Source organism: Gopherus evgoodei, chromosome 1 (genome assembly GCF_007399415.2).
Source record: "Gopherus evgoodei ecotype Sinaloan lineage chromosome 1, rGopEvg1_v1.p, whole genome shotgun sequence".
Taxonomy (NCBI): domain Eukaryota; kingdom Metazoa; phylum Chordata; order Testudines; family Testudinidae; genus Gopherus; species Gopherus evgoodei.
This window is the reverse complement of record NC_044322.1, coordinates 330,168,935-330,241,023: the sequence shown is the minus strand read 5'-3', so window position 1 is coordinate 330,241,023 and position 72,089 is coordinate 330,168,935. Positions and strand designations below refer to the sequence as shown.

The following is a 72,089-nucleotide window of genomic DNA, read 5'->3' as shown; positions in this document are numbered from 1 at the left end:
CCCAGCTATTGTTGCAATAGCTGCTGCACTCAGAGATGTGAAATTCACATCCCTGAGCAATGTAGTTAAGCTGATCTAACTTCTGGTGTGGACACAATGCTTCCTTTGAGCTAGCTACCATAGCTTGGTAAGATGGAGTTCCTATAGTGATGGTAAATCCCCTGCTGTTGCAGTAGGAAACATCTACATTACTGGGGCATAGCTATGTTATTGTTGCTGTTCTGCTGTGGTGTCCCTAGTGTAGACATGCTTTATTCTGAAATAAGGCTATGTCTACATTACAGCAGCTATAGCAGTACTGCTACGGCACTGCAACTATGCCGCAGTAGTGTAGATGCTTCCTACATTAACAGAAGGAGGGTTTCCATTGATGCAGACAACCGTCTCTGAGAGATGGTAACTAAGGGCTTGTCTACAGTTAAGACACTACAGTGGCACAGCTACATCACAGCAGCTGTGCCACTGTAGTGCTTCAGTGTAGACAGTGCCCACGCCGATGGGAGAGATTGTTCTGTTGCCATAGATAATATACCGCCACGAGAGGCAGTAGCTAGGTCAATGTAAGAATTTTTCTGTTGACCTAGGGCTCGCAACATGAGGACTCAGGTTAGCTTAACTGTGTTGCTCAGGAGCATGAATTTTTCACACCCCTGACCAACATAGTTAAACTGACCTAATTTTCTAGCGTAGACCAGGGATAGGTTGACAGAAGAATAAAGTCATTGACCTGCTGGTATCTACAGTAAAGGTTAGGTCGACCTACCTAGTCACACAGGGCATGACATTTTTCACAGTCTTGAGTGATGTAGCTCAGGGCTTGGCTACACTGGAGAGTTGCAGCGCTGGTAGTGGGTTTACATCGCTGCAACTTACTCATCGTCCACACTTGCAAGGCACATACAGCGCTGCATCTCCCTGGCTGCAGTGCTGGCTGTACTCCTGCTCTGCCTGGGGTATAACAATTGCAGCGCTGGTGATGCAGCACTGCTCTGCCAATGTGGCCACCAAAAGCGCTGTAATTGGCCTCCAGAGGTATTTGGAGGTATCCCAGAACGCCTGTTCAGCCACTCTGCTCATCAGTTCGCACTCTACTGCCCTGGCCTCAGGTGACCTGCCATTTAAATGCCCCGGGAATTTTAAAAATCCCCTTCCTGTTTGCTCAGCCAGGTGTGGAGTGCAATCAGTGAATCTTTCCAGGTGACCATGCCTCCACGCGCCAAACGAGCCCCAGCATGCAGCAATGGCGAGTTGCTGGACCTCATCAGTGTTTGGGGTGAGAAAGCTGTGCAGTCACAGCTGCACTCCACCAGTAGGAATTACGATACCTAGGGGCAGATATCAAGGGCCATGCTGGAAAGAGGCCATGACTGGAACGCTGTGCAGAGGGTTAAAGTGAAGGAGCTGCGGAGTGCCTATTGCAAAGCCCGCGAGGCAAACCGCCGCTCCAGCGCTGCCCCCATGACCTGCCCTTTTTACAAGGAGCTGGACTTGATACTTGGGGGAGACCCCACTGCCAATCCAACGACCACGATGGACACTTCAGAACGGGAGGGGAGGGGGGCAGAGGAAGAAGGGGAGGGGGGAGGAAACCGAGAGTGAGGGTACTGGGGTGGAGGGGAGACACCCCGGAGTCCCAGGAAGCATGCAGCCAGGAGCTCTTCTCAAGCCAGGAGGAAGGTAGCCAGTCGCAGCAGCCGGTACTTGGTGAAGGACAAACAGAGGAGCGGGTTACCGGTAAGAGGCTTTTATTTTCAGGATGGAAATGTTTCGGGAGGGGAAGGGGGGTTAGGGCTGCATGCATGCATGCCTATATGTGGAATAGCCCGTTGATGTGGTCTATCACATTGCGGTAATCGGCCTTGGTAATGTCTTCAAAAGTTTCAGCCAGAGCATGGGCAATGCGCTTGGCAAGTTTATAGGGAGAGCCACTGTGGTCCTTGTCCCAGTCAGGCTAACGCATTCTCGCCACTGTGCCGCGAGGGGTGGGGGACCATTGCTGCACACAGGCAAGCTGCATAGGGGTCAGGGCAGAATCTGCATTGCTGTAGAAGACCCTCCCGCTCTTCCCAGGTGACCCGCAGCAGTGAGATATCTTCCAGGATTAACTCCTGTGGAAAATGTTGGGAGACTGTTCAGTGTAGATGCCCCCTGCAGCAGTTTGCTTTCCCCAATGCACAGAAACCCCTGCACATCCCTGAAGCAATCAGTCCCCCTTACTCACCATTTCGTGGCTCCTGTGGGTTATGTGCGCTCTGTTTGGTATGGGAAAATTATGCTAAAGTGAAGACTGTAAACTCCTTCACTGTGTGGGAATAACTGTCTGGGTGAGATTATAAACAATGCTGCCTCTGTTAACTGTTGCCATTTTTGCCTTTCGAAAAGTGTCCTTGACTACTCGACTGCCCATATCATCGACTGCTCAGAGGCTACAAAACCTCAGGAAGAAGCCGCAAAAAAGCAAAGAAGACATGCAGAAAGCAGTTATGGATCACTCTGCCAGAAAGAGTAAAAAACTGCAGGACTGGAGGAAAAAACTGCAGGACTGGAGGGAAAGGGAAAGCAGGATCCGCCAGAGAAACGCAGAGGCTAAGAAGAAAAGCACAAAGCAGCTGATAAGCATCCTGGCACGCCAAGCAGACTCTATCCAGTCACTTGTAGCCATGCAGGCAGAGCACTACCGTGCTGGCCCCACCCCCCCGTCCCAAAGCTCTTTTCCTTGTGCCCCAGTGTCAGCTCCAACCCCCCTTCCCCAGCATCTAGGTTCTTACCACGACCAGCTGCCCCCAACATCTGTACGTTCACCAACCAGCCCTGAGAACTACAACCCTTACCCTCTGCACTCAACCCCCATCAGCCTGCAGTATAGGCATCCTGAAGTGCAGAAGTAATTGCACAGCACTCCAGACAGGACATATTCAAACCTGTGACTGTACAGTTCACCACCCTACCCCCCTGTCCTTTTAGGTTCCCAAAATATTGTGTGTCTGTCAAGAAAGTTATTTTCTTTTCAATAAATGAATTCTTGTATTTGAAAACAGTCTTTATTATTGCAGAAAGTCAAAGATACCATAGCCCAGGAAAGAAACAGGCACTGCAAATCATTTTAGGAAAAACAGATTCCTACTAACATTGTAACCACTGCACTTCACTCCCGTGCAAGGCACCAAACATTACTGTTGGTTTTCAGCCTCAAATTCCTCCCTCAAGGCATCCCTAATCCTTGTAGCCCTGTGCTGGGCCTCTCTAGTAGCCCTGCTCTCTGACTGTGCAAATTCAGCCTCCAGGCGTTGAACCTCGGAGGTCCATTCCTGACTGAATGTTTCACCCTTCCCTTCACAAAAATTATGGAGGGTACAGCACGTGGATATAACCTCAGGGATGCTGCTTTCCCCCAAGTCTAGCTTCCCATATAGAGATCACCAGTGCCCTTTTAAATGGCCAAAAGCACACTCCACAGTCATTCAGCACCGGCTCAGCTTGTAGTTGAACCGGTCCTTGCTCCTGTCAAGCTTCCCTTTATACGGTTTCATGAGCCAAGGCATTAATGGGTAAGCAGGGTCTCCAAGGATCACAATGGGCATTTCAACATCCCCTACTGTGATCTTCCGGTCTGGGAAAAAAGTCCCGGCCTGCAGCTTCCTGAACAGGCCACTGTTCCAAAAGATGCTTGCATCATGCACCTTTCCAGGCCAGCCTGTGTTAATGTCAATGAAACGCCCACGATGATCCACAAGCACCTGAAGAACCATAGAGAAATACCACTTCCGATTAATGTACTTGGATGCTAGGTGGAGTGGTGCTAGAATAGGAATATGTGTCCCATCTATCGCCCCTTCATAGTTAGGGAAACCCATTTGTGCAAAGCCATCCACAATGTCCTGCATGTTCCCCAGAGTCACGGTTCTTCTTAGCAGAATGCGATTAATTGCCCAGCAAACATGATTCCAACGGTCAACTTTCCCACTCCAAACTGGTTTGTGACAGATCGGTAGCTGTCTGGAGTTGCCAGCTTCCAGATTGCAATAGCCACCCACTTCTCCACTGGCAGGGCAGCTCTCAATCTCGTGTCCTTGCACCGCAGGGTGGGGGCGAGCTCACCACACAGTCCCATGAAAGTGGCTTTTCTCATCCGAAAGTTCTGCAGCCACTGCTTGTCATCCCAGACTTCCATGACAATGTGATCCCACCACTCAGTGCTTGTTTCCCGAGCCCAAAAGCGGCGTTCCACGGTGCTGAGCATTTCCATGAATGCCACAAGCAATTTAGTGTCATATGCATCAGGCGACTCGATATCATTGTCGGACTCCTCACTGTCACTTTGGAGCTGAAGGAATAGCTCAACTGCCAAACATGATGTGCTGGCGAGACTCATCAGCATACTCCTCAGCAGCTCGGGCTCCATTTCCCACAGAAATTGCGCTGCACAGAAACCAGTTGGGAGAGTCACAGTGGTGCCAAACGTGGACGGAAAAACAGTGACTGCTGGGATGTGAAGCATTGCATCATGGGGCATTGGGACAGGAAGCGGAATGACCCGCACCCTTCCGTCCCCTTCCCACAACCCACGGTGCCAAAATGGGACGAGGTGCTCTGTGGGATAGCTGCCCATAATGCACCACTCCCAACAGCTCTGCAAATGCTGCAAATGTGGCCACACTGCAGCGCTGGTAGCTGTCAGTGTGGCCACACTGCAGCACTTTCCCTACACAGCTGTACGAAGACAACTGTAACTCCCAGCACTGTACAGCTGCAAGTGTAGCCATACTCTCAGTTTTAAGTGTAGATGAGGGCTTAGTGTCTTTTCACGGTAAAATTATACTGGTTTACTTTCCTCATGTAGGTAAGCCCTTTCTCAGTTTTGCAGAAAACTCTGACAAATAATAGGAACAGCGAAAGTGGAAGTTACTATATATATACTCCTTTCACCTCAAAGAGGTGAAGGTAAAATGAGAGACTTTAAAAGGCAACTGAGGAAAAAAACATTCATCTGAAGTCTGTCTGGTTATGTCTAGAGTTTTTGCTCATGTTTTACAGTTAATTGATTGCCAGCTAATTTTTTATCTAATAGTTTTATGAGCAGTAATCTAAATACTTCACAACCAATTGAACATAACCATTTGTGGTTTATTCTAGGAATATGTCTACACTACAAAACCGATACTGGCACAACTATGCCAGCATAAAAGACGGTTACTCACCTTGTAACTGTTGTTCTTCGAGATGTGTTGCTCACATCCATTCCAGTTAGGTGTGCGCGCCGCGCGTGCACGTTCGTCGGAAACTTTTTACCCTAGCAACTCCAGTGGGCCGGCAGGTCGCCCCCTGGAGTGGCGCCGCCATGGCGCCCAATATATATCCCTGCCGGCCCGCCCGCTCCTCAGTTCCTTCTTGCCGGCTACTCCGACAGTGGGGAAGGAGGGCGGGTGTGGAATGGATGTGAGCAACACATCTCGAAGAACAACAGTTACAAGGTGAGTAACCGTCTTTTCTTCTTCGAGTGATTGCTCACATCCATTCCAGTTAGGTGACTCCCAAGCCATACCTAGGCGGTGGGGTCGGAGCGAGAAGTCGCGGCATGGAGCACTGCAGTTCCGAAGGCCGCATCCTCTCTCGACTGCTGTACCAGGGCGTAGTGCGAAGCAAAGGTGTGGACCGATGACCAGGTCGCTGCCCGACAGATTTCCTGGATGGGCACACGGGCAAGGAAAGCCAGCGACGACGCCTGCGCCCTGGTAGAATGCGCAGTCACACGGCCCGTAGGGACCTGGGCCAAGTCATAACAGGTCCTGATACAGGACGTAACCCACGAGGATAACCTCTGGGAGGAGATAGGAAGCCCTTTCATACGGTCCGCTACCGCCACGAAAAGCTGGGGGGATTTGCGGAAGGGTTTGGTCCTCTCTATGTAGAACGCGAGAGCTCTACGGACATCCAGCGAGTGGAGCTGCTGCTCCCTGCCTGAGGAGTGAGGTTTTGGGAAAAAAACCGGGAGGAAAATCTCTTGGTTGACGTGGAAGGCTGAGACCACCTTGGGTAGAAAGGCAGGGTGTGGTCTAAGCTGTACCTTGTCTTTGTGGAAGACCGTATATGGGGGGTCTACCACAAGGGCTCGGAGTTCCGACACCCGTCTAGCTGAGGTGATAGCTACTAGAAAGGCAGCCTTCCAAGAGAGGTAAAGCAGGGAGCAAGTAGCTAACGGCTCAAAGGGGGGCCCCATGAGCCGGGACAACACCAGGTTAAGATCCCAGGTTGGAGCAGGGGGACGGACGTTAGGGAATAACCGTTCCAGCCCTTTAAGAAATCTCGACACCGTCGGGTGAGAAAAGACGGAGCGACCGTCCGCACCCGGGTGAAAGGTGGAGATAGCTGCCAGATGGACTCGCAACGACGATAAGGCCAGACCACGTTCTTTGAGGGACCAAACATAGTCTAAGATTTCGGATACCGACACTTCCATAGGGCGGAGATTTCTCTCTACGCACCAACAGGAGAAGCGTTTCCATTTTGCCGAATATGTGGCTCTTGTGGACGGTTTCCTGCTGCTCAAGAGCACCTCTCTCACAGGCGTGGAGCAGCGCAGCTCGGAACCAGTTAGCCACGCAGGAGCCACGCCGCTAGGTGCAGCGACTGCAGGTCTGGGTGACAGAGAGACCCGTGGTCCTGGGTAATCAGGTCCGGATGAAGGGGCAGGGGAACTGGGTCGGCTACGGCCAAGTCTAGCAGCATGGTGTACCAGTGCTGTCTGGGCCATGCCGGGGCCACCATGATCACACGAGCCCTGTCTCTGCGCACCTTCAGGAGGACCTTGTGAACCAGAGGGAACGGAGGAAACGCATAGTACAGGTGGGTCGACCACTGGATGAGGAAGGCATCCGCTATCGACCCCGGCTCCCTGCCCTGAAAGGAGCAGAACGCTTGGCACTTCCTGTTCCCCTTGGACGCAAAGAGGTCCACCCGGGGATAACCCCACCTCCGGAAAATGGAGAGAGCGACGTCCGGGCGAAGGGACCACTCGTGTGACAGGAAGGATCTGCTCAATCGATCCGCCAGCGTGTTCCGTACTCCGGGAAGGAAGGAAGCCCTGAGGTAAATGGAGTGGGCTACGCAAAAGTCCCAGAGTCGTATCGCCTCGAGGCACAGGGAGGAGGACCTGGTGCCGCCCTGCTTGTTGATATAATACATGGTCGTCGTGTTGTCCGTGAACACGGCTACACAACGACCCTGAAGCTGATGACAAAACGTTTGGCAAGCAAGGCGGACCGCTCTCAACTCCCTCATGTTGATGTGTAGCCCCACCTCCTCCTGGGACCATAGGCCCTGCGTCCGCAGGGTCCCCAGGTGGGCCCCCCAGCCTAGATCTGAGGCATCCGTTGTCAGGGATACCGAGGGCTGAGACGGGTGAAAGGGAAGACCCGCACACAATACGGACTGGTCCAACCACCAGCCGAGGGAATCTAAGACCTTCTGGGGGACTGTGATTAACATGTCTAGCGGTTGCCTTGGCCTGTAATGACTGATAAGCCACAGCTGGAGAGGCCTCATGCGGAGCCGAGCGTAGTCGGTCACAAAAGTGCACGCCGCCATGTGGCCTAACAGGGTTAGACATGTCCTCACTGACGTCAACGGGGCTGACCGCAAGCGTTGAACGATCGCCGCCATGGTCTGGAACCGCTGCCGAGGCAGCGAGGCCCTGCCCACAGTGGCGTCCAGGACGGCCCCGATAAATTCCACCTTCTGAGTGGGCCTCAGGGTGGACTTGTCTGTGTTTATCAAGAGGCCCAGACTCGCAAACATGCCGGTGATCACGCGGACATGGCTGTACACCTGCTGTTCCGACGTGCCCCGAATCAACCAATCGTCCAGATAAGGGAACACGTGGACACGGTTGCGCCGAAGATGCGCCACGACAACTGCCATGCATTTTGTAAACACCCTCGGGGCCGTGGACAGGCCAAACGGGAGGACCGCAAATTGATAATGACGAGCCCCCACAACGAAGCGGAGGAAGCGTCTGTGGCGTGGCCAAATGGCAACGTGGAAATACGCGTCCTGCATGTCGAGGGCGGCGTACCAGTCTCCCGGATCCAGGGATGGAATGATGGTCCCCAGGGATACCATGCGGAACTTCAACTTCACGAGGTATTTGTTGAGCTCTCGCAGGTCGAGGATAGGCCTGAGGCCCCCCTTGGCCTTGGGGATCAGAAAATAGCGGGAATAAAACCCCTTGCCTTTCTCGTTTTCGGGAACCGCCTCTATAGCTCCTTTGCTGAGGAGCGTCCGCACCTCCTGCCGAAGGAATTGCTCGTGAGAGGGGTCCCTGAAGAGGGACGAGGAAGGAGGGCGGGAAGGAGGAAACGAAACAAACTGCAGGCGGTACCCCGTCTGCACCACGCTTAAGACCCAGCGGTCCGATGTTATTTGGGACCACGCCGGGAGGAAAAACGAAAGGCGGTTGGAAAACGGGGGGGAAGGATCCATAGGGGAAACTGTTACTGCGCCCTCGAGCGCACCTTCAAAATGAAGGCTTAGGACCAGGCGGGGGTTTTGAGGAGCCTTGGTTCTGCCCCCCTTGGTTCCCCGACTGCCTGCGCCTCCCGTTCCTGCCGCGGCGCCTGTAAAGGTCCTGCCGCTGGCGGAACTGGGAAAACGGCCGACGGTGCTGCTGTTGTTGCGGCCTAAAGGGTCTACGCTGTGTCACGGGGGTGTGCATCCCGAGGGACCGCGCAATGACCCGGTTGTCCTTTAAACTCTTAAGTCTGGGGTCTGTCTTATCGGAAAACAGGCCCTGGCCTTCGAAAGGAAGGTCCTGTATCGTGTGCTGGAGCTCTGGCGGAAGGCCGGAAACCTGCAGCCAGGAGATGCGACGCATCGTAACTCCTGACGCGAGGGTACGGGCAGCCGAGTCCGCAGCGTCCAAGGAGGCTTGTAAGGCCGTGCGCGCGACCTTCTTGCCTTCGTCCAGGATGGCCGTAAACTCCTGGCGAGCATCCTGTGGCAGCAGCTCCTTAAATTTGTCCACTGCCACCCAGGAGTTAAAGGCGTATCTGCTCAGCAGGGCCTGCTGGTTAGAGACCCTGAGCTGCAGCGCCCCAGCCGAATACACCTTACGGCCAAGGAGGTCCATCCGCCTGGCTTCTCTGGATTTGGGGGCCGGAGCCTCCTGGCCGTGACGCTCCCTATCGTTCACCGATTGCACTACCAGTGAACCGGGAGTCGGGTGAACATGTAAATATTCGTACCCCTTAGAAGGGGCCATGTACTTCCTCTCGACTCCTTTCGCTGTCGGAGGGATGGAAGCCGGGGACTGCCAGATAGTATTGGCATTGGCCTGGATGGTCCGTATGAACGGCAGGGCGACCCTGGTGGGAGCATCGGAAGAGAGGATGGTGACAATTGGGTCCTCTATCTCCGAGACCTCCTCTGCTTGCAGACTCAGGTTTTGAGCCAATCGCCTGAGGAGGTCCTGGTGCGCCCTGAGATCCAGCGGGGGGGGACTGTTGGAGGAGGTACCCGCCACCGCCTCATCCGGGGAGGAGGATGATGAGACCCCAGGCACAATAGTGTCCAACTGAGGGTCTTCCTCAGCCCTCGCCTCTGTCTCCGGAGCCACAGCGGAGTCCTGCTGTTTGGACCCTTCGTCCCCTTCCGGGGAGGGAGGGGGGCGAGACAAAGAGGCTTCAGGGGCCCTACGCTCCGCAGTCGCCGGCCTAGCAGGGAGCTGCTGGGGGCCCTGGGCCTGATGGTACGCCCAGGGTGTCCAGAATCCCCACTGTTGTGGGCCTTGGTCCTGCAGCGGCGGATCAGCAAACAGCGCCGCCTGCCGGTCGGTGCCCAGCGCATAGCCGCTGTCCGTCTGGGAGGATACGGACGGCTGCCTCGAGGGCCACGGCGGGGCCGACCCTGGATGGTACGGGTCTGCGCGGGCTGGCACGGAGGATCGTCTCGGTGCCGGGGACCGGTGCCGGGAGTCATATCGGTGCCGGGATCGGGACCGGGACCGGGATCTGTCACGGTGCCGGGCGCCGCTTCGGTGCCGGGCGCCGCTTCGGTGCCGGGGCCTACTACCAGCTCGGTGCCGGGAGATCGACCGGGACCGGGACCTGCCACCAGCTCGGTGCCGGGAGATCGACCGGGACCGGGACCTGCCACCAGCTCGGTGCCGGGAGGTCGAGCGAGACCGGGACCGGGACCGGGACCTGCCACCAGCTCGGTGCCGGGAGGTCGACCGGTGCGGTGAGTAGCGTCGGGACCTGCTCCTGGAGTCGCGGTGCCGGTGACGCCGACTGGAGCCTGACCGCGACCGTCTCGATGCCGACCGTTGCCGCGAGTGCGACCGGTACCGCTGAGGGGAGCGGTGCCGGGACTGCGAGCGGCGTCGGGATCTGGAGCGCCCAAGACGTCGGGACCTGGATCGGGAACGACTGTCTCTGGGCGGTGCCGACATCATGGGCTTGCCTCTGGATACGACCCGCACCGGAGGTACCGGGGGTGGCAGCCGAGTGGGCTCAGTCAGGGCAATAAGGTCCCGAGCCGAGGCGAAGGTCTCCGGAGTGGATGGGACCACTATCTCAACCCCAGATCTCATGGGGGAGCTCGGCGGCACCGGACTCAACGGACCCGCCGGGCCCGGAGTCAACGGTGCTGACGGTGCCGGCGGTGCCGCGGCCGATGTTGAGGCCGGGCGCTCAAGCCGGGTCTGCCTGGCCGGAGTATTAGACTTCGACGGCCTAGGCTCTGATTCCGGTGCCGGAGAAGGTCGGTGCCGGGGAGTCTTCTCGGTGCCGGAGCGATCCGGTGCCGGTGCCGAAACCACGGTCTGCGAAGCCGACGGGTCAAGTGCCGCCTCCATTAGGAGAGTCCGGAGCCTCTGATCCCTCTCCTTTTTTGTCCTCGGCTTAAAAGCCTTACAGATGCGGCACTTGTCAGATCTGTGCGATTCCCCGAGGCACTTCAGGCACGCTTCGTGGGGATCGCTGGTAGGCATGGGCTTCTTGCAGGCCGCACACTGCTTGAAGCCTGGCGAAACAGGCATGAGCCTGACGCCCGGTGCCGGGAAGGGCTAAGCCCCCCGGCCAGGAACTACTTAACAGCTATTTACTAAACTATCTACTTAACAATACTAATTTAACAACTATATAGAACTAGAGATAAGCGATAAACAAGCGATAGAAACTAGGAGAGCTAGGGACGTGGAGGACAGCTATGCCGCGCTCCACAGTTCCAACGACCGACACGGCGGTAAGAAGGAACTGAGGAGCGGGCGGGCCGGCAGGGATATATATTGGGCGCCATGGCGGCGCCACTCCAGGGGGCGACCTGCCGGCCCACTGGAGTTGCTAGGGTAAAAAGTTTCCGACGAACGTGCACGCGCGGCGCGCACACCTAACTGGAATGGATGTGAGCAATCACTCGAAGAAGAACTCCCTGGTCTAGATTCAACCTATGCCAAAAGAAGTTGTTTTTCTGTCAGCTTAGGAACATCACCTATCCAAGCGACTTTAGCTACATTGACAGAAGTAATCTTCCAACAACATAGCTGTGTTGGGGCTTTTGTCAGCATAGCTATTTTGTTCAGTGGAGTGATTTTTCACACACCATCTGATGTAGCTATGCCAAGATAACTTTTAAGTGTAGACGAAGCCTAGGTCTCTGCCAATTGGCAATCAATTAATTTGAGTTCCAACAGAAAGAAAGACTTGATCTACATTTAAAAATTTAGGCCAGCATATCTCTGGTGCTCAGATGTGTCCCTGTAGTATTGAAACAGAATGAGAAATTACCAGAGCTTCCCTCAGGCTCGCTAGAGCTGCACTGCTCTGGAGTCAAAAGGAGGTCCTGGCTTGCCACATCACCAGATCTCCCTCTCACCTGTCCGCCATTCTCATCCTCCTCTTCCTTGTCCAGCACTTCGTCCTCAGGGTTCATTGTAGTGGCCAGCGACTTCAGTCCTCCCAAAGTACCCATGAGGCTCTTGGTGGTGGAAGTGAGGTTGCCACTGAGGATGGCATGCAACTCCTTGTAGAAGTGGCATGTGAGCGGTTTCCTACCAAAGAGACTATTTGCCTCCCTTGCTTTCTGTTGCATCCTGTTTTAGCCCGTCTCTCCATGCCCTGATTGATCTGGCTGAAGATGTCAAAGTTCCTGTGGCTGGATGGAGCAGAGCTGTGTTTACACAGTTTCCTCTCCCCATAGACCCAAAAGATACACCACCTCCGATGTACTCCAGGCAGGAGCGCATTTGCTGTGTGGTGCCACCATGGTCAGCTGGGCAGTTGCTATTTTAGCTCTCCACACTGAGTAAACAGAAAAAGCAATTTCAAAAGTTCCTGGGGCTTTAAAAGGAGAGGGACCTATACCTGTGTACCTGGCTGCAGGACAGTGTAATTCAAAATGGTGACCAGTGTGGTCATGGTTAGGGTGACCAGATGTCCCGATTTTATAGGGACAGTCCCGATTTTTGGGTCTTTTTCTTATATAGGCTCCAATTGCCCCCCATCCCCATCCCGATTTTTCACACTTACTGTCTGGTCACCCTAGTTACGGTGGACATTGTGGAACACCTCTTGGAAGCTACTTAGGTTGCCATAAGTAACGCACTGTCTACACTGAGACTGCATCGCCCCAACAGTGTTGACCTAAGCACTATATCTCTCGCCAAGGTGGCTTTATTAGCTTGACATAGTAGACGAGTTAAACTGCCAGGAGGAGCATTGTAGTGTAGATCCCCCAATAATTAAGGTTGAAATAAGCTGCTTTACCTCAACCTAACTCTGTAGTGCAGACTAGGGCTAAGGTGCTTTGCAATACATTTGGAAAAAAAGATGCTATATATATGTAAGTTGGTAAAAAAACATAAATCGGTTTTCAAAATTGTTATTAAATAACAGCAATGTAAACTCGAAATACATGAAGCCAAAATCTACCCTGTTTGCTGAGCAGACTCCTAGGCCTAAGTCTGCTCCCACTGAAGTCAGTAGATGCTTTGTCATTTTTGTTAATAGGAAGCAGGATAGTACCCTTAGTTTATGACAAAGGAAATGCAGCTGAGGAGATGAATGAAAACAGAGAAGGACTGAATATATTTATAGATGGCCAGATTATGAATCCTCTGCTCACACTGGTGAGCAGTTACTTACTCGAGGAGTCCTACTGAAGTCAATAAGACTCCTCATTAGTAACAGCTCCTAGTAGAAGTAACAGGTTCCCAAGCTGCAATTTATATGGTAAATTTTATTATGTTAGAATATTTTAAAAGTTATGTTGTATTCAAATTTAGTAATTCAGTCATTTTTTATTTTACTGCTCTGGAATTTTTAAAGAAAATAGAAGGGCTCCCCTCCCCTTTCTCTATAGAACTCCAGCACTACAATAGGGGGTTTTCATTACAATTTCAGCCTTTCTTATTCATTTTTCAGCTGAACAGCACTTCTTTTGTCACAAACCAAGGGATAATCCTGCAGTCATTACTCAGGCAAAACTCCCTTTGAAGTCAGTGGTAGTTTTGCCCAAGAACTGCAGAATCAGGCCCTATGTCAGCACAAGCACTTTGACCGGGAATTGTCATGAAAATGATCACACTCATTTAGAGATATTCAAATGGTTCCCAACAATGGAAATAGTAAGTCAGTGAAATGTGTTTCTTTAAAGTCGTCTCGACATTCAGCTTTTTATTTAGATGGTCCTAGTTAATAAATGTATAATGAACCTACTCTGAGGACTAATTGCTGCAGTTTTCCTCTATTTATTTTTTAATGGCTGCAGTTACTGTAAAAGGTGCTCAGTAGAGTGTGTGTGCGGGGGGGGGGGGGGAGAAAAGGAGCTATATTTCCTGGAGACAGTGACACAGGAACTTGGGAACTTCAGAAAAGAACCTTAAATGAAATTTTGATCTTGAATCTCCTACTTTTCTGCATAATGATGTTACATCATTGTAACATTTCTTCTATGTACACAGCTGGAAAAGTGACATTATTTATTAGCAGTTCTACAATGTTTCATACATTCTCTCATTTGCAAGTGTACCTGTGAGGTTGATTAAGAAGTAGGGCACCCTTTCAAACGTGTGATAATATGAATGATTTAGTGCCTGATTTTTGGGAGGTGCTGAGCAACCCAACTCTCATGTCAGGTGGGGTCCTTAGTACTTGTCAAGATGATGCTCAGCATCTCTGGTGAAAAAACCCACCTAGAATAAGATAAACGAGCAGTGAAAAATCTCAGTGGACTCTACTAACATTCTCAGAAAATTCTTTTGTCATGGAAGTGGTAAACTAGTGTAACCCTTCTGCAAAGTGGTGTTAGGAGCAACAAGTGCTGGGTTCACTGTCCAGGGGTTCTGCTTAACAATACAAAACAGAACCAGCTCACGCCTCCATACAGTAATCTTGGAAAATTAAACACCATCCTTGGGCACCTCTAAGAGGCATTACTTCCCCACTCGCAAGCACTGCACCTGTGTATAATGAAAGAAACGTTATTACAAGGGAAAAGGAGTCCAGCATTACCTTGCAAAAACACAACACCCACCACTCAAAAGCATGTAACCATAAGGAAACACCCATTCCACAGTACATTGGGCAGTGTCTTTTGCCTCAGTTTCCCACCTTGTAGTGTGAAAGTCCAAAGACTGAGTGTCCCTTTAACATGCCTTTGCACCTACTCACAGTTGGTTATCCTTGGTCAGCGAAGACCCAGAGTTCAGAGGCATATTCACATAGGTTCATCTACCACCCCTGAAAGGAATGGTGGGAGAGAAATACATCTGCTGCTACCACTGATGCCTCTGCAATTGGCTCACAGCTGCTGCTATCTCCACCACTGCTTCCTGCAGCTGCCTGTTTGCTGCTGCTATCTTTACCACCACCTGCTGCCCCTGCCACCTCTGCCACCACTCAGTTCTGCCACTGTTATCATTGCTGCTGCTCACTGCCACCTCTACAATGCAGCACTCTGAGTTTCTGCCACTTAACCAAGTTGTCAGTGATTTCAGCTCTTAGTGATTTCATTGTGTAGTGGGGAACCGCACTGGTAGTGCAGTCTCTGCCTTGTCTATCACTGCAGCACTGTCATCACATCCAGTCTATGACTTAACCTCTAGCCCTGCTCACCAGTGATGATATCAGTTCTAGTACCCAAACAATGAATGTTTGATACAATGGTGCACAAAAATGGGCAAAACCCCCTTCAGTTTTTTCATAGCACTTTCTGTAATTTATCCCTGCCCGTACTCACAGATTGAAAATAAATGCTGTTATGAATCATTTAGAGTAAACCAAGAAGTATACTGATCCACCACACACTGGGTTTTGCTTATGGCTTAATCTCAATTTGAAGGTTTAACACTGACTCACCTTAGAAAGAAGTGCAAGATAAGAACATGTCCCATTAATTCTCCTATTGCTATGCTATAAGCAGCTTTTTAAATAATGGTTTATGTAGTCAATTAGCAGAGTATTAGCTATAATAGATAGAATTCTTACTAAGTCCCTACTAATGGAGCTTAATCACAGCTTATCTGACGCCAATATCGAACTTGTATGATTACGTATGCATTATACCTTTGTAGGCCAACTTTGATACAGTAGAACCTCAGAGTTATGAACACTTGGGAATGGAGGTTGTTTGTAACTCCAAAATTTTTGTAACTCGGAACAAAACGTTATGGTTGTTCTTTCAAAAGTTTAAAACTGAACATTGATTTAATACATCTTTGAAACTTTACTATGTAAAAGAAAAGTACTTCTTTCCCTTTTTTTTTAGTAGTTTATATTTAACTCAATACTCTACTGTATTTACCTTTTTTTTTTTTTTTTTGGTCTCTGCTGCTGCCTGATTGTGTACTTCTGGTTCCAAATGAGTTGTGTGGTTGACTAGTCTGTTTGTAACTCCGGTCTTCATAACTCTGAGGCTCTACTGTAATTTTCTTTACAATGTATTTTAGAAAATGTGCATTCCAAAATCTGAGATATAATGTGTGCAATAGTTTTAACATATACCTAGAAATCACTTAAATCTCTTTGGACATTCAGATACAACCATGCCAGACTGCAATACAAATAAATAAATACTAATAACAATGGATCCAAAAGTATTGCATCAATTTTGCATTCATTAATATGGAGGGACTGGTAGCTAAGAAAAGTTATGCATGAATCACCATATGGCTCTGTTATTGCACCTCACTTCTTCCATGTAGCACCCTTGTAATCCTAGTTCTAGAGCTATCCTGGGCCACTTACCTTAACCAAAGCAAAACTCATGGGCCATATGCAATAGAATGATGCTTTATGCTCACCTTTCCCCTGGATCATATAGCTCTCCCAGTTTTAAACCAAGTCTGTCTTGAAATTAATTAAGAGTTTTGCCTAAAAACAGATGGTGAATGTTGTTTCTTGTAACTTCAGTGTGTGCACAAATCTGCTGATCTACAGAAGCCATGCAGGCCTTGTCTACATTAGGAAAACTGGGGCCAATAATTTGCTAGCAGAGTAGATTTATCAGAGGTAGAGTATAATGTAGACAAGACTCAGGCATTTTTACCTCCATGTTATCTAAGCCTGCTATGTTTCTGCCACTGTTAGAGTTGCAACCAATGGAGAATATAGGTTCCAGTTTCCTACTGTAGCCTTAACCTCAGTGCCATCTGCCTATGAACATGCCCATCCACAAAGGGACTTAAGTGCCTAACTGCAACTTTAGGCACTTCAGTCCAACATTTAGGCATAATGCAGAGCCTCAACCCCCCCCTCAGCTGCTGCCTAACCCCGTAGGTACCTAAATTCCCTAAGCACTATGTTTCTGCGGTTGAGTGTGCACAAGAACACATAAGTCCTGTTGCTGACACGCTGTGCAGTGTCCTCACTAAACCTCAGCAGGATTCTCACAGTAGCTGTTTCCTCACACCTCTGTGACCTCTGTCTCCTGTGGGGGCCACTCCAGCAGGCAGTCTCAAGAGCACAGGTTAAGGCCCCACACAAGACTGCCTGGGTGATCAGATCAGTTGACTGGCAGTGTGTATACCAGCATACCAGGGATTGGAATATTTAGCTGGGATATGAGAAGTCAGTTTTCAAATCTCTGCTTGACCTGATTTGGAGCAAGGACTTGAATGCAGACCTCCTACACTCTAAGTGAGTGCCTTAACCACTGGTTTATTAGGTATTTGGAGGCAAGGCTCCTTCAGTCTTTCATGATGACACTTTTTACTTTGTATAAGTACTTAAATATTCATTGGGCCACACACCATATATCCTAGCGGGGGAAGGATTTGAAAACAGGTCTCCCACATCCCAGGTGACTGTCCTACCCACTGGGTTATTGGCTATAAGGCAATGAGTGCTCACTCACTCTTTCCCACTGGTTTTTCACGAGAAAGGGATGGCCTGGCTTAGGTGCCTTATTCCATGAGAAGGTTCATTCCTGTGAATCCCAAGTGGAAATATTCTTTCCCCCTCTTCTCCCCTCAGCCTGGAATTAGGTGCCCTTCTGTCTTTGAAGGGTAGGGCCTAAGACTTTCTTCTCTCCTGGGTATATCTTACTTGCTAGTTTAGGCAGCTCCCCACTCAGCTTGTTGGGTTCTATGAAACCCTTTCTTAGGCATCTAATCCTCCCCAGGCATTGTATCAGGAATCTGGATGCCTAACTTGAAGGTGAGGATTCCACTGGATGGCAGGGCAACTAAAAGTTGTGTGTGGGAATGCTGAGCATTGCCATGCCTGTGTCCATTTGTGGATCTAGCCCAAGTGCTTTTCATGTAAAATCAGGAAGACTAGTGAATGTTCTAGCTGGACCTCTGAGTCTCTGGCAGTGTGCACTTTTTCAGGGTACAAACTGGGTATCTTTTTTTTTTTTCTGCTTAAAAATATGTGGCCCCAGATTTTTTTAACTGAACTCAAACAACATGCAATTTTTACTCCTGTGCCAAGGAAGAGAGTACAAGCAGATATATGCAGCCCTCTGCTCCTGATCAGGTGCTAGTATAACACTTGGTGCCCCCAAAGAGTGGGCACCTTGCCTTTAGGTCTTAGGTTTAATTACATGACTTTCGGTCTCTCTTTTCACTTAGTTCAACTGCTCTGCAGTGCTAATAAAACAGTCTGACCAAAGTTCAGTGTGTATTTGGTAAGCCACCATTACCTAAGGGAAAGCCTCAGGCAAGTATATTAGTGGTTTAAAGCACCAGTAACCTTGCAGCTAACCAGTCAGTAATTTAGAACCACAGTGAAATACATATCTGCTTGGATACAGTAACATTAAAAGAACTTCTTTTATACTTGTACAGAGATGGTGACGTCAACAGTGAGAAAATAAAGCTGATAAACCTCCAGCTGCCCTGTAGGCAACTGATAGCCATGAGCTCATATTTCTGTAGTAGTTTTGTCATTCTATTCATGGGAAAATGAAACTAACAACAGGCCATAAAGCTCTAGAGCACTGTTATCCCATTTAAAATACTATTATTATTTGTACATTTGTGTGCTAGAGAAGTTTCTCTAATGGTGATTGAAGCTGAAATCTTCTCGGAGCAAAAGCCAGTACAGACTTTGAAACATGTGCCCAGATACTGTGATGTTGAAGGCCATCTAAGAACCTAGATAGATACATTATTCCAGCAACAATCTCAAATTTAATGTAGAGTATGGCTAAATTGCACAGTTAAGAACCTAAGAACAGCCATACTGGACCAGACTAAAGGTCCATCTAGCCCAGTGTCCTGTCTTTTGACAGTGGCCAATGCCAGGTGCCCCAGATGGAATGAACACACAGGTAATCATCAAGTGATCCATCCCATTGCCCATTCCCAGCTTCTGGCAAACAGAGGCAAGGGACACCATCCCTGCCCATCCTGGCTAATAGCCATTGGTGGACCTATCTTCCATGAACTTATCTAGTTCTTTTTTAGTCTTGACCTTCACAACATTCTATGGCAAGGAGTTCCACAGGTTGACTGTGCGTTGTGTGAAAAATACTTCCTTTTGTTTGTTTTAAACCTGCTGTGTATTAATTTCATTTGGTGACTTCTAGTTAACCTCGACTCTTACCTTTGTTTTAGACCAAACCCTCCCACCATTATCCACACACACAAAATCTCTGACCCAGGTTTGTAGCTGCTTTAAACCGGTGCAAATTTACTACAGTGTGGGCATGGGTTAGCTTTAACTCAGGCTAGAACCCACCCATGTTGAGTGAGTGAGTGAGTGAGTGAGTGAGAACCCACCCACTATATAGCAAAGAGACATGCTAAAACACTCAAGTGTTGACTACCCATTTCCTCCTGAAGGACAAATTATCCTACAGTTGACACAATTGACTAGGAAAGAATCGTAGATAGTCTCAATACAAAAAAAACAAAACAACTAGGCATATGCCACCAGACATGAGCAAGTGCAGAAACAGTGAACTCTCAGTAACATGGGTATGTCTTTGCAGTGGAGATGCTCACACTCAGGCTAGGCTAATCTGGGTGCACAGATGTGGGTGCTAATCACCTGCATTAAATGTACAGTGTAGACATAGTCATGCAGAGTTGACTATTTTTTAAATTCATGCTCAACATTTGTCCCTTTTTCAACTCATTTAATCAGATTGCTAACTTCCAAAATGGGGTAAAAGGTATGTTGTGTTTTTCTCCCAAGGACTGCACTGCAACAGCTAAACTTATTGTCTATCCTGCATTGCCTTATGAGGTTCTAGAGGTGAAGACCTGGTTCTGTATATGCTCTTAATTTGTCTACTATAAACTCTTTATAATGGAAGCTTTTCAAACCTTATGAAATATTTAAGTCCAATTCTGCACCCCTCTTGACTAAAGCTAGTAGTCAATGGACAGTATATCAAAAACCACTCTGCAGACTCAGGCATCATATTTTTCAGAAGATATTCTTTAGTTTCACCAACAGAGGTCACTAAACCACTACGTTTAATGGTTTTCTGTCAGCATTTTGGGAGAACACACCCTGAACAAGTTTTCTGATGACAGTCTATTACATTTTTAAAAGAGCTCTCATTTGCACACTTAAATAAAAATAATTTTGGTTAACTGGAAAAACAATACACCAGAGTGATTATGCATACAGAATACAAAGGGTTGTTAGGAAGATGGTTATCAGTTGTATTGAAGAAAAGATAACACTGATTTATAAAGTACACTTAGTACCTGAAAAAGTTTGAAATCAGGGCTAAGCTAATGGTGTACATAAATAGGCCTACTTGCCAGCTAAATCAGAGTGTAAAACTCAAACAGGGTTCTGATGTTTAACAACTAGAAACTCCCATGATCTAATTAATGCTACTTTCCATATTTTGCAATGTTAAGATCCAGCCTCATATGCAGAGGAGGCAATAAGGAAAAGAGTCCTAGAACAATTAAGTTTTAAAAATCAATGCTTAACAGGCAGCAGTCTTGGTAAAACCAAAAGCAGTTACAGATGTGTTAGCACACAAAGCCAGTTAATAGAATTGTACTAACAAAAATTATCTGCCAACCTAGAGCTGTAGTATAAATGTGTTTTTGCAAATTATTATTCACTCAGGCTATGGTACTCTAGCTATTCATCTCTCATTAGAACATAGGGGAATTGCACAGCTAAAGCCTTGTGCATCATTTTGAGAATATGCCTTTTATGTTGAACTAATCTCAGTGGGAAGTCAGCACTAACACTGGTGTCCTTTTGACCTTTTCCCTTTTAATATATTTTGCCTCAATAGCAAAAACTGAGAATGTGTTTTACAATAGCAAAACAGATAATTTCATCAGTCGTTTTCTACAAATGTAAGGCATGGCCTGTAGAACATACAGGTGGAAAATGTAGACAGTCCCCAATTCAGAGATTCATTTGACACCTAATAGATTTACAGCTATGCTTTTAGGTTTGCTTTTTTGTGTCCCTTTGAACCTTACTCATAATGGAAGGCCTCACTGACACCACTCTCAACAACTGCTGGTATGTGTGAAGCTACTGGAGTGGAAATGTTAATTATCATCAGCTACTGGAATTTCTCTAGGGACTCCTTGTGGCCAGCCACATGCTTCTCTAAAGAACTTCAATAGGCTTTTGGAACACCTCTTACAACTAAAACCTCTCAGGTTCTTGTCTTAATGTTCTTTCCATAGTGTATGATTTGTAAAGTCTCTCCATTTCTCTGGATGTAAGTTATCTAAATCATGTTATGTACTTCGTATACAAACTGCAAAGTCAGTTACCTAGTGACTAGAGTTGATATGCAAGGTCTGAATTTTCATTTAACAATTTTTTAGGAGCATCTAAATTGAAAGGCAAATATACACACATTAGATTATTGGAACAAGAGGTGCTATTGAGGGATACATCTGATTTGATACTCCCCTTACTTGGATCAACTGAAATAATTAATTAGAATATCCACTTTATGAAGAGAAAGAGCTACTTAAACTCCTCTGATAGCCATTTCCATCACAAAACTGCAAGAAAATGGAGGTGTTCTTCCCACTTTTGCTTTGCCTCCTGCAAGTCAGTGGCATTTTGAGTCTAACCTTATCAACCTCAAGAGCTTGATTTTATGCCCACAGGGAACCTAAATATCAGCAGATGAGCTGGCAGAAGATAAGACTCCCAGGAAGGGTAAATAAAATGGGAGGAGGGGAGGCAGGAAGAAGAAAAAAAAAAGTTTAAGTCCTGACTTCTACTATCATAGGTATTACATAGTAGAGCTTCAACATAGTAACCTAACATGGCTTTTATAATGGCTGAATCTTGTAGACAAACTTTGCAAGCTTCAAAAAGTGGGCATTTCTGCTTCTCTCCACCCCAATTAACTGATTTGTCAATAAAACTGGAAGGCTGAATTTGATATTCATGTCTGTTTCCATAGCAATCACTACCTCAGGTTTGACTTCACTATAGGCCTACATAACGTGAAACTGGGCTGTCACATTTGATTCCAAACGTAAAATTTGAAATAGTAAGGGAAATATTGTGAGTAGTTTGCTAGCTAGCTTCTCTGAATCAAAAGCATTCATGTTTCTCAAATGTGTTTTAGTTGAAACTAACATCCTTTCTCCGCCTCCTCATTGTACAGATTGATGCACAGGAAATTTTCTCTCCCCCAAAATGGGGGTAAGTTTATTTTCCAATACATCCAATTGTGAAACAGTAACCCATAATTAAGTAGGAAAAAGCTTCTTTTTTATGGTTTAGGGAGATGTGAAAAGCAATTGATATACCAGCCTATTCAAAAATCTACAGGTAGTAGTGAATTCCTTTGTGATTAAGTTCTACCTAGCAGCACCATTTTTGAAGAAAGTTCACACAGATGTAGTCAAAGTGGGTGTGTTTAAACAAACAGGAACAGTTTGAAAAAGAAAACAGGTGAATACACACACACACACACACACACACAGAGTACTGTTATATACAAAAAAAGTTTAATTGAAATACCTGTATAAAAAATATGATCTCCATACATTTCACACTGTTAAACAGAAGAAAAAAAATCCAAATCCAAGCTGCACAAATGCAACCAGAACACAGAAACACAGCTATTAAAATAAATTAATGTTTATGACTCTGCCACCCTACCTTCCAGAGCCAATACACAAAGACTGTACATTGTCAATAATTTAAAACCTTTCCAAATAGCATTACTTTACATTACTGGTAGAATACCAGATAAAGGCATACTAAACTTTAAAAAGTCATTCTATTTCCCTTAAATTAGACTTTGTACAACAATTTTCCATCTTACAACAGAAACTGGTAAGGTCAGGAAAAAAAAACTGTTTTGTTTTTTAAACAAAAGTTAAACAGGAATGCAGAAAAGAGTGTCATGGGCAAACCACTAGAATTCCCATAGGGAAGGGGGAAAGCAGTGTTGAATATAACTCTAACCAAATAAATTAAGCAAATAAATAGCCACAGCTGAAACTGTGGGAGGTCTTCTAAAACTTCAAACAAATAAATTAAAACAAAAAACAGTATAATACATGGGAAAACCAAATTTACATAAACATTATACAGGTATGGAAAAAAGTAAAGTCCTTGAATATTGCATTGATTGTGCATTTAACATGCTCATACATACTTTAAGACTTGCAGGTTGACAAATGGAGAGGGGTGGAGGGAGGGTGAGACTGACAAAGGGGCTTCGCATGCCCAGTGGTAGAGATGATAAAAGAAAACAAAAGTGAATGTTTCTGGGGTGGGGGGGGGAAGCTGATATACCTGTTCATATTTGTATGTACGCTATAGGGAATATTTTGGAGCAGCAGAGATGGGTTTGGAGGTGGGACGGGGACTGCAAGGAGTGAAATGTCTGTGTTCAAGTATTCCATCACCAGTGGATGGGACTACTTCATTCAATCACCGAACATGTTCTCCAATGCATCATAGGAACTGCTTCCTCCAGCACTGAGTCTAAAGGGAGCAAAATCCTATAATGAACTGGATCTTCTTTGGACATACACAGCTCAAAAAAGAAAGTCCCACTGAAGCAGCTTTCAAAAAGGCACTCAAAAGCAAATAAAAATCTAGTCCAGGCTCTATGAGAGCAAAAAAGTTTACCATGTATTCAAGAGGTCACTGCTTTCTTAATAAGGTCAGTCTTTTGACTAAGTACTGGCCTGCAACTCCCAAACATTAGCGTTTCCAAAGGAAATTTCTCATTCCAAAGCAGAAACCAGCAAAAGGGGAAAATAAAATCAAGTCCCTCAGACAAAGATTCAACTACAGAATAATGAATGCATTTTCTAGCCCCTCCTACGTATTGGCAGCAGCACTGTGGTCTTTCTGCTTGTAGCTCCCCTCCCATTGTGAGGTCCTTAGTGTTTCACAGACTCTCATTGCTTGAACTTGTGCTAGATACATCAGTATCAAGGGTCCGTAGCCTTATGTCACAGTCCTCAGACTTCACTACTTCAGATTTGTGCATCCATGCATGGTCAAAAATTTGTTCAAGTGTTGGTCTGTCTGAAGGCCTCAGTGAAAGGCACCATTTGATCAGCTGCTGACATTCTGAAACAGATGGGTAAACAGACGACATTAGACTAGAAAGCAAAAAGAACCTCAAACAGAAAATCACCCATTATCATAAATTAAGTGTTAGTAATATTTTTGTGTTTGAACTCACCAGGTGATATTCGTCTCCTGAAGTATAACCGTCCTCTCAAGATCTCTTCATCTTGTTCAAAAGGGATGTCTCCACAAACCATATCAAACAGAAGCACTCCCAAGGACCACACTGTTGCTGACCTCCCATGGTATCTGTGGTATCGGATCCATTCTGGAGGACTGTACACTCTTGTTCCTACAAATCAAAAAATAGCACCCCCCAACATCAGCAAACTTTTAGTCTCTCCTCCCCCAACATTTTAGTTGGGCTGCACATTCATATTAAACCACACAAGAATAAAAAAGTCTAAATATTCAAAAGTCATAGTGGGCCAAATTCATCCCCAGTGAAAGTCCAGAGAAGCTGGCTACAATTACACCATGCATACATTTAGGCCATTAGCTTGTGCTGTTCTGTTGTGATGAATAACATAGCTTCCATCAGATGACTGTTTACTAAGGCATGGCTCCTTTCACTGACCATGTGGCGTCTACAGCATCACACCAAAAATAGACACAAAAGGACAAAGGGAATGGGGATGGGGCAAGGGGAGGAGAACGAGAAGAGAAACAGAAGGTGAAACTCAGGTCTACCTCATTACATACAGCTAACCGGCTTTATCCAATTCCAAGACAGTGTGAACAAAATACAGACTTGCTCCCAAATTAATTTTTTCGGAATAATCAAAAAAGGCCACTCTGGCTCTCTGAAAAGGCCCTTAGAAACCGCCTTCCCTTGGCACTAGGCTGTTCCTTGGATACCAAACAAAAACTGGAATTTGTGATGCTGACGGTCACATGGCCAGGAGGTTCAGGTTTCACAACAAAACAGATGTTAAGTGCAGCAGCTGACGACAGAGAAAGGGAGGGGAAAGTCCCTCATCTATATCAGGCACACTCACAGCAAGGGGTGGAGGGAGAGAGAAAAAAAAATAAATAAATTCAGCTCTTCCCTCCAGGTGCAAGAAGCATTTCAGTTTTTCCTAAAAATTTAAAAACCCAAATTTAAGTCATTTAAGGGGCATATATATTTTACCTCAGGATTTTAAATCTGCAATGCAGGCATCAGCTGGGTTGTGAGTAATTCATTAAACTAGAAATCAAAATATATGCATTGCACACAACACAGATGAGAACACCTGGCTGGTGAAGCCTCAATGTAAACAGATCGCCCCCTAGCAAAAATGCCTTTTCCAAGGCAGGGAAATATAAATTGCTGCGTCACTGCCTGGAATCGCCTTTTTCCTACACTACAGAACACCCCCAACTGCCTCCGGAGCACACATTTAAATTACCCGCAGATCCATTACCAGCTACTGCAGCTGCAGAGCCACCTTGTTGTTGTTCTCAGGGGCTGAGGATGACTAACAACCACGCGGGGAGAGCGCCTCGGGTAAGCCCCGGCGCAGGGTTTTGCTGTCTCACCCGCACGGAGGCATTTTGGGGATGGGAGGGACACATACCATCGAAGTCGGTGTAGACAGTGTCCTTAAGGATGGCTCCGGAGCCGAAGTCGATCAGCTTGAGCTCGCCCGTCCTGAGATCCACCAGCAGGTTCTCGTCCTTGATGTCCCTGTGCACCACGCCGCAGGTGTAGCAGTGGCGCACCGCCTCCAGGACCTGCCGGAAGAAGCCCCGGGCCGTCTCCTCGTCCAGGGCCCCCTTCTCGGTGATGAAGTCGAAAAGATCCTTCACCAGCTCGGGCCGCTCCATGATGATGAGGTAGCCGTCTGGCCGCTCGTACCAGTCCAGCAGCTTGATGACCCCTCTAAAGCCGGAGCCCACCTTCTTCAGCAGCACGATCTCCAAGGGCACCATCGCTCCGCTCTGGGCAGCGCAAAGAGGCAAGGGCGGCGGTCACTCACCGGGCAGCCCAGGCCGGGAAGCCAGCCAGCCTCCTCCCTTCCCCGCATGCAGACTCCGCCGGGCAGAGGCAAACCCGCCCCACGCGCGGTGCACGGAGTCTCCCGCAGCAGCGCGGCGGATGGAGAAGTCCAGCGCCGCTCCGCTGGGGGTCTCCGCGGCTGCCGCAGTCAGAGGGGGAGGGGCCGCGGGGAGAAACCCCGCCAAAATCCCCTCCGATGTAGCCACCACCAAGGCGGGAGGGGGACCCAGCCCTCTCGCCGCTCAAACAATAGCCAGGCTGGATGACTGCCGGCCCCCAGCTTCCCTCGCACCCACCGCGCGGTTACACCCGCTCCCCAACAAATACTTACAATGGTGCCCCACTCGGTGACCCGCTCCTTCACCACATGCTTCACGGCCACCTGGGGGAGAGAGGAGGCACCGTCAGAGCGGGGTAGGGACAAGCCTTCCCCGCTCTGCGGCGGCGGCTGCGACGCGCGACCCTGCAGCCACGCACACGCCGCCCCGAGCAGACAGCAAGACACAACTACGCAGCCATGAATAGCCCCCCCCACCCCCGTTCTCCTTACCGGCAAGCCGTCTGCTATCCGGGTCCCCGCGTACACCGTGCCGAAGCCCCCGCTGCCCAGCACGGAGCCCACCTGGTAGACTTTATCGAAAGGCTCCTTCTCCGATTTCGCTAGAAACGGGAAGACAAATTAAAAGAGGTTGGAGTCGCTCTATTAAGAAAGCAGGACACGAGGCAGGCGAGAGGAAGCCCCACCAGGGGAGCCGCATGGCTGCTCACACCTGCACATGCGGCTCTTTAGCCTAAGCCTAGCGAGCAAGGGGAAACCAGGCGGGTTTTTTTGCGCTGCACGCCAGCAGCGATCCGACAAGCCGCCACCCAGAGCCAAAATATCCAAACACGCCCCGCCGGAGGGGGGGACGCGGACGCCGCGCACTCTCCCCTAACAACCCAGCTAACAGGGGAGCTGTGCCCATCCCTACGCGGCGACGCGCTAGCAGGGAATGTGACAGCCGAGAAATCCTCGCAGCTTGCAAACTCCCCATTAAAAAGCGACGGGCACCGCACCGCGGCTGGGTCACAACCAGCGAGTCGCTCACCGCGTACCTGGCTGGAGGATTTTCACGGGCAAGTGATCCATGCTGGTGGGGTTGCAAATGTGAGCGAGGGAGCCAAACTTAGAGAGCAACATCTTCCAGAGGAGCCGGGGGAAGGGGGAGGAAAGAGATCCTGCAGCGAAACGCAGAGTGTGTCCTCTGGGCTAATTATTCAATTAACTAGCTGCTGGAGAGGAGCGGCGCGCTCTCCTTCCCGGCTCCGGGAGGGGAGCTACGAAGCGGCTGCCTGGCTCCCGCCCTGCTCTCCTCGGTCCACCAGCAGCAGCTGACGTTGTAGCAGAGGGTGGCAGACGCCTCCAGAAATAAACAGCCACAAAAAAAATCCAAGCTGAAGCGGCGTGGAGCCCTTCGACAACAAGCAATCAATAACGGGGGCGATGCTCTGCTTCTCCCAGCGCAGCTGAACGGAACCCTAGATGCCAGCAGGGCTGCAGAGAAAGTGGGTAAAATCCGCCCCGACTAGAAGGACGCCTGCTCGGGGCCGCTGGGTGATTGCGAATTCAATCCAGCGCCGCAGTGAAGCCGTCACCGCGGTGCACTAGCAGCGCTGCCCTCTCGGTGCCTGCTCACTTCTGAGCTCAATTACAGCAGGAGCTGCCTCTTAACTCTCAATGTTTTGGTGCGGAGAAAAAAAGACAAAATATCCCTCCGCGGGGGAGTGGGAAACACCTCGCTGTGCGTGTCGGATTACTTCCCCTCCCGTCGAGCACACCGCGCTGGGATGTCTTCGTGCGGTCTCCGGCTCCGGCGGGGACTGCAGAGTCCCAGCCCGCAGTAAATACAAGGGCTGGAACTACTTATCTGTAGTAATAGACGCGCAGAGTTACACACTGTCTGAAATTTTTATCACACACTAGCTAAAAGAGGAGGGAGAGAGAGCGAGCAAGAGCCTCTAATTCGCATTAACTTTATCAGTCAGCCAATGAAGGGCCACCTTTTCAAAGAGGGGGAGTATCGAGCCGTAGCCAATCAGGAAGAGGGTCGTTTGCATATGCTAAAATGAGGCCGGGCGCGCAGAGCGGGAATTCCTGGGCGCGCCTTTCTCCTTTCTCTCGGCTGTATTGGGGAAAGGTCATTCTGCGCCGAGCTGAGACACTGCGTCTGGCGCTGGAGTGGGAGGGAGATAAGGGGAAAGAGCAGCAGCAGCAACCGCCGCCGCCGCCGCCATGATCACCGTTGTGGGGACACTGGGAAGGGGAGCGCTGTATCCACGCTGCGGCTTTGATGAAGCCGCCCAAACAGCGTTTAGAAACCGGTTTATTTATAGCACAGCGTTCACTGGAATAACACATCCTACTCCCTTGCCTATTATAGCTTCATTTGTGCCCGCCGTTTCTCTGCTGTGATTTCTTACTCCGCTCCCTCCCGGGCGGGCTGAGCTGTACCGCTCTTGGCGGTGGAGTTTGCTCCACAGAGCCTGGCTCCGAGCCCTTCAGCCTGCACCCTGGGTCTTTGTACGGCCGTAGCTGCCGTATGAAAGCGCACGTGCGATAGGGGGAGCTAATGGGATTCCCTGATACGCGCTGGGAGACGTCAGTATGTTCTACCCGAGCCTGCCCTTGAGCGGCGAAGAGCCCCTCCCTAGTTAGGCGTCAGTTAAGAACTGCAAGAAGCGCTTGTGTTTCCTCCCCCTGGCGAGCCCGTCCGTTGGGTTCGCTGGGCTGGACCCGCACAGACGCTGCAATGTCACACGCTGGATCCCGTGCGTGTGTCTCAGCCATCTCTTGGCGTCTGGCGCTGGCTGAGATTGAAAGGCAGCTCCTTTCCGATCAGAGTCCATAGAGGGCGCTGAGGCAACGAGAAATCATCCGAGGAAAGCCGCATGGCGTCCTCAGCCGAGGTGGGCGCTCAGAGCTGCTGCCAAGTCTCACTCAGCTGGGAGGCAAGTCTACATTAATTTTAAGGCAGTTTTTAGAAACACTTCTCTCGTGAAGAAGGAATTTACAACTTGTTTCAATGAGAACTAACTTCACTCAGTTTCTGCCATTTCCACTGAAACTGGAAGGGCTTGAGCTGGCCCTGCAAACACCCTCAGGTTGGCTTAGGGCTTGTTCTGTCCTTAATGCATTTGGTGGGTAGAGACAGTTGGATAACAGTTTTAGGGACTACGTAAACTCAGCTTTCCAGTTACTGCTAATGGGGCTAGAGGTGCAGCAGCTCTAGTCTAAGGGCTTGTTTTCATTGACATCACTGCAACAGTTAGCTGGAGTTAGTACAATTGAGTTACTGCACTTCAAAACAACACTGGAATTATACACAGAGGGATTTGATTAGCAGCACAGAGTGATTGGATTACCAGAATGATTGGATTAGTTGATGAGCAGTTTTAACCCAAGCTGTTGCTTCCCCGCAGCATTACTAGGGCCTTGTCTATACTAAAAAGTTAGGTTGACCCAGCTCCATCACTCAGGGGTTTGAAAAATCCACACTTGAGCAACATAGGACCTAACCCTTGTTGTAGATAGCATTGGATCGAACAGAGAATTCTTCTGTTGATCTAGTTACCCCTTTTTAGGGAGGTGGACTAACTACACAGGCCATATAAGTAGTGTCACTTTGAAGTGCTACGATGCAGTGCTATAGTTGTACCACTGTAGTGTTTCAAGTGTAGACAAGCCCTAGCTCAAGCATTGGCATCACTCAACTGTCAAACACCCCAGTTCCCCACCCTCGATAGAAAAATTCACACTCCTGAACAATGCAGTTAAACTGACTTAATCCTACTGTAGACAGCACTAGGTCAATGGGAGAATTCTCCCGTTGACGTAACTACTGTCTCTTGCAGAGGTGCAGGGCTGTCCCTACCCATACACAAACTATGTTGCTGTGCAGGGCACCAGGAAATCTGGGGCACCAAATTGCCCCAAATTTCCTGATGCCCTATGCAGCTGCACGTTGCATCCAGCTCCAGCAGCCAGCCCAATCCCCTGGATGGCTGAGCCAGCCCCTCGTGGGTTGTGCACTGCAGGGCCCAGGAAAGCTGCCCCTGCCCCACCCCTTCCCCTCAGCCCCTGCTCTGCCCTGCCCCTTCCCATCCCTTCCCACCTGTGTTCTGCCCCAGCTCTGCCCCCCACTCCACCTCTTCCCCCCAAACCCCATCCCCTGAGCTATGCATCCCAGGACACTGCAGCAGAGGTCAGGGTTGGGCCCTCCCTGCACTCACTGGGCAGGCATCGGGAAGTGGAGTGACCTGGCCCCAGCTGTGCTGTCGGTGAGTGTTGGGGGGCTGTTTCGTCTCCCTTCTCCAAGCCTGGGAGCTGGGGGAGCAGAGAGCGATGAAGGCTGGGGCCAGGTCGCTCCACTTCCCGCTACCCCGTGAGTGCGTGTGTGTATTGGGGGGCGACTCCTGCTGCCTTCCTTCGCTGGCTGTTCCTGCCTCCCAAAGCCCTTGGACACAGCCCCACTCCCCTCCCTGCAGAGTCCTGGGATGCGCCCCCCTCCCTCAGAGGCTCCTCCCTGCAGGGGGGCTGCATAGGGCATCACAATCTCTAGGGACATCCCTGGAGAGGGGGATTACCTATGCCGATGGAAGGGCTTCTCCTGTCGGCGTAGGTAGTGTCTTCACTGAAGCTGCTTGTGGTTCATGAACCTAGGGAAGATAAGTGTCTGAATTCCTAATCTGAGTGCGAGGTTTGAATCAAAACTGGGGAGGGAGGAGAAGGCCCTCCGTTATGACTTTTAGTCTAGTGGATAGCTCAGCTGGGATGTGGGAGTCCCCTGATTCAAGTCCTCTCTACTACTACGGAAGACGTACAGAGAAGAGAAACAAAAATAATTAGGAGTCTGGAAGAGCTTCCATATGAGGAGTGATTAAAAAGATGAGGACTGTTCATCTTAGAAAAGAGATGACTAAGAGGAGATATGTTAGAGGCACAATTGCCAACTTTCACATGTTAAATAAACACCCTGACTTTCACAATAAGCCAAAATCTAGCTAATCTCATTTCAAAACAAGTCAGTCCCTAAGACCCCCAAAACTCTATGTGACTTAGATCCCTGTGGTGCAGTCTGGGACTGTGGTGGGCCCGCTGTAAACTCCTGACCCCCCACTTCTTGCCCCTGCTTAACCCTTCTCCCTGCTTTTCCCCACCTTGCCACTGCTTTCCAGGAACTGATCAAAAAAAAAGAAGCAACAAGCTACAAGCCAAAAACTAGCCAACAAGCAACTCATAAGCCAATTAAGCCACAAACAAGCCCAACTTCTGCATTTTTTGTGTGTGCAAGTTTGGCATGTCTGGTTAGAGGTCTGTGTAATCATGAATGATGTGGAGAAAGTGTATAAGGAACTGTTACTTATCCCTTCACATAACACAAGAACTGGGGGTCACCCAATGAAATTAATAGGCAGCAGGTTTAAAACAGACATAAGGAAGCACTTCTTCACACAATGCACAGTCAACCTGTGGAACTCATTGCCAGGGATGTTGTAAAGACCATAGGCACCAATTTTCCAAAGTGCCAGGGGGTGCTCAACCCCTGGCTTTGCCCCCATCCCCACTCCTTCACTCAAGGCCCTCCACCTACCCCACTTCTTCCCGCCCAGTTCCAGCCCTTCACCCGAGCATGCTGCATCTTCTCTCCTCCCCGTCCTTCCCAGCCTCCTGCACGCTGCTAAACAGCTGATCGTAGTGGGTGGGAGGGAGGAAGGGAGGGGGAGGCGCTGATCTCTGAGGCCTGCCGGCCATCGGGAAGCATTGGAGAGATGGTGGGGAGTTAGTAGGGAGGAGGGGTGGCTCGGAGCCACAGCCCGGCCAGAATAAGACCCAGGTGGGCAGATGTGGGGAGCCGTGGTGGACCCTCCACCTGCCTGCAGTGTGGGGGGATGGGACTGAGAGCAGCCCCCATCCATGTCACCACCTCCAGGGTCCTTGCCTATCCGAGAGCATGTGGAGGGTCTGCGACGCTGCACAGGCTCCCCACAGCTGCCCACACGTATCTCCCCGACCGGGCTCTGGCAGGGGGGTGCCTCGGAGCCTAAGCCTGTCTAGGTAAGTAGAGCCCTGCAAATCAATGGATATCTGCAGATATCCGCATCCATGGATGCGGATATCTGCAGACAATTTTTGTGGAGCATGGTCTGATATGAACACACATTTTTGTATCCGCATAGGGCTCTGTAAACCTCCCATACTGTTTGTGCTGCTCCTTTTGGTCTGCCTCAGAAAGTTCATTTCTAGAGCCCTGAACAATCGCAACTGTAGGACACATATATAAACTATTTTTGCCTTATTTGAATGTTGTTTTTCAACTGTAAATGGGAAGGATTTCAATGGTATTATGCTAATCTGTTCTCTGATGTCCACAAGGGTCCCGGACAAGCATCAGTTGTGGTATACAGCAATATGGGAACACAATGCAAGGTTCTGCCTGCTGCCTAGGAATAATGACTGACTCAAACTTTGACCTTAGTTATTACAGGGTATCTTGGTTCAATTTGCTGTACCACAGCATCAGGTAGTCTAATAAAATTGTATTGGCCTAATTATAGTGCTCCAGTGTAGGTAGAGTAGTTAGTGTAGAGAGCTTCTGTGTGAGATAGCCAATGTAGCCTGACTGCAAGGAATGGTGGGGAAAATGGGCTTCTAGTGTGTAAAGCTCCAACTGAAGTTGATGACAGCTAGGCGTGTTCAGTACCTCTGAAAAACAAGACCCAATTTCTCCAGAGATGTATGGCTTGTGCTCTCACTTGCACACCAACAAGTGGCTATGGGACTGTGCAAGAGGCAATGCAGGCTATACTTGTTTACAGGTGCTAGAGAGTGAGCTTCCCCCCAATATCCCTTAGAATCATTATGCCTTTGCAATTGTAATTTCTCCAACAGTTTACCTGCCCCTGCCCTGCTGTCAACTCTATGTGGTTCAGGCTGCTAGACTGTACATAACTCCTGTGTGTGTTTTTTAGAAAGGACAAGCAACTGCAAAAAAAACGAGTGCTTATGCAGAATATAGGAATGTAACAGGAAAAAAATACAGAAACACTCGTTATGCCTCTTTTTGCTTGAGCTCACTCCCAGAAAATGTTGTCTTTGAATTTTTACAATGTTATTGCTATAACTGACCAGGGCAGATTACTTTGTTCTTTATGGTTACCCCCACCCCATGTAATAATTTAAGATGAAAAGGAAAATGCAATTTAGATTTTGTCTTCATATTAAATCTTCATCACAAATGCCATAATAGCTGTCAATTGGACTCCAACAGCAGTAGGGCAGCCAAAGTGTTCTGGGTTACAAACCTTTTTGGCAGTTACAGAGTGTATTTAGATGAGGTGATGACGCAGTCATAACCGCTGATTATTCTTCCCATTTCTTCCTCCTTTTGACCATCATTGCTTCCATTTTATTTAGACTGAACTTCAGTCATTTAATTGTTGTCTAGGTCCTTATCCTCCTCATGCACATGGCAAAATAAAATAAAACCCACCACCTTTTAGATGAAAAGGATATATGGAGCTGAGTATCATTAGCAGTAGACTGATGTCAGCAAGGCAGTGATGCCTCACAATCTCCCCATGTGACCTCAGATACACATTTAGCAAGAAAAGTGTCAATGAAATCTTGCAGAATCCTGCATGATAGGGCCTTTACGGTAGATGAACAATCTCTCAAACCTGCCATTTGAGATTTCCCAGAAAGGAAAAACATGGTCTTACGGAAGAATAACACCTTCTACCTCTGTCTGTGAGATCTGGCAGGTCACTAACATTTTGTAGTTAATTATGTCAAGGTCAGCTGATAGAATTCACTGAAAGTCACTGTGAATACTTTTATAGGAATCTGGGAAGGAAGATGACATAAGAATTGCCAATAATCTTCTCTAAAAGTGATAAGTTTGAGAAAGCTCAGTGATTGACAAGGAAACTTTTTCACCTGAACGACCTTGTCAGTTACTGATCAAGAAGCCATCATTTGGCTTTAACAACTGTGACCTTTTGGGAGGTTATTAAGAAGGTTGTAGTATGGCAGCTCCAGATTCTTTTGATTTCTTATTAGTCTACTTTTAGGCCTGGATACAGACACTGCATTAGCTACCTTAGTAAGTTATCTTTTTGCAATGGACAAAGGTCAGAGCTCCATGTCCCTTTGATTAACCTTATCAGCCTCTGATACTGTTGACAGGTGTGGCTGATCTGCCTGCAAGATCTGGCAGAGGTAGATGAGCTGTTCTTCAGTAACGTCATTATTTCCTTTCTGAGAAGTGAGTCTAAAGGGCCTGCTCCATTTTTTTAAGTGTTATTGGAATCGTGTCTGTCCAGATGGAAACATTAACAATTCCATTCACAATGGTGCTTAAACCTCCAAGTTGTTTTTTCTCAACTATGAGAGAATCTTGCAGGTTGTACCCCTCTTTCCTCTGTTCATCCAGAGCCTCTGTGAATGAAATAGCTGAAACTACTAGTGAAGATGGCACCTCTTCCATAACATGAGTCTAAGTCTCTTCTTTGGATCACATTTATGAACACTATTTTCCTGGTGCATATTTAACCAGGTGGAATATTCCTGCTTGGAAAACAAAACAATACAAAACAAAACCAAACTTATGATAGTTATATTTGTATATCATTGACAGTATATCCACATTCATGCATACATGCGTGTTATTGGATTTACCATATGCAATTAGAAATCTGACTAAATGTTTAATTTGCTTTATCTGATATAATTCCAACTGCTGCTTTTCAGATGTTGTTATGTGCACAATATGCAGCCTCTCTACTGTGTTTTTCACTCCATGCATCTGATGAAGTGGGTTTTAGCCTGCAAAAGCTTATGTCCAAATAAATTTGTTAGTCTCTAAGGTGCCACAAGGACTCCTAGTTGGTTTTGCTGATACAGACTAACACAGCTACCACTCTGAAACCAGAGAAATGTTAATGTCAGTAATCTGATTAGCTGTTTGAGACAAGGGCTTCATGAATACAATAATAATTTGAATGCTATAGAAGCAACTCTCCTTTGAGACTGACAAGAATTAGTAATATGCTGAATCAGCAAATAAAATTTTCAGAATTATATGACCTGATTGCAAAAGATATATGTTTTAGCTCAGCTGGATCTTTGGGAGTTATCTTAGTACACCAATCAATGATTCTACAAAACAAGCTGATATATGCAAATTGCATTATTTACAGTGTGGGTAGTGGGGAGCACAAATACACTTTTACATGGAGACAGAGTTATGTTCAGTGCATGACCAGAGAGGGGTGGGCAGAGGTGACAGATAACCCCATGCATTACCTTCATCATACCTAGCCTCTGGCCCCTCAAGAATTAAATCTTAGGGAGGAGCATGTAAAGTCAAGAATCAGACTTTTTAAGATGATTTTCTTTATGGTCACACAATTGTTACTAATTGTCACTTGCATAGTGACAGATGATTAAAGTGAATAAGGAATATTATCCTGTGAGGGTGTTTCTAGCAGAGTTCCAAGGGGGTCTGTTCTTGGTCCAGTGATATTCAATACCTTCACCAATGATATGGAAGAGAATATAACATCCTTGCTTGCTAGTAAAATTTGTAGATGACACAAATATCAATGGAGTGGTAATAATGATGAAGTTTGGATGAGTTACATGGACCTCTCAGAATCTCTTGGTAAGCTGGTCTTATCTGAACAACATACACTTTAACACTGCCAAATGCAAAATCATATATCTAAGAACAAAGAGTGTAGATTAGTCTTAAAATATGGGAGTTGGTGTCCTGAAATGCAGTGATAATGCAAAGGACTTGGGGGTCATGGTATATAACCAACTGAACATAAGCTCCCAACGTGATGATATAGCTAAGAGGGAGAACATGATCCTTGGATGTACAAGCAGGAGGATATCAAGTAGGAGTAGGGAAGTGGTATTACCCCTGTACACAGTATTAGTGAGACCATTGCTGGAATAATATGTCCAAAACCAACGTTGAAAAATTGGAAAATATTCAAAAAAGAGATACAAGAATGATTCAGAAGTCTGGAAATCATACCTTATGGTGATAGTCTTAAGATTATTTAGTTTATCCAAGCAAAGGTTAAGCAGTGACAACTAATAGCTATAAATATCTGTATGGGGAAGAGTTTTCTGATATTAGGGAGCACTTTAATCATACAGAATAAAGTGCATCAAGATTCAGTGGTTGGAAGTTGAAGCCAAACTCACACTAGAAATAAGGCAATTTTTTTTTTTTTTTTGTTAATGGAGAGAGTAATTAGCCATTGGAACAATTTACCTAGGGATGGGTGAATTCTCTATCATTTGAACTCTTAAATCAAGAGTGGATGTCTTTCTAAAAGGCACACTCAAAGGCCTGGTCTACACTGGGGGGTGGGGGGGTTGTCAATGTAAGATATGCAACTTCAGCTACAGGAATAGCGTAGCTGAAGTCGATGTATCTTAGTTCGACTTACCTCCCGTCCTCATGGCACAGGATTGACAGCTGCGGATTCCCCATCAACTCCGCTTCTGCCTCTCGCCCCGATGGAGTTCTGGAGTCGACAGGAGCGTGTTCGAGGATCAATTTATCACGTCTAGACGAGACACGATAAATCGATCCCCGATAGATAGATCGCTACCCGCCAATCTGGAGGGTAGTGTGGACATACCCAAAGATGCAGCTCAAACAGAAGTTAGGGGTGTGATGCAGAAATGTAACAGGTGAGGTTCAATGGCATATCATATGCAAGAGGTCAGGCTGGATGAACCCAATGGCTCCTTTTGGTATTATTGTCAGTGACATGTCCGTTTATAAAACTGATCAAGTCCAATGGCCTAATTCTCCACTGTTTTACATCTGTGTTAGTGTAATACCAGTGTTGGAATAATGTGTGCAGAATTCGTCACCCCATCCAAAAAAATTATTGCAGAACTATAGGAGGCTCAGAAAAGGGTGATGAGAATGATTAGGGACATGGAAAAATCTCACATATGAAAAGAGATTGCTTTACCTTAAAAAGAAGAATAACAAGAGGGGAAATGGGAAAAATATAAATAAAATAATCAATGTTCTAAAGAAGGTAGATCAGGAAATTCTGTTCTTTGTCCCATAACACATGAGCAAGGAGACATTGAGTGAAGCTGGCAGATTTGAAACTAATAAAGAGATATAATTTTTTCATACAACATGTAATTAGACTAGAACTTTCTCCCAGCAGGCAGCTGACCTGCCATGAAATGTCTGTACCTACTGTGGGCGGATCTGTGGTTCCAGGATCAGACTCTGGAGTCATTTCAGGACCCATATGAAAATCTGTGTTGGAGATCATCCTTGAATTGAGGGAGCACCGAGGATGATGAATTAGACCAGTGGTGGGCAACCTGCAGCCCGCAGGCCATCAGGGTAATCTGCTAGCGGGCCGCCAGACAGTTTGTTTACATTTGCCCAGCTGCCCACAGCTCCCAGTGGCTGTGGTTTGCCATTTCCAGCCACTAGGAGCTGTGGGAAGCAGTGCAGGCCTCAGGCACGTGCTGGCCGCGGCTTCCTGCAGCTCCCATTGGCCAGGAACGGCGAATCGCAGCCACTGGGAGCTGTTGACAGCCGCGCAAATGTAAACAAACTGCCTGGTGGCCCACCAGCGAATTACCCTGATGGGCTGCGTGTGGCCTGTGGGCCATAGGTTGCTCTCCATTGAATAAGACTGTGGAGCTCATTGCCATTGGAAGTCACTGAGGCTAAGAACTTAACAAGATTCATAGAATATCCAGAGTTGTCATAATTAATGACAATTTTTGCAAGGTCTATTAAACCTCACTCTTCAGGGTTTAAGCCAATCTCTAACTATTAGAAAACAGGTTGAGACCAAAAGTGGCAGCAGGTTATACCACATCTGTCTACTGTGGGGTTCTTATACATTTCTCTGAAGCATCTGCTACTGGCCACTGTCAGAGATAGAATACTTAGATAGACCTCAGGTCTGATCCAGTATGGAAGTTCCTAGGTTCCTGTATTAGCCAGTGTAACTCTCTTGACTTCAATGGAGTTATACCAAAAGTGGTGTAATGCAATGAAGATTCAACCCAGAATCTTTAGTCCAAAGAGATTGCGTCTATCATACTGAGTACAAGGAGTAAAAGACTGTCTTTGCATCCAGAGCTGATCCAAATATGCTAATATAAGGCTCAAAATCTGATTCTGTTCCACCTTCATTTTGTACATTTTCAAACATAAGAACACTGTGAACTGTGAAAGTCAAATTTTACTTGAACTGTGGACATTATTCCCATATTACTTAAATCATTCCAGTTTATTTATATAATTTATTGATTACCAATAGCCAAAAGTATTTGGATATGCTCTCCATTAAATAATTCAATAACTTGCTAATCATAAGCTGGTTCCAAAAGCCCTGCTACAGACCCTCATCACCTCTACTTTCAGCAAAAGATAGATGGAAATAGAAATTAATAGGCTGTACAAAACAAACAATGAAGGCTCTTACAGAAATCAAGAGAGAATTCCACAGATGAGGGTCTACCATACAAAGATCTGTGCCTGCTCCAGATTGAATCTTGAGACTGCAATTTAGTCAGCCCCACAATATTCCACTTGCAGAATTCAGCACCAGCTGGTACCTTATTACTATGTTATTACTTTCCATTTTGGCCTCCACAGGGCTATGTTTCCAAATTTAAAGGCACAGTGGATCACCTTAAGTAGGATGAGAACTATTTTTATCAAGAACTGTTAAAATGATACATTTGTTGTCATGCAGACATGGTGAAATAATTCACAATTGTAGGTGTGATAGAAGGATACATTTTCAGGATGGTGTTAGGATTTTATAAGCACCTTTACTGTTAGAGGGGCTTATAAGTAGGACTGGGTGAAACAATCCAAAATGGTTAACATAAGAGGGTTCATATTTTCCCTACATCCATTTACAACACAATCTCCTTTTATATGTGCCAGACTCCAATTCCATTTCTGAACCACAGGTCAATCCCTCTACATGCATTCACATAATGAGAATTAAGTTAGAGTTTCACACTTCAGATTTCCAGTAACTGCCTGAATAAAATGTATCCCTTTGAGCCAAACAGAAGAAGAAGCCACCAAATGACTTTGAACTGTGACCCAGGGTTCCCATGATAGACTACTAATGGGCCCAATGCTTTAGGTCTAAAGGGTACATGCCTGCACATAGACCTTTTGTCTGATTTGGGATGCTGCCAGCCTATAATTATCTGTGTCAATCCTTGAAAACGTTGGAATATAATTATTAACTGATTAGGGCCCCAAACCCGCAGGAGACTGCTGCTTGCGTGGAGACAATTGCAAGTTTGGGCCTTAGTCCATGTCACAAGCTAACTAGATTGTCATGTGTGCTATATATTTTAATGTCATCTTATCAGATAAAAGGCCCTCCAAACTATACTAAAGTATATAACCTACAACAGAAGTTTCATATTTCTCCAAAGGCAGAGAGTTTCTGGCTATGTATGCTATTTTGTAAGGCTGGTATGATGGCAAACATTTTATTTAGCTCTTTTTGTGGTCCATTTTTTTAGATGGATATTAAATTAAAGATCAGGTCTGTTTTAAAAACAGTTCCATTTTGTATAAGGAGAGCTGAGAGCTTGTTTGTTTAATGTATTTGTAAAATTTAAAAATCATGGGTAAGAATTGCTTAATATTGCTTTCTAATCTTTGATCAAGGTTCAGCCAATTGTACTGCAACCTTAATCTACAATTAGAAAGTATGAATATGTAACTGTCCTTGCTCAATGTTTCATTCACAGATAGCGAAGGTATGTGTTCTAAACACCATGTGACTATACAATCAAAGGAAAAAGTTCTTGTCTATCTTATCAAAAGTTTCTTGGAGCTTATATTAACTTTATGATCATAACTTCTGCATTTTTTTCACAAACTTTATTAGTATTGTCCTTGTCTGTATTATATTAATGTATCTATCTGTAGGGCTTTTAAAATTATTTCCTAAATATTAAAAGCCAACAACAAATGTTGTAGGCGATACTCTCCCTAACTAAGCTTTCCGTTGCATTCTTTGTGTTAACTAGATGACTTTGTTTATGTTTATATTCACAGCTAATAAGTCTCTCTCTCCCATCCCATAAAATGGTATACCCAGCAAATTAATAAGACAATGTGACCAGCTATTCAAAAGGGACTAGTCATTTTGTGTACCTCAGGTTTCAAGGCCCAATTTGAAACACTTCAAAGGGGCCTGATTTTCAGAAGGGGGGAAAGGTGGTTCAGTGTTCTGTGGACCACACTTTAAATATGTTAAGCGAAAGCACATGTTCAATTGTGCATAGTTTCCTGCTTCAGACAACCAGCTTCTTTTGCTTAGTCTAGCCGTGGCACTCTCCCTCCAACAAGTGCAAACAACTTCTCTTCTCCTTATCTATGTCTTCATGGGACTCAGTGGCCTATCACTTTTCCCCTGTTCTTCTGCCCTCCTGGGTCTTCAATGGGTTCTAGAAGGGAATTCTTTCTCAGCAGATAAATCATTCCTAAAAGAGTCCTTTAGAATGGAGTAGGAAGCAGCTTAATGCCTCTCCCTGTTGACATCCCTTTATTGAGTGAAGGTAGGTATGTTCAGTACTTTCTTTTCTACATTTTTGAGGAACCTTGAGGGGCATTCAAGTACCCCACTGTACTTATGACCGGTCAGCAAAGATATTAAACAGCTTTCTAAACTTTGGTCTTTCTATACAAAGTTGCTGTAGCCATGTTGGTTGCAGGATATTAGAGACAGAGCGGGTGAGGTAATATCTTTTATTGGACCAACTTCTGTTGGTCAGAGAGAGACAAGCTTTTGAGCTAACACAAAGCTCTTCTGTGTAAGCTTGAAAGCTTGTCTCTCTCGCCAACAGAAGTTAGTCCTATAAAAGATATTACCTTACCCATCTTGTCTTTCAGCCTTTCTAATCTAGACAGTAGTACTAAGTACTCACACTTCCTTGGATAGGTTTTCACTTTGTGCCTGTTTTCTTTTAAAGTTTAAATAAAAGGTTAAAATTTGGGATCATATTTACCAAAACCCTACCCCTACCTCCTCCTCTTTAATGGAGACAGGGGTTGGAGTCACTTTGCTAATTCCCTTGGAGGTGGACCATAACACATGAACAGACATGTTGAAAGAAAGCCAGAGCTAATGGGGAATTCCCCTTTGCTCCCTGTATGACCCCAGTCTCCCTGCAGCTAGGATGTTATCCTGTGCAGGGCTGAGCACTTTTGGAGATGTACTAAGCACTCTCAACTCTCACTGACTCTATAAGCAAACCAGTATTGATACGTCTTACAGCCTGGCCCAGTACCACTCTGCACAGTCACCAGTTTGTTATGAGTGCATCCAGTCAATTGGTGCTGTTTGCTTCCAAGTTAACTGGATCTGGATAGAGTCTAGTCACTGTTTTTGGGTCCATAGGACACAGTCCTAGGCATAGACCTGTCATCTGATACCTTCCTTGGTACTTGGATTGCTGCCAGACTAGATTACTTAAGTCATCTCATTTTTCCTTGTTAAACATTAGCGCAGCATTGGCTTTTCTTCCAGCTCTTTGGATCTTCCTCAGTTAGTAAGATTTTATTAAAACTAACATCAGTGGGCTAGATACCTCTTTGGCAACTCTTTATAAACCTTTGGGTGCAAGTTATTCAAACCTGCTGATTTAAAAATGTTTAACTTTAACTGATGTTGTTTAGCATCCTTATCGTTGGAAAAAGTATTTCATCATGGTGTGGCTACATCATCTAGCTTTGTTCCAAATTCTGAACATAAATACTTATTGAATACGTTTGTCTTTTCTGCATAATTGACAATTTTACCGTCTCCATCCAGTAACGTATAACAGTCTTAGGATTTTTTTGTTTTTGATATATTATAAAACCTATTTATCGCCTTAGCCCAGTTGACCACAATTTTTTCATTAATACACTTAGTATGTCTTATTAATTCTCTGCATTTATCACCTAATTATATTCCTTAATTCAATTTCCTTCCTTACCATCTGTCTAAAGGGAAGTTGGACATATTCATAATTAATGTTATTAGTATTTCAGAAAAATGAATGTGAACCTTAGTAGCAAATTCCAACATTTTAGAAATGTGGGGAATAGATTAGGTAAAGATGGAATTCTTATCTCTATCTTGTACTTTAGAAATGGCAAGGAATTGGATTTAATCTGACCTGGAGTCAAAACTATAGAGGCAGGGTCAGTGCTATATTAAATACATTTGTGAACACAATTTTAAGTGTGAGCATGTAAATAGGATATCTAGATCCTACATGTGGATGCTCAAATCGGCATTTAGGTACCAAAATTCCAGTTTTAAGTGTTTGAATGTTTAACTCTGGAATCTGTATGTTTCTTTAAAATGCCCATTTAAAAAGTCTGGCCCTGAACCTATATTCATTGAAGAATAAATCTCTTGGTCACTATCCAGATATTTGGGCACAATTCTCCAGTACGTTGAATGAAATTCTGACTGTTGCTTTGGCCCCTGTATGGGTTAAAGAGCCAAAATACCATAAAGAGGCTCTACAAGCACTGAATCTGGCCAGGGAGAACTTACTTATTGCAAAAACTGAGGAAGATAGCCATAGGGTTGTCTTCAGAGGGCTTCCTTGTAAATCCTGGCATACAGAGTCCTGCTGGGGCAGGAGGGACATGTCGGGTGGGTCAACATGTTCTGCTGCAGATATTCCAGGCCGTGCTGGTTGCCCATAAGCAGCTAGGGCCAGACTTCCATAAGGTAGGCATACTCCAGGGGGCTGTTTAAGGTATGCTGGATGCTGCTCTGGCCCTGGAACAGGCCAGAATTGGGAAAGCAGGTGGTTTAAAGTCACCTTAGTCCCTCTCCCCCTACGCTGTGAGTTTGTGCTGTACCTCTTAAAGGTGCAGAACAGAATCTCACCCTTATTCTGATACATAGGAGTCAAGTGTTGTTTGAGGGCTGCATGAGTTTTATAGACTCATAGACTCATAGGTCAGAAGGGACCAATCTGATCATCTAGTCTGACCTCCTGCACAAGGCAGGCCACAGAACCCCACCCATCCAGTTTTATAACAACCCCTATCCCAGGATCGAGTTATTGAAATCTTCAAAACTGGTTTGAAGACCTCAAGCTGCAGAGTTCTGCACAAGGGGCTAATAGTATTGAATGCCACATGCAGGAGGACTCTGCAAGCCTATGTATATCAGAGAATGCTACTGTTCATGGTAGCTCACTGCGATGTGAGCGAATGTGAACATGTAAAGAACATGGGTGCAGAACAGATCCACATGGACACGAATCTGCATAAAAGGGTAGCAGGCACACGTTTTACTTCCTGTTCCCTATACTCAATATTCGCTACACAAGTGCACTAGAGACATTTCTTCTCATGTGAGAATTCCATTTGTCCTCCCTCATGGTGTCTGTGATCAAAGCTGTTTTGCTCTAGCACTTGGGTCTGTATCCATTGTTAGTGAAATTACTGTTATGACATTTAGTAGGTTGAAATTAAAATTGAACACTTGTTCATTACATTGACAGCTAATCTCAGAAAAAAGCTTTTCCATTCACTTTGAGTGAATTCAGTAGTTTCTTATCACACTCTTAAATCATATTATGCCTGTTTATATAATGTTCTGCAGCAGACCGCACTGAGTTGATACACTGTTATCTATAACATGTAATTCTAAAATCAGAACAGACAACCAAAGTTCATTCGTCCAAGATATTATTCCTAAATTAACTCTTTCACTAGTTCATTATGTCCTTTCAAAATGCAGAAATGTGAATAATCATGAACCAGTATAAAAAAGTGCATATGAGAAGTTCAATATAATTCAAAGAATGCAATTAAAAATGATGCAAAGCATATATTGCATTGTGGTGGGGGGAGACATTTACCGGATACTAAGAAGTTGTTGTGTTGTCTGTATCCTTTGATTTAAATATTTTCACTTGGTATTTTAAATATAAATACTAATACTAGTGATCAACTTAAAGCCTCTAGGTTTGAGTCACCAGGCTCGTTACAGATAAATTTAATTTGGTGGAGGACTGTGAAAGATAGATTTAGTCTTTATTTAAAATAAAATAATTAGTTAAAGCAAACAGGCATTACAATATAACCATACACTGTATTTTAACTTTAGACTGGGAATACGGCCTACATTTTTAACAGTGAGAGTAATTAATTAGTAATTTGTAACAACTTACAAAGGGTCATAGTGGATTCTCCATCATTGACTATTTTAAAATTATGATTGTATGTTTTTCTAAAATATATGCCCTAGAAATTATTTTGGGGACAGTCTATGGCCTCTGTTATACAGGAGGTCAGGCTAGATGATCATAGTAGTGATCCTTCTGACCTTAGCATCTATGAATCTATGAAAGTTGCATCCAGAGCCAATCAGTCCCTGGATGAACAGAGTGAGTATATAATCCTTCCTCTAATGGTACCTTGATGTTGGATGAGTGTGCCAATCTAAAATTTTTATATGTAAATTGTATTGTAAATGATTTTTATAATCATTTACAATACCACCCCTTAAGTAATCAGCATTAGCCTGCCTTTTACTGTATCTATATTATTTAATTTATAATTAAAATACTTTCTACTCCCTCATTGGCTATTTAATATAAAACATCACCTTTAATTAATATCTGTGTAAATGCCATTCCAGTAACTATCAGTATAGGTAGTGTGACATGGTCTAGTGTACATATGTGGGGTTAGTGAGACCCCCACAAGGTGGATTAGGGAGCATGGGTCTGCCCAGTTCCCCAGGTTACACTGCATCAGCTCCTCAGCACTGGGACACTGTGCAGCTATATGTCCCCACTCCCCTCAGGCATAACATCTGTATGGAGCCCTAGGCATTCCCTGGTCTCTTGGATTGGGCAATCTAAAATCATGATCCTTCTCTCCCTCAGTGCTCCGACTCTTTGTGGCTTCTGGTGAGCCTTCAGCCCCTCTCTTTTTCCACCTGGGCCCTCCTGGTGGCCCAGTCACCTGAGCTCTAGGGCTTGGTGCTGCTAGTTGAATCCGGGGTGCCTCTTCCTTAACTGGTTGGGTCAGTTCCCTCGCCATCTTTCGCCTCTCTGCCAGTGCAACAACCTCATCATAGGTGGAGGGTTCGTTCTGGCTTATGCAGGCACGAAGGTCTGGTGGTAGTCCCCTCATGTATCAATCGATGACCAGAACCTCTAGTATCTCTTCTGGATTTTGGGACTCCGTTCGCAACCACTTGCGTGCGAGATGGATGAGGTCATACAATTGAGACCGTGGGGTTTTGTTTTCCTGGTACGTCCACTCATGATACCGCTAGGCCTGCATTGCGGTCATTACCCTAGATCTGGCCAGGATCTCTGCTTTCAGCTGGGGCAGTCTGTTGCAGCCTCTTCAGGCAGATCATAGTAAGCCTTCTGGGCCTCCCCACACAGGAATGGGGCAAGGATGTCAGACCACTGATCTCGAGGCCAGGCCTCCCGTAGGGCTGTCCTCTCAAAGGCCAGAAGGCATGCCTCTACATCATCCTCCCGTGTCATTTTCTGCAGCCAATGGCTGGCTCATATGATCTGCATCCCATCATGGCCACAGTTCAGCTCTGTAAGGGTCTTTACCTGGTTTACCAGTTCCCGCAACATAGCTCGGTCTTGAGAAGCCTGGTCCATCAGCAGGCGATTAGTCTCTTGCTGCAGCCACACTGCCTCCTGTTGGGCAGCTGCCTGGACATGGGTAGCCTCCTGCTGGGCCGCTGTAGCTTGTATCAATGCCCGTATTAAGTTATCCATTGTGGTGAAAAAATAAAAAATAAACTCTCTACCTCTTTTTTTGTTTGTTTTTTTTTTAAAAATCATCCTCCTTCTTCTGCCACGCTGTGCACACCAAATCCAACTCCTGACACCAGTTGTGACAAAGTTCCTCCTCTACCTTGGTGGGTCCTGTGCTTATTGTCAGATTTGCTCACCTCAGTGATCTTCCCCACATCTAGGTCAGCTCCTCCTGTGTCTGATCAGGAGTTGGAAGGTTTGGGGAAAACCCGAGCCCACCTTCTACTCCGGGTTCCAGCCCAGGGCCCTGTGGATTGCAGCTGTCTATAGTACCTCCTGTAACAGCTGCATGACAGCTACAACTCCCTTGGCTACTTCCCCATGGCCTTCTCCAAACACCTTCTTTATCCTCACCACAGGACCTTCCTCCTGGTGTCTTATAACACTTGTACTCCTTAGTCCTTCAGGAGCACTCACTCTCACTCTCACTCTCACTCTCACTCTCAGCTGCTTGTGCCTCTTGCTCCCAGCTCCTCACATGCACTTCCTCTCCTCTGGCTCCCCCCACCCCACCTGACTGGAGTGAGCTCCTTTTTAAACCCAGGTGCCCTGATTAGCCTGCCTTGATTGGTTGCAGGTGTTCTAAACAGCCTGTCTGCCTTAATTGGTTCTAGCAGGTTCCTGATTACTCTAGTGCAGCCCCTGCTGTGATCACTCAGGGAACAGAAAACTACTCATCCAGTCACCAGTATATTTTCCCTCTACCAGACTCCTGTACCCCACTGGTTTGGGTCTGTCACAGTAAATTCTTCCAAAACATTCACATTACATCCAAAACTCTTGTTAAAATCAGGTAGAACCAAACATGTCTACAACATGACCTGGAGTTATGTCCTCACTTGCCTCTGATCTGTCTCATTTTATTTCCTCCACAGTGTACCAGACTTCATTATCATCAAGCCTAAATTTTGGCCCAAAAATATGTTTTCTATTTACATTTCAGGACATTTCTATTACATTTTTATTTAACATAAACAAACATCATTTTTATACATTTACATGACTACCTCATTGCTTAGTTTTGTGGAACTTAGTTACACTTGCCCTGTAGAGCAGTTCTATAATGTCAGTTCACAGGCTCTGATTCTCTCAATGATAATGGATGAATGGGTGCCCATGGATCTAGCATACGTAAGTCTCAAATGGCCTGTCTTTAATTCCCCTTACAACAGTGTAGATCACGAATAAGTTGATTTGAATTCAATGGATTTACACCAGTGCATGCAAGATCTGACTCAGGTCCCAGATCTTTGCTAGGCAGTGTGAGAATGCATATGAAAATATCCAAAACATGGGACACCTTTTTGCTGTGGGCAGAGAACAGTTTCTCTTTTCATTAACTGTATTCAGATAAATTCATAAGACAATTCAATTTTTAACAGCAAGCACCTCACCTGGGTGAAGAACTTTGGTTGTGAATGAGAGCTACTCAGAACCTATGATGAGGTTTTTAAGAATAGATTAGACAAACACCTGTTAGGAATGGTCTAGTTATTACGTAGTCTTGCCTTGAGTGCAGGGGACTGGACTAGCGATCTCTCGGGGTCCCTTTCAGTCCTACACTTCTATGGGTCTATGAGGAACATATACACAGCTAGACAGAGAACCCAAGTGCTTGACAGCTAAGTGGGTGGGTTTAGGGTTTTTTAATTTGTTTTTCTTCCCAAATTTCTTTCATGTTTTTCTTAGAGAAGAAAACAATAACATAGTTTTTCTCTAAAATGGTGAATGAGATGGGGAGGAAATGTATTCCTGACTTTCTCTCTCCCTTTCTCCCTTCCATTGGCAGTGATAGGGTTTAGATTCACTTGGATATATCTCTTTCATGGACTCAGCATCTTCCACACCAGAAGACCTATTTACTTAGCAATACATAGTTTACCTAACCAGGGGTGCACCTACACAGAGGCTGGGAGATGTAAATCCTAGCTTGGGTAGACATATGCACAGTAGCTCTGCTCAAATTAGTGCCAAAAAAATAGCTACGTGGCCACACAGGTATGTCTACACAAAGAAAAACCCATGTCTGGCCTGTGCCAGCCATCTCAGACTCACAGGGCTCAGCCTAAAGGGCTGTTTCATTGCTCTGTAGACTTCTGGGCTCAGGTTGGAGCCCAGGCTCTAGGACCCTGCTGTGTGGGAGGGTCCCAGAGCTAAGGCTCCAGTCCAAGCTTGGAAGTCTATACAGCCCGAACACCATGGGCCTTCCCGATCCCATTCTTGGGAGGCTAGCCTGAGCCACTGTCTGTGCCACCATGGCCACACTGCAGTTTTTAGGCACTAGCTCAAGCAGAGCTAGTGTATCTAAATGTGTTGGAAATTACATCTCCCAGCTGCTGTTTAGACACATCATGTGTGAAATGTCATGTTAAGAAATATGACAGTTAAGAAATATGAATTTCCCATTGACTTCACAGGGAGTTGCGGACACTGACTAGATCACAGTAGATCCACAGCACCTTGCACAAGCAGGTCCTGTGTCAGCACCTGTACTTAATGTGCCATGTAATTTCCCCTACACTTCCTGTCTACTCAGTTCTGTTCTTTGAAGCAGGCAAATTACTAAAATGTACAAGAATCCACTTGTGTGCCTGCAAACCAAAACACAGCTGGTAGATCTAATTTTAGGTTTGCCAGCCTTGTCAGTGTCCCTTTGAAAGCAAAGTACATATTGTTCTGTGTTTCACACAAAGACTGAACGGATATATTCCCCTCTCAACATGCATGTTCTGTTAACACAAACAGAAATGACGCATGCACCTCAAGGACAGCAATCTATCCACTAATCCTGCGTTTTAGGTTTTGACTCTTTTCAGTGATGTTCCAGCACAGATGATACATGTACTATACCATTCTGCATTCAAATGAAACATCTGAAGTTGTAACACAGCTAAGAAGAGGGCTAGCCAGCTGAGAGCCCCTGTTATTCCTTCCTGTTATTCCTCCTTGTTATTCCACACAAAATAAATAGGGACTTGATTTTTAGACCCCCACAACTACTTGAAATCAGTGGGAGTTGCAGATGTTCAGCAACTCAGACAATCAGGCTTTAGGTCTTTAGTTGTTAATGGTTCTTTTAAAAAAATTTTTTTTTGGTTAGGATTACGCTTGTAACACTTCTGCCAGGTGGAGCCAGCAGCAACCAGGGTCGGGTTCAATATCTAGGGGTTCCTGTTCAACAGTACAACACAGAACCGGCTTGAGACCCCACTTAGTAACCTGGGAAAATTGCACACCACCCCTGGGCTCCTCTAAGAGGCAACGCTTTCCAACTCACAAGCTTTGAGTGTAAAAAAGAAATGTTTCATGAAAGGAGGGAAGTCACCCCGTATTAATTAGAGAAAACACTGCAAGCAGGATTCAACCATGAGCAAAACACCTACCCCAGAGTATGCTGTGCAGTGTTTTTTCATGCAGGTTTTTGAATTCTACAACCAAAAGTTCCTTTAACATGCACCTCTCTGCTCTTTCACCATCCTCAGGTTGTCCTTGGTCAGTGAAGACCCAGAGTTCAGGGGTGCATCTGTGTGAGTTCACCTCCCACCTGGTAGGAGGGGGAGAAGGCACCTTGCTTGCTCCATCATCCAAGCATTTGCTCTGGTGTTGCCACCCTTCAGGCCAGCTACTGCTCCGTTCTCCACCCGGCCAGCCAATGCGCTGCACACTGTCACCTTCTGCTGCTACTCGCTTCTCTACTGTGACTTCTACAGGTCAGTCTCTTGAGGTTCCACTCAGTGCCCCAGGCCCCCACAATGGCAATGAAGTGAAATATACCCAGATAATCCTGGCAAGTGACCTCCACCCACATCTCACCTAATGTTGTGTGCTCCCCATCCTTTAGATCCTGCTAGAGAATGGCACCTGTCTGCAAGATGAACTCCTTCATGCAGTCCACACTATGCATCACTAGTTTGCTGCAGAGGAGCTGCATGCTTTTCCAAAAAGCTTCTACGCAAGTGGAGAACCAATGTACCTTCCAGGGTGTTTTACTGCGCAAAAGGTAAGGTATTAATTAGCATAGATAATATGCTGCTATCCCCAGGAAGGATTTGACCTGCTGCAGTGGTTTCCAGGCCAAGGTTCAGTAAACAGGCTTTTCAAACTTCTGCTCATGCCTGGGTGAAAGGAGAAAAGAAGAGGACAGGGAACTTTCAAGGGGATTGTGAGGGGTGAACAGGTCACTTCTCACTTTTATTGTGCAGGGGAGGGGTGAGAAGAGAACATCAGAGACATGGAAGTGTGGAAAAATGAAGAGGACAGGACAGAGAAGACCTGCAAAATTGTTACATGGTCTCAGATAACAGGGCCAGGTTCTTTGACTGGCAATACCAGTATCTAATCACCTGGGGAATAAGTTAACTAAAATCTTCCCACTCCCACCAGGTAGGAAACAGAAAACTAGAGAGGGAAATCAGTTGAAAACAAACAGGAAATTTATTAAAGAGTTACTAACAATGTCAAGGAGAATGTATGTGTATGGATGGGTATGTTAAGGGAGAATAAAACAGATTAAAACCATAAAACAGCAATGTGATTGTCCAAATATAGGCCTGAAGCCCAGTCCCCAATACAACCCTTGGCAATTTTCACTTCGAACAAAACAAAACTAAACCAAACCAAAGTACCCCAGAACTGTACTGTATCTTGTAGGATGGCTCTTGAGTGGGATCAGCTGTGGGTGTTAAGTGACGGTCTCTCCATTGGTTGGATTCTTAGGGACCTGGACCTGCAACTGTACAACCAGTGGTTACCGGGGAAAGGAGGAGCTCAGAACCTTTGGTGCATTGGAACCAGGAGACTGCTGGTGTTGGCAATCACTGGAACCAAGAACAAGGTAAGTGGATTCAGGTGGAAGATACCCGGATCGGTGGGATAGATCAGGTAAGATGGTGCAGGAAGTCCTCGATGCCCGCGCAAACATGACAGTCACTGGCTGCCTCTCAGATGCCTCTTTTATGCCTTCTATGTTGCGAAAGTTCTAGTCCATACCGGTTTGATCCAGTCTCCTCTGAGGCAGTTTCTCTGCCAAATCCTGTTTCCTGCCAAACGAAAAGGTGCGAAAGTGAGTTGTAAACAACCAAAACTGGACTCCATTTTAAAAGATGGATTCCATTGTCCAAAATGTCTTATAACCAATTATTTTAATGCAAATACAATAAATTCAAATGTGAACAGTGAAACAAGCATAAGTAAGTACGAATAAACATATGTATGGAACCCCACCCTACAAAATAGTGGAGAAGGGGAATAAAGGCAGAGTAGGCCATGAAGAAGGGTGGAGGAAGAGTAGATCTTGATGGTGAAAGAAAAAACATGAGAATGAAAACATAGGAGGAGGAAAAGAGCCATAAATAAAGAAAGACACATTGCTCACTGGGTTGAGGAATATTATGTACATCAAGCAGAGGAGTATAGGGGTATGGTAAAAATACACAAAATAGTCTGGGTGGCAGGGAAATTATAATGGCTGAAAGAGACAAACACTAAATAAAAGGTGGCTTGTAGAGGACATGGTGACAGGAGGAAACAGCAGGGTGTCCTGATTTTGAGGACTAGAAATATGGTCACTGTATTAGTGAATGAATGGCTGGACAGTATAACCTGGAATTTTTTATTAGGCATGGACAGTTTTTGTTAATACATTTAATTTTCCTGTTCAAGATGCTCCACTCATGCTTTATGTTGCTCTTTGCTAAGTTAAATAAAACCCGTGTGTGTGGGTGTAAACTCTCTCATAGTTTGGTTGAAACTGGCATTTTTTCACTTGAACCAGGTAAAGGTGGAGTCAGGGTGTTTTCTTCCAGGCATCTATTTATCATGGTGTACAGTTTGCTTTGTTGTTCAAATAAGGTATGACTCCACCCTCTTTCATTTATTACTAAGAAAGGGCATAAAGCTGTTTAAAAGAGTTTCTAAGGTAGGGCTAATGAAGACAGGTATCAGATCATTTCACAATGCTTTTATGACCAAAGCTTTGTAGAGGAGTGTTAGAATGTAGCTATATCTGAGGTTGCAAAAAAAAAAAAAAAAAAAAAAGAAGTCCACAAAGCTTACGGAAATTTGGACACTGAAGTGTCCATTATTTATTTGGGGCTAGATAGTGCCCCTGTCTCATGAGAGAGGGAGCAAGAAGCTTATTGCACCTTTTTGTGTGGTCTGCATAAGGGGAGCCCAAAACTGCAGCCCCTGTGTTTGACAGAGCTCAGGGTTTTGCTACCCAGATGGTCTCCCGGTAGGGTGACCATCCGTCCTGTTTTTAAAGGGACAGTCCCATTTTTTGGGACTTTTTCTTATATAGGCGCCTATTACGTCCCCCCCCATCTCCTGTCCCCTTTTTTCACAGTTGATATCTGTTAACCCTATCTCCCAGGATTATTTCATGGAAAGGGGGGAGTATGTACAACAATGGCTCTGCCTCCTTCAGGTACTAGCTAGCAGAGCTTGCTGACCATATGGGAGGGAGGACATTGCATCCTGTAAAGGAGTGTTACGAACTGAATCCACCCCCTGGTTCAAATGAGAAGTTCCAGGAGGCATTGCTCTTCCTTGAGGCAGAATCCTTCGGCATGCTCCCCAGGGGGTGGTGCAGCTCCATGCTGCCTCTAATACAGGGCTGTGGCTAAAAGCCATGGTGTAGCCCTTGGCAATTTTCTTATATTGCATGTGAAAAATTAATGTCATTCCTGTTGAGTAGCTTTACATTAAAAAAAATCTGTTCAAATGTTTTCATATGAAATTGCTGGGCCACAAGTTCTGATAAATTTGATGTTGTCATTCAGGTCCCTGGGAGGCACTTTTTGGCAGTCTCTTCTCAAGGGGCTTAGTGATAGAATAGCATGGGTGTTGCTGAGTAGGACTGAGGTAAATTGGCAGAACACTTTGAGCAAGCTTGCATAGCATCTGCTCAAATGTCTGCCTCAAGCCAGCGGTAATTTGTTTCTCACTTTTATAGACATCAAAACTCAACGGAAAAGAGTTTTTAAAATATTTGGCTAATTCCTATTTCAGCAGGGCTGCTTGCGAGTAACAGATCAGGATTTGTTCTGCGGAGCTATCATAGCTGGAGTTCAGGAAGGAAATTGGCTGTGATACTGTACCTTGATACACTTAAGCTGCTTTTTATGAACTCTGTTAGGAATTTTCAGTTCCTCTAAATATAACCATCATCCTTTGTCAGCTGGTTGATAGCTCCAGCCATCTTTCTGTTTTCTGATGATAGTTTTCCAGGGTCCCTTCAACAAACTATTATTCCCAGTTTTACTTAATAGAACACAGAACCAAGATACCTCAAAATAAGTTTGTGCAGCACAATATAATCTGAAAGCAAAAGGTACAATTACAAAGGGGAAAGGATTTCCCAGAAAGGTCAGGGAGGAACATTTATTTTAGATGACTAATATAGTTAGGGATGGGCAAACCTTGTGCTGTTTGAGGTTTTGTGAACCTTGTGAACTGTAGTTTCAGGTTCACAGGGTTCTGCAGTTACAGACTAGCTTTGCTTTTTTTTTTCCCCTCTGTAATATTATTTTCATAGATTATTCTTTTTCCAGCTAAAGAGAAGTCCCTGCTTTTCTATGTATTAAGGTTAACAGAACAATCTCCAAAAGTTAGTCTGGCACAAGTTGGTTGCCTGTATACAACTTCTCTCCCTGTTAACTTTTTTGTTCTCAGTATGTCCATATTTGACTGTTCTTTTCAGTATTCAACATAGCTGTGGTATTTTGGGGTCCTCCCCTTCTCCTTTTTTCACAATCTCTAGGTAGATAAAGGTGCAAATCAGAATCAGAGTCCCATTGTGCTTAGCAGTGTACTTTGGAACCCATGGCATTCAAGCAGGTTTGAAATTAGGCAAAATGTTTCCCTCAATCACTACTACTAATGTAGTGTGTGTCTGAATAAAAGGCTTGCATGAAACCGTTCCAAAAAAAAAAAAGCTATTTTATGTTACTGTTTTCACATTATAAAATACTTTTGTAGAATGAATGACTGTTCCACATTTAAAACAGGTTAATTTATCCTTCATGATACTACTCTATTGCGTTTATATTTAAAATGTAATGATGAATTGTAGTTACATGAAAATCTTTACACATTGCATGGTGATTACCTTCAGGGCTCTAGTCTATAATTAAGGAACGTTGTTTAATGAACCATCATCTGAATATCTTTGTCTTAGAAATGGAACCAAAAAGTTTTCTTTTGGTTTTTAGATAATGCTTAAACAGATCATTTTAACAGTTCTGAATTTTGTCTTTAGCTTATGTCAGTTGTGTTAAATAAATGTAGGTGGGCAACCAGTAAGAAAATAACAGCTATTTTTTATTTTAAAATACACTATTTGGGATTTCCATATGCAGTTTAATTGCCCTAGTAAATACTATAATTCAATTTCAAAACAGTCAATCTTTTAAAGGAGTAGGAGTAGTGGGTAATTATGAAAATTTTCAAAGATGAAGGCATATTTTTAATTATTCAAATTAATCATTAACATCAGTTCTTACAAAGAATTCCCTCAGGCATAGATATAGGTGTGTGTGTAAGTAAAATATAAAAATAGTATGGGTGGGAGTGAAGCTCTTCTTTAAAATAGAACTTAAAACACCATTGAAGCCAACTTTGATGAAAGCTTCTTTACAATTTTAAGCTGACTCTGGGGTATAAACCAAATCAAAGTGAAATTTTAGTAAACTAGAATGTTAAAGCAATGGAGCACAATCTATACACTGCCAAGATGTAGAAGAATTATCTAAAAACCCTTGGTGCGATTATAATAAATTAAGTATGTAACATATGCTATGTGGAATTTCTGCTCTGTTTACTATTCTGCCATGAAAGGATTTCTCAATGGAATGAATGACTTTTACAAGACATTGAGATTTGTAATAGAAACATGTGCCTCTGAGTATGTCGTTTGAGAGGACATTCATTTTTATATTAATTTAGTCCTTTTATGCAATAATACTCTTTTCATTTGCATTATTGCATCAAAATTTAATATTAGTGCTACTGGCAGAGATGTTGTTTACTACAGGTAAAAGGATGGATTAACAGTTTTCAGTTCCCCAGGCAGTTTCCCACAACAGATCTTCTGCTGATGATCCAGTATGGCAAGTTTTGGCTCGCAGTTTCAGTGGTTTGCATATTATTTCATCTTGAAAATATGGGCGTTACTCAACAACTAGGGCCAGATTATGATCTGAGTAACTCTGGATTTATTCTGGTGCATCTCCATTGATTCTACCAAAGTTATTCCTAATTGACACCACAGTGTTATTTCGATCAGAATCTGGTGCAGTTTCCTATCCAGTATAGAAACTGGTGATAAAGAGAAGACAATGCTAGGCCAATCAGCTGGAAAGGAAAAGTACATTCAGTGCAACTAGACGAAATGATTGATTATTCTACTTGTAAAGACACCTCATGCTGCCGTTATAGCCTAGATGTCTATCAAAGACCACCCCTACTAAATTACAGAAGCTTATGTAAATGTAGAGCTCAACTATGCTGGGAAGGCTTGAAAATATTTTTCTGCTTGGATGCAAGCTCCACCAGTGCTATTAATGGTGGAAGTTGCAGTGTTAGTGTAACTCAGAGAGACCCTGCTCGTCAGTGGGTAGGATCGAACCAGGGACCTCTGAGCTTAGTGCATGAGCCTCTACCACTGAGCTAAAAGCCAATTTGCTATTAGCTAAGGCCGTAGAGCAGACTCATTTAACTCTCTTTTTCTAAGTGGTCTTGATGCCACTAGATGGGACAACACCACTCCCAGGAGGTGTGTGGGTTACATTAGCAAGGTGCAAGAAAACACTTTTTAAAAAACCTCCAAAAAAACCCCTGCACTCTATCTATGCTGGAGCCTCTACCACTGGTAGCAGGGCTGGAGTTGCATCAGTGCAGAAAAATATGTAGTTGAGAGAAAACTTTAGAAAAGTTTTACTACTGCCTAATCAAGAACTACATTCACAAACAGTGTAATTAGTTATTTCAGGAGTGAATCAGTGTCCCATTATGGTATTGTGGCACTACTGATGTAAAACGAGCAGTCCTAAACACTTGTTAAACAGATGTCTGTTTTGAAAGCATAGTGGGGCTAACTCCAGTGTTTTAGCCATATTCCAGCTAAAATAAGTATATTCTGTTTAAATTTGTCCTGTAATTTAAATGAACATTATACTGCTTTTCTTATCCTACGCTACTGTATAATGTTTTGCACTGTTGAACTGTTTTTTATTCCAGAGATGAGCGGTCATTAATATATATGCTATTAAAATCTAAGATACTGAAACTGTATTTCCGTAGCTTAATTGTATGATAAAAACACTGAAAACTATTGGAAAACCCTCAGAATTATTTTACGATTCTATGCATGAGGAATCTGAAGAGGGAATATTTTGTGGCTTGATGGTGAAAACAAACAAGAGGCCGAGATACTAAAACTTTATCTACACTAGGAAATAGAGCTATCTGTTTTTTCAGCACTGATTCAGCTGCACCCATACTATCAATGATATGAACTCTGGTGTACATCGAGCACACCTGTCTTTACCACTGTGTCATCTAACCCTGCAAATATCCCTATTAACATTTTGACATTAAAATCAAGCAGGAGATTCTTCATGTTTGAACATTCAGGTCAGACCTTCTTGCTGTGCTATTGTCCTGAAGCCTAATTGTTAGGGCCCTACCAAATTCATGGCCATGAAAAAACACATAACAGACCGTGAAATATTGTCCCACCATTTAATCTGGTCTTGTGTGCTTTTACCCTATTCTATAGGGATTTCATGGTGGAGACTAGCATTTCTCAAATTGGGGGTCTTGACCCAAAAGGGAGTTGCAGGAGGGTCACAAGGTTATTTTAGGGGGGTGCAATATTGCCACCCTTACTTCTGCACTGACTTCAGAGCTGGGCAGCCGGAGAGCGGTGACTGCGGGCTGGGAGTCCAGCTCGAAGGCAGAGTCACTGCCAGCAGCAGCGCAGAAGTAAGGATGGCATAGTATAGTATGCCACCCTTACTTTTGCACTGCTGCCTTCAGAGCTGAGTGGAGGACAGTGGCAGCTGCTGACTGAGGGTCCAGAAGTAAGGGCAGCTGTATCACAACCCCCCCCTTATAATAACCTTGCGACTCTCTCCCCCATTCTTTTTTGGATTAGGACCCACCACAATTACAACACCATGAAATTTCAGATTTAAATAGCTGAAATCATGAAATTTACAATTTTAAAAATCTTTATGACCATGAAATTGACCAAAATGGACTGTGAATTTGGTAAGGCCCTACTAATTGTGAAGGGTCCTGTGTACAAGTGGTGGGGGGGTGATGTTGACATTTGAGAAATAGCACTCTTTCCAAATGATTTTGCCTAGGAAAAGGAGTTTTGAGACCAGGAGGTAATCTGAAATCATGATGTAGCTCAAGGCAGAATTTGGTGCAATATGTTAGACTTTAACCTATAATTAAATAGAAAGATTGCTGTAATGTTCTCAAATGGAAAAGAAAATGTATTTGGACACACATTTATATACCAAAGCCCTATCAGTTAAATGTAAAGGTGTGACATAAAGCCACAAGTGCAAGGACATCTAGAGAATACTTGTCCTTAACAAACTCTGTGGTTCATAAATGGTCCAATTCAAAGCACATTTACATAAGTAAGCTTGGGACAAGCTTGGGTACTGCAGATCAGAGGCCCTTTCTGTACTAGACCTGATCAGCATGTTTGAAAATGGTTTCCATCCACAGTTACTGTTGTATCACAATTTGTATTCATGCTGAAGAGTTATACAACATGTTACTATCACAATAAGAAACTGCACTAGTACCCAGCTGCAAGGGACAATCTATAGTTCAACTTTTAGACTGTAAACTCTGGGAGGCAGAGACAGTCACTCTATTTGCATGATGCAGCCCCTAGGTAAGCTGAGCTAGTTCAGTAGAAGGAAAAATATTCCTGGCCACACTGCAGCATCCTCTTCAATCACAATTGTAGTTGCCATGATTTGTACTTCACTCTGAACAGTGTCTCCGTAATGCAGGATCAGCAGCTGGTACATTGGTGCTGTCATGACATCAACCAAATCTGAGTTATGTGAATAATGCAGAAAAGTTTCTTGTGAATATTCTTTAGACTTTTTAAATGAATCTGCTTAGGCCATGTTCAGTTTAGGAACATTTGAGTGATTGAGCTTTACTGGCAAAAATGTTCATGGGAAGGGACTTCCAAAGATCCACGTGTGAATATTTTCAGAAATTAAACTTTAAATCCCCATGCATCAAAATTACTTGCATGTGCCTCCAAACAGTAAGCCAAAACAATATCATGAGATTTATTTGACCAATCACAACTAAGCAACATAACTCAAATTTTGAATATTTGGGAACATTCTATAACAAGATGTTTTAAAAGATATTTGTAGAATAAATTTGAATAGAGAATACATTTAATGAAGTTATGATCTACTTATGGTTTTTCTTAAAAGCAGAAAACTGTGGCTGAAATAATTGAGTAGACTTTTCCTTGCAAATTATTCTTTCAGCTTTTCACGGGCACAGGATTAATCACTATTTTAAGTCTCCCTGCTCGAAGATCGTGCACAATAGCAGGCTGCAATGTCAAGACACAACAGAGCAACTTAATTATAGTTAGATAACTGTGTTTATTAATTGCTAGCCAGCGCTGGCAACTTTTAACTTCCACTTTTTGTTACACAAACTAAACGGTGAAGTGCTACAGATTCAGAAGAAAACACTGTAACCTTTTGATGTTTGCCTGCTAAATCTCAAAGGTTTTATGATGAGACATGGTATTAGTCTGGAATTTTGGCTGCATCATAAACTTTAAATCTTCCTATTCGTCACATTTTTTCTCTTTTGAAGGACACACTGTTCAGACTTTTCCATATTGGACATGAGATTGGAGGGTTAGATGGGATAACAGCCATGCTACTGGTGGCTTTCATTTGAGTCTATTGATGCTATGGAATGTTTTTCTTCCATCTTGATTTGAATTGCACTTACACTAGCAGTAGGTGTTTTAAACTCTTGAGACCAACATTTTCAAAAGTGTTTAGTGATTTTGGAGTGCCTCCGTTTTTGGATGCCCAATTTTAAAGGTCCTGGTTTGTGAAAGTGCTAAGCACCTGCTCTCTGAAAATCAGGCCTCTTTAAGACATTTCATTTTGACACTCAAAATTGGAGGCACTCAAAATCATTGGTCACTTCTAACAGGAATTCAGAGCATAGTAGGAAAAATGACAAATGGAGATGGCATCTTAATATGCAAGAAAGTGAATATAATAAAAATACTGGGCCAAATCATGCCTTCATTTACATCTCTGAAATCAGTGGGTTTGCACATATGTAAATAAGGGCAGAATCTGACCCAATCAATATACAGAGGTTACAGATTCGTGGCACAGCTGTCAGGATAGAACCCGGTCACATTAGCTTGGTGTAGCAAAGTGAGACTCACTAGTGCGGTGCCTCCTGCTGGTCATCCTGTGAATTAGCTCTTCTCCAGTTTACGGAGCAGCCTCTGCAGGCCAGTACGGTGCCTCCTGCTGGTCATCCTGTGAATTAGCTCTTCTCCAGTACGGAGCACCCTCTGCCACTGGCCCCATGTCCCTCCCAGACCCCAGTGCCCTTTTCCTCAGGGTTCTGCCCCAGCAGTACCCCCACACTCTAGGACTCCTCTCCCAGGGGAATCCCCCAACCCTCTAAACCCACCTTGCTTCAGTGGCTGCTGCCAGTCATCATCTAGCCCCTGCTCACTGGGGCAAACTGCAGTCTGTCGTGGCCGCTCATCATTGGCAAGGAGGTTGGACCAGCTGCCTCTGTCTAACCCCAGGATACACCTTTGTAACCCCAGTATCTATGTAGGCCTTCACCAAGGCCTGCAGCCTAGAGGTTTTCGAAGCTGGAGCTCTCCAGCTTCCTTTGCCCTTCCCCAGCACTGCTCAGCCTCAGGTTCCTTGCTCCCAGGACCGGCGCTAGGGGTTTGAGCGCCCTAGGTGGACAGCAATTTCGCCGCCCTGCACGCTGGTCCTGCAGCTCTGGTGGAGCTGCTGCAGTGGTGCCTGCGGAGGGTCCGGCGCTCCGTGGCTCCGGTGGAGCTGCCGCAGTGGTGCCTGCGGGAGGTCCACCAGAGGCGCGCGAGCAGCCGACCGTCCGCAGGCATGACTGCGGCAACTCCACTGGAGCCACGGGACCAGCGGACCCTCCGCAGGCACTACTGCGGCAGCTCCACCAGAGCCGCCTGCCGCCCCCTCCGGTAAAACGGTGCCCACCAATTATTCTGGCGCCCTAGGCGATTGTCTAGGCTGCCTAAATGGTAGCGCCGGCCCTGCTTGCTCCCAGGCAGCTAGCCCTTCCCACTCCAGGGCTAGAGTGAGACTCTTTCAGTTCCTGATCCCCACCTCTCTTATCAGGGCCAGCTAAGCCCTAATTGAGCTGGCCACAGCTGTGGCTGCTTCGCCAATCAGCCTAGCTTGGCTGCTTTTAACCCCTGCTTATCGGAGTGGGAAAGCTGCCCCACTACACTTGGGTTACTGTGGAATCATAACAGTATTGTTAGTGAAAGTATATTGTTATTGCTTCAAAATAATAACCATTATTTCCTGCTGACTTTGCAGTTAATTTCTATTATTGCTTTAGACTTCAGGCTTAGAATTAAAAGATAAAAAAATCTACTGTTTGTTAGACTGAAAAGTGACTTTCAATATGGATTAATTCCAAGAATCTGCCCTACTTAAGGTCACAATGTCAACCCAGAGGACAAAGGTTTTTCAGTAGATACCTCAATTTCAGTCAGAGTTTCTTATATAAAAGCACAAACTCACTCTTCCTAGCACAGTGGGGTAAACTGCAGTTCCGTGGTCCTCCTATGCTCTGGGGCTGCAGTTCACCAGGAGACAGGCCAAGTGGTATTGCAAGATTTCACAAAGGGAAGGCAGTTTTAAAAACTGTTCAGGGTACCCTATTATGTGACCACTCTCCACCCTTTGCTGCCAACTTCTTGAGTTGCACTGACTTCTTGGGGGTGGTAGGAAGCTATGGCCTTTGCACCATCAAAACTTTTATCTGGTGGACCTTGTGCTGCCATGGGCTTTCATCAGTCTATACTAGCTGAGGATGAAGTCAGCCCATGGAGTTCACAGAAGCAATGTGCAACAAATTCCTTTTAGCTCTTGCACTCTGTGAGGTTGCTCAGGTATAACTGGGAAAGAAGTCAGCCTCTCTTGTCTCTTTCTTATGCTATGTCATAATTCGAGTTATGTGACAGATATTCCCTAAATTGATTCTAGTCTCCAATTTTAAAAATAGATTAAAAACATAGACAATGTTTTCAAGCTTGGTGCCTGAATCTGGGCACAGAAATTAGAGGCCTGATTTTTCAACTATTAGTATTTATTTTGTTTCATAATGTCCAAAATGTTTGTTGGAAGTCTTCCAGTGCAGATATGATAACAAGATTCATGTCCTGATGATCTGACAATCCAGTCTCAAATATGATACAACAAAAGGTCTAGGGAAGCCACAAAACATTGCCAGGGGTGAGGGAGCAGGAAGGACAGGGTTAGCAGCCAGATTACATGGTTGTTTATCAAAGTCACATGCTTATCTTGGTAAGGCAATTCTTTCTAATATCATCTTATAAATTCATAGATATTAAGGGCAGAAGAGACCATTATTATCATAGAGCCTGACCTCATGTGTCACACAGGCCTCAGGTCTTCACGCAATAATTTCTACATCAAGCTCATATCGTCTGTTTGAGCTTTAGCATATTTTTTAATAGAAAAATAAATATGATATTTGATTTTTTTGAAGTGAAACTTTAGGAAGGATTTAAATGAGGAGAGGGTTGTGGCCTTTTGGGCCAGGTCAGGGGGCTTTTAGTGTGAGTTGTTATGCACAGGACACCTATTTAGATGCCTATTTTGAGACACCCAACTTTGCAGAATATGTTTCCAAAACTTTCCAATAGTTGTTTCACAATTAGCATTGACTGAAAACATAAAGAAACTGATCCAAAGCCCATTGAAGTTAATATGGGAGTTTTCCATAGATTTAAATGGGTGTTGCTTAGGGTTCAAAATGACTAGCATTCTGAACTCTTGGAACCGAATTTTCTAGTTAATCCTGAAATTAAAGCTTCCTCATTTGCTTAGCTATTTTGTTGTATTAGTTAAATGTATAATGTAAGAGGACGGCTTTAAAGCAAACAAAAATATCTGTAGTAAATTCAGAGCTTGAGCATTGTCTTAATGGGAATCCTTCATTTCAGCCGCAGCCCTGAAACCTGATCAGAGCTACCTTCTGAGAAGTACACAAAGTGCCTGTGGCACACAATAAGCTCTTGGCTACAAAATTTTTCTGAACTGATAAATAGCTGCATATGTGCTCTGCTTAAAAATTATACCCCATTAACTCTGTAGAAAACATTTCAGTAAGAAGCAGAACCACAGTCTTGAAAAACTGAATAAAAAGACTCAACCCAAAGCAAATTTAAAACATTTTTGAGACAAAAGAAGTTAAATGTACTAGGTATTACAACTTTTCTAAATAGATTCTATTAACCCTTGCAACACCAAAATGCCAATATAGATGTGATTTAGACACCCAAATCAGCAACTGCAGGAGGTATCTCCAGCAAGTATGTAGATGCCTGAATAAGACTTTAGGTATTTAGATTTGAAAATGTGGCTTGTAATGGATATCACTAAACAATATAGTGATACTGGCTTTGATAGCAGAAAGATTGGTAAAATTGGCTTCCTAGTGATTTCTTTAGTAGAGGGGACTCTCCAGAGGGTGTAGAGCCACTGTAGCCAATCCTAAACCATCCCCTTCACAATTTGTAGCATGAGTGGTATGCTGGGGATGTGTCCAGGGAAAAAGAACATGGCTGGATTACTACTTTGCTCTGGCTCTCCTCAGCTTTCAGAACAGCTCTCAAAGACTACCACAACTGGAGCAAACTAGAGAAGCCTCGTGGGAAGGAAGAGGAAGGGGAAAGGGCAGAGTGACAAGAAGCCAGCTATGGCTCCCTGATTTTTTGAGGTCAGCCCCAGAGATGTCAACAGCTGCATCTGGGCCACTCTAAGTTCTACTACTTTCTGAGGATCCTTGATGGATCCTATGCCAGTGGACATGGCAGAGCATGGGCATGGTAGAGCACTGCTTCTTCCTGCCTCCTCTCTCTCCCTGTGCTGTGGTGGTGGAGGGGCAGAGAGAATGTGTTTTTATGTGTATGTTCTGAAGTCCCAAGCAGACTGCGAAGAACTACAAAAGGATCTCACAAAACTGGGTGACTGGGCAACAAAATGGCAGATGAAATTCAATGTTGATAAATGCAAAGTAATGCACATTGGAAAACATAATCCCAACTATACATATAAAATGATGGGGTCTAAATTAGCTGTTACCACTCAGAAAAGAGATCTTGGAGTCATTGTTTGCCAAAGGCTTTCTGGAAACCTAAGTACACTATATCCACTGCTTGTCCACATGCTTGTTGATGCCCTCAAAGAATTCTAGTAGATTGGTGAGGCATGATTTCCCTTTACAAAAACCATGTTGACTCTTCCCCAACAACCTATGTTCATCTATGTGTTTGACAATTTCATTCTTTACTATGGTTTCAACCAGTTTGCCCAGTACTGAAGTCAGGCTTACTGGCCTGTAAATGGTGGGATCACCTCTGGAGCCCTTTTTAAAAATTGGCATCACATTTGATATCCTCCAGTCATTTGGTACCGCAGCTGATTTAAATGATAGATTACAAACCACAGTACAAAGGTTTCAGCATAACATTTCTTATACTTCAGAACACACACATAAAAACACATTTCCTTCGCATTGTCTCTCAGAGATGATTTCTCAGTCTTTATAGTGTAGTGATGGTATGCAGGTGTGTGACCTGGACTTTTTAGAGCTAGAGAAATGGCAGTATCTCAGTTCTTTCAAACACTTCAAAACCTTATCAGCAAACAAACAGTCTGGGAATCTCTACAGCTAGCAGCACTCCAGCCTTAGTTAATAGCTGACTGGTCCTCTCAGTTGCTGGTGAAACAGAAATCTGCAGCCTGTATCCAAAGTGGTACAACATAATTGCTAGGATCAATATATAAAATATCCATTCCCTGGATCTTTGTAAGGCTTTTACTTTTCAGGGCACTAGGGTCTCCCTATAAGTTCAGCTAAGTCAGGCAAGAATTTACAAACCTCACCTCACTATGTGCTACCCCATTCTCTTTCTTTAACTGAGGTAGAATCCCAGTTTCAAGCAGTTAGCTGATAGCTTAATGTAAGTTCCACAGTCTCTGTAGCCTCTAAGACAGTCTTGTACAACCTGCAGCCCGTCAGCATAATCTGTTGGTGGGCCGTGAGACAGTTCATTTACACTGACCATCTGCAGGCACAGCCGCCTGCAGCTCCGAGTGGTTCACCGTTCCCAGCCAATGGAAGCTGCGGGAAGCAGAGTCAGCCACAAGTGGCCCACCAATGCTCTAAGAGGTAAGCTCCCCTCCTAGCTTTCCCATTGTCCATAATACACACCACAGTGGACCAAAGACTACCCTAGTGGAGGGCTTCTCTGGTAAGTAAAGCTGGAATAGCACTGACCTGTATCCAAAGTACTACAGGGATTGGGACCCAGCCCTCATAGCAGCTACATCCTATGGGAGCTCCCACTCTGTGGCAATCTCACAGTTCCTAGCAGGAGTTCAGCTCCTTCCTGGGGTCCTTCTGGGTCCAACTACATATAGTCTCTGGTGGCAGTCCTCAGATCCTGTCACAGGTTGTTGGCTGGGAAGGGAACAGCCTTACATGGTCTCTTGCCCATAGCAGGCTTGCAGTGTCAGTAGGCCCCCCAGACAAGGGGTGTGTGAAGAGGGTGATGTGAAGGATAGCCACTGCCCCAGGCTGAGCTGTCTTTGCTACTGGAGTACACTAGCAGTCCTTAGCAGCCTGTTCTCCTGGACAAGCTTCTCTCCCCCCGCCATTCTGTGGAGAGCTTTATCTTTTTAAGATCCCCTGCTACAGGTGGAGCATGTTCTACAGGTGCTCCTAATCAGTGCTGCCTGAGTGTATGAATGCTTGTTAGTCTTTCTGTTAATGAGAGGTGGATGTGTCCCATCACATACCGACCCCTCAAGAGCAGAATGATTTCTTGCTCCAGGGTCAACTGAGTCCCAATCTCCCTGGGGAAAAAAACTGCATTTACATGCTATTTCCCTGCTTGGTGCTGCACCCAAAAGCTGCTGGAGCACTAGATACCAGCACATAATCCAGAGGTTTGAGTCCTTCATAGATAGCCACAGCAAGGAGATGTGATCTGTCACTAGAGAAAAGGGACTACTTAGTAGGTAATACCTGAGGGAGTCCAAAGCCCACTAAATAATTAGAGCTTCCTTCTCAACAACTGATTATGATTTCTCCTTGGGGAACAATTTCCTGCTTAAATATAGGATTGGGTGCTCTTCTCCTTCAATGTCCTGGGAGAGCACCACTCACAGGCCAACATCAGAAGCATTTTGTATAGAGAAGAAACTCCCAGGTAAAGTCTGAGTTGATGAATGAGGGGTGATGTCTGTCTCAGTCATGCCTTTGAGGTATTAAAAAGTTCACTGCACCAGTCATCTCACCAGATCTTCTTGGTGTTTTTGACTTTTAGCAGATCAGTCAGGGGAACTGCTACCAATGCAAAGTTGGGTATGAACCAGTGATATTATCCTGCCAAGCCCAGGAAGTGGCATATCTGGCTCCTAGTTGGGGTGTGGGGCATGAGTTTAACGTATGGACTTTGTCTAAAACAGGTTTCACAAGGCCTTCTCCAACCTGATACTCTAAATACGTTTCTTCTGTCATGGCCAGCCTACACTTTGCTGGGTTAGCTATGAGGCCACCTCCTGTAAGGATGTCAGTACTGCTCTTAGGTTTCACAAGTGGTCTTCCCATGTATAGCTATAGATGACAATGTCGTCAAGCTAAGCCATGGCATATTGCTGGTGGTGCCCAAGGATTCAGTTCATAAGGTTATGGAAAGTTACTGCTGCCCTTTGCAGCTAGAATGTCATAGTTTTAGAATGGAAATGGCCAAAGGGGGTTGAGAATGCCATCGTCACCTGGGAGGATGGAGACAGGAGAATCTGCCAATAGCCCTTTGTAAGGTCAATGGTACTGAGGTATTGCACCAAACCCAACTGTTCTAACACCTTGTCTACCGTCATCATTGTGTAGACATCAAATTTCGTGATGGCATTGACTTTAAGAACATCTATATAAAATTGAACTGTACCATCCACTTTGAGGACCAGGACAGTAAGGCTCCTCCAGTCACTTAGACTCCTTGTGAACTCCCATTCTCATCGTTACCTGCTTTCTTCTCTTACTGTGTCCCACATTCTTTTTGGTAAAGGTCTAGGATTCTCCCTAATTAGTTGCCCTGGTGCAGTTTCCAAATAATGTTTTATTGTGGGTGTTCTTCCCGGAACATTAGGGAGAATACATAGCAAAGTCTTAGATCATTTGCACCAGTTGGATCTTCTGATCTGTGAAAGGACATTGCTTAATGGTACAGGTCCAGATTCCAGGGAAGCAGCTACCTTGGATCATAGTTCAGGGCTCACTGATCTATCAGGAAAGCTTTCTAGGTCTTCTCTGGCTTGAGAAAATGTACATAGTAAACCTTAGCATTCCTTCTCTGGGTAGGTGGATCTCATAACCTACTAGGACCATTTGTCAAATGACCTCAAATGGGCCCTGCCAGCGAGCCATTAATTTGAACTCTGAGGATACTAATAGCAACAGAACCCTGTCACCGTGATAGAAAGTTTGGAAGTTTGCCTTTTGGTTGTACCCTTGTTATTGCCTTTGTTGAGCCCTGACAAGATTCTATTTTGCAAAAATGCTCAACATCTTAAGGTGCTCCCGTAGGTGTATAAGGTACCGGACTGTGTCGAGTGTGTTTGCATCTTGCTCCTCTCAACCTTCTTGCAACACGTCCAAGATTCCCTGGGCTGGTGTCCATAGAACAATTTTAAGGGTGAGAACTTTTTTAAGGCTTGAGGGTACCTTTCGCATGGCAAATAACAGTGGCAAGGGGAGTTGGCTCCAGTACCTAGGTTCAGTTCTGACAAACTACTTGAACATCTCCTTCAGCATTCTGTTAAATCGTCCTATGAGGCCCTCCATTTGTGGATGGCACATTGATGTTTTCAGAGCTTTGGTTTTTAGGGAGGAAGCATAGTTCCCACGTCACATGAAAAGTGATGTTGGCATCCTGGTCAGTCAATGCTTCCCACTGGAAACCAACCTGGTCCCTCATAAGTTGAGGAGTGATCATTATTGCCTTAGCCAAACACAAGGGTATGGGTCCCAGGTAGTGAGTGGCATCCATCACTGAGTATATATTGATTTCCCAAGGAGCTCTTTTCTAAAAGGTCCCACCACGTCCATCTTTGTTCTCTCAAATGGGGTTTCCACTAATGGCATTGGGACCAAGGGGGCCTTCAGGACATTTTTAGCTGCAGAATGGCATTATACAAGGCAGGAACAGCAACTCCCTAACCTCATGATACACCCTCCACCAGAAAAAGCAGGTCAGTAACTGCTCCAGAGTCTTCTCCTGTCCTAAAAGCCCCCTGAAGCAAATATCATGAGCAAGCTACATTTTGGCTTGACAGTACATATGGGGTATCAGTAACTGAGTTCTTATTGCCCCTGACTGTGGGTTCTGCTCTGTTTGATACGGCCATTCTTTCTCGAGCACAGAGTGGGGGTACTGTCTCTCGCGCTGGAAGTCCACTGCCTCTCTATTCAAGAATAACACTTGTTCATAGGCTAAGTGTTGTGTCATCACGCTGTTCTGGGACAAAGCTTCCCCCTTCTGGTAAAGCCTTGAGGTCCATGGCAGATGCTGGCCATTTAGGAATCATCCTGGCTGGCCCTAGTCCCCGGGACGTCCCTTCTTTGGGTTCTTCAGAGTCCCCCCAGGCCTGCTAGGTCTGTGGTGTCTGCAGGTCAGGGATTTTAGGAGCTCAGCTGCAGCATTAGTCAGTTTGTTTACAAGTTGCCAAAAATAGGCCCAGTTATCACAGGGCATGCTAATTTATCAACTAGTGCTACTGTAATTGATTTGGTGGGTCCCCACCAACAGTTCCGGTTGTATACTGGGAAAAGGCTTTACACCTCCATGTATACATTGCAAGCAAATCAGCCCCTGCACCTCCCCAGATCAATCATCTCTCCTGCTAGTTCAGCTTGCATCACATTTGGCTACCCCCCAAGTCTACAAGCATGGATGCATATTGGGACCATCAACTTGGGCAGAGGGGGGATGTCTCTTCTGCCTCTCAGCCCTCTGCGTATTCACACTCCACTGATGGACACTCTTTCTTCTTATGTCCCTGTGCACTTCTATGCTCCCACAGGAGTAGCAGGTTACCAAGGTTGTCTCTGCCGGCTCATTCATAGAGAGAAGCAGGTTTAAACTATGAGTAGAATCTATGCTTAAGCTCAAGGGCTCCAGACTAGTTGTTTGCATCACCGGGCAGCTGTCTGGGTATCTGAGCTTAGCCCTGTGTCTCACCGAGATCTTCCCCTCTGCTTGTAGGTAGCTCAGGTCGCTGGGATGGGATTTGTTGGTGATAATTTTCATCGTGCCCAGGGTGCAGCATCTGCTGGTAGGCACCTGGAACTGCCTGGGGCTGTTTGGTGTATGAGCAGAGCCAGCTCATGAGTCATTTCTAGCAACCTTTTGGCTGCAAGAAAATTCTTCATCAGCTGCACCGTGTCTGACAATGACTTGGGGCAATGCTGGAATACCCACTCCTGGTCCCTTACTGCTCCATTAGGACCAACTCTGCATCTTGAGCCCTGGAGCACTCCTCTGGGCAAAGCCATCGTTTGCAATGCTCTTTTAATGGTTGTGCTACCACCTGAGGGTGGGCCCCCTTGCGGTATGTCTGCCAGTGTGTCTCCTCGCTTATAATCCAGGTAATCTAAAATAGACACCGTCACTTGACAGTAGTCTCACCCCTGCTCTTGATCAATGTTACAGTAGGTCAGCTGTGCTGTCCTATCTGCTAAAACTGACACCCAGTGCTCCAGAGACCATTGAGAGGCCAGTGCCACCTTCTTGAAGGTGGTGAGGAATGCCTCCTGATCATCATCTGGGTCCGTCTTAGTTAACTTCAATGGCACAAATGGCAGAGCTCCCCCACGGGTATTGGGCCCTGCAGGGCCTCCCTGGGCAGGGGCTGGTGTTGCAGAAAGTCTCTGGAGTTCTTGCTATTGGAACACAATCTCCTTCAGCTGCTGATGCTGCACTGCTTGGGTCCACTGTTGGGCCATCCACTGCTGCAATATTTGGTGCTGGAATTGCTGTTGCTGTTGGCCTGCTTTTGTTGCCACTCTTCCTCCAGTTACACCAGTGCTCATGGTCCATCTGGGTGGAAGCCCCCTATCAGTGGAACATTCTTCTGCTTTGGGGCCTTGTATCAGGTGTAGGACTTCAAGGTCCACATTCTCCAACACTTGTAGTTGACGGACATTCAACCTGGGCTCTGCCACAGTCTCTCAGTCTCTTGCCCTCAGGTCTTCTGGGCAATCTCGCTGTTCCTGGCAGGAGTTCAGCTCGCTCCTGGGGTCCTTTTGAGTCCAATCGCCTCTAGTCCATGGCGGCTCTGCCCAGGTCCTGCCACAGGCTGTTGGCTGGGAACAGCTATACATGACCTCTCACCTGTGTCAGGCTGGAGGAGGTGGGAGGAAAGGAAGGGTAGCCACTACCCCTGGCTGGGCTCCCATTGCTATTGGAGCTCACTGGCAGTTCCTAGCAGTCTGTCCTCCTAGGCAAACTCCACCCTCTACCTTCTACTCCCCCTGTCAGTGACAGTCTTCACCTTTTTAAGCTGTCCCATCTGCAGGTGGAGTATGCACCATAGATACACCTAACTGGAGCTGCCTGAGTGTGTGAACGTGTGTTAGCCTTTCTATTAGTGGGATGGCGGTGTGTCGAATAAAGTCAAATGCTGCAATATAAAGCTTGTGGAATATATTTATACTGAGCATTTGTAACTGAATTACAGCTCCTTTATGTCATGTGACTGGTGCAAAGGGGCTGTAACCACTCCTGAGAATCTGGTCCACTGGCTTGTGTGCTATAAATTGTGGCAGCTAATCTAGCAGCGGGATTAGTTCTCCTTAGCTTTTAATGCAGGTGTCTCAAAGTCCCGGCCCACAGGCCATCTGCAGCCTGAGAACCTCCCTACTGCGGCCCGCCGAGAAGAGATGCATGCAGACACGCTGTCCCGTTGGCTAGGGGAGAGGGACAGAGATACCATCATTAGTTGCTGGTCAGAGTCAGCCATGGAGGCAGCATCACTTTTTTCCCACAATGAATATAAATAAGTCAAAATACCGAACACAACTATCTGATGCACACCTTGCTACAATCCTGAATGTTTCAACTGCTCAGTCACTGCGGCCAAACATCAACAAACTGACAGAACTGAAGTATTGCCAGTGTCTGGCAAACACTAAAAATTCTCTGGCAGGCAAAGAATTGTATAAAGTTGTATAACAGTTTTATTACTTCTAAAAAATGTGAAATAAAAATACAATATAAACATTTTCTTTTCTAAACACCATCTTCAGTGATATTATTGGCCCGCTGGGAGGATATGACTGGCACTGGTCCTAGGTAAATTAAGTTTGAGACCCTTGTTTTACTGCTTTCACTTATACATGTGCCTAAATGTTTTTTAAAAGCTAGTGGAGAAAATAACCTAAATAAATATACCACTGTTACACAAGTGCATCACACTTTGTGAGAATGATTGACTGTGTGAAAAAGTCTGTACCAGTTAGTCTGTACTGCATATATGTGTGCTTACTGCTCTGACCCATCCCTGTCCCATCAAAGCTGCTACCTACCTGAGCTCCTGTGTCAAGTTTCTGCTCCTGTTGGCTGTAATCCCCAGAAGCCACTCAGCATGCATCCTTCTGGCTATTGCACTCACTTCTTGGTTTCAGCAACTCTTGCAGCAGAGCCACTGGAAAAACTGACAGTGTCCCTGTGCCATAATGGCCTTCGCTTTCCTGTCTGACCAGATTAAATCCCTGTGAAAGAGTGGGGCAGCACTGTGTATTTCCTACAGGTGTTCATGGGGAGGGTAGAGCCTCTTTGGAGATATGCTTAACAGAAGGGAATTAGGGACCAGGCTTTCCTTGGCTCCATGCACCAAGCTGACCTCTTTTCTCAGCAGCAGCCATTTACCCTCAGGGCCATTCATCTCCAGAAGTGGAATCTTCACACAGGGCATAACCAGAAGACATGTAGTAATAATCCTTAACACTTTCCAGTGGTAGGTCTCAAAGCACTTTAGAAAGGTGGGTAAGCTTTGTTGTCTTCATTTTACAAATGGGGAAACTGAGGTAGAGAGGTGTTAAGTGATTTGGCCAAGATCACACAGCAAGCCAATGGTGGGGCCAATACTAGCCAGGTCTCTTTTGACCTCTAGTCTGGTGCCTTATTCATTGCATAATGCTGCCTTCCCACTTTCTCTTGATGTTAGTTGTTTCTGAAGAGAAATGCTGACCACGTACAGTTTCTGCAGTGCAATAAGTAATTTGCTAATGATGGGTCTGCTTTCAGACACTGTAATATTGATTGTCATTATAATTTTGGTGACAGAGAAAAATACTAGAGTTCAGTACCAAAGCAATTGGTCTGATTATAAAATGTCAAGAGCACAGCACCTGGAGAGATAACAAGTGTCACACCTGCACTGTAGCAAAAAAAGCTGAAAAATGACCTACCTAGAGATTAATCTGAGGCCTTCAGGCTAGTTTTCTGGCACTCATGAAAATCCTTTCTTGCTCCCCCACCCCCATGCTGTTTTAAATAGCCAAATTATCCATATGTCCCTGAACTTGATGATAATTCTCATGGGTGTACTGACAATGATTGCTGAAATCACAAATGATCAACATATCCAGTATGCCACTTAACAACAGCAGCAGATGTTTCTGACTTTCAGATGCCAAGGGATTTATGGACAAGTAAACCCAGGTGGTTGGTTGGTTGGTTTTTCCTTTTCCTCTCTCTCACTGACTGGAATTTGAGATCTGGAATCTGGATTCTGAGAGATTTACTGCTCAATAGCTGTATTGACTTGATCATCCTAGGACCATGTTAGTACTCTGATTCAAAATAGTAAATCTT

At 45.3% G+C, this 72,089-nt stretch overlaps 1 protein-coding gene across 1 annotated transcript; it reads right to left on the bottom strand.

Annotated features, from left to right (window-relative positions):
- Positions 1-22,380: 22,380 nt before the first annotated feature.
- Positions 22,381-28,000, bottom strand: PIM3 (Pim-3 proto-oncogene, serine/threonine kinase). The gene is made up of 6 exons (XM_030549231.1): positions 27,064-28,000; positions 26,519-26,628; positions 26,300-26,350; positions 25,547-25,910; positions 24,103-24,279; positions 22,381-23,987 (listed from the first exon to the last, which is right to left on the bottom strand). The coding sequence occupies exons 1-6, from the start codon at positions 27,146-27,148 to the stop codon at positions 23,803-23,805; spliced, it is 972 nt and encodes a 323-aa protein (XP_030405091.1). The 5' UTR covers positions 27,149-28,000; the 3' UTR covers positions 22,381-23,802.
- Positions 28,001-72,089: the final 44,089 nt, after the last annotated feature.

Excerpts from the sequence above, each read along its gene's own strand:
- PIM3 (XM_030549231.1), bottom strand. The coding sequence starts at position 27,148 with ATGTTGCTCTCTAAGTTTGGCTCCCTCGCTCACATTTGCAACCCCACC. Across the intron at positions 26,351-26,518 it reads GGATAGCAGACGGCTTGCCG|GTGGCCGTGAAGCATGTGGT; the intron begins GTAAGGAGAACG and ends TCTCTCCCCCAG. Across the intron at positions 25,911-26,299 it reads TCACCGAGTGGGGCACCATT|AGCGGAGCGATGGTGCCCTT; the intron begins GTAAGTATTTGT and ends TGCGCTGCCCAG.